Genomic DNA, 66,937 nt, shown 5'->3' with positions numbered 1-66,937 from the left:
ATCAGGTTTTCAGGGGTTTCAAAAAGGCCTGCTCACAAGATCCCACCCATGACAAGGTCATGAGGAGAAAACCTGACAGGCAAGGCAGATCAGGTTTTCAGGGATTCCAAAAAGCTGCCCCCGGCACTCACCTTAAAGTTGATATCTGTCTTTCTGATGCTTGCTTCAATAGACTACTCCCTAATTTCTGTGACACAGGCAGAAGGCCTTCCCCGATATCTTTCCAAATAAGAATCAATTTAGAACTTTAATCAATAAGTTTCCTGGGTGGTGGTATTTTATGAGATTATCCAGAGTGAAAGGAGTGTTTTAATTTAAACTCCTTTGCTGGTATTTTAGTTTTAGTTTGTTTGGCAAATGTGTTTATGCCCTTGGTACTAATATGCATGATTGCCTATAATACCCTAATCATAAAACAGCATAAAGAACCTGATCACATAAAGGCCCTAATAGACATAGAGCCCTTCGGGGAGTGAGGAAGCCCTATTAAGAAAACATAAGAAAAATGATTCTAAAAGTGCTTATTGGGTTAACGTTTGCTTGCTGTGTTTTGCTTGCTGTGTTTTTGCTTTTAATGTGCTAAGGTTGTGTTATAGAAACCATTGTTAATATAGTTATAGATCTAGAAAAATAAGAGCTTAGCCCTAGTGTGGTACCAATGAGATGGTTGTTAATTGTCAGCCAGGAGTGCTAGGCAGAGGCTGCCTCACCAAAGTCGCAGAGTCAGTGTGGGGTAAACTTCTTAGATAAATGCAACTGACAACTTCTGCAGAAGGATTAATTTTTGTGTTAACAAGGTTATACTTCTATTCTGTACTATTGCCCTATGAGACTGCTACCTTTCAGTTAAGGTCACCAGAGAAACAGAAAATAGGTTTACATTCACCTGACTTGCATAAAATGTCAATAGGCCCCAAGGCCAGAAGATAATGTACAAGACCCTCATAAACAAAGAAGTATGCAGAAAACACCCTGGTTTCGTGAAGGACAAGCTGATGTAATGTTAAACTATCCTCCCCTCAGAAATGTACTAACTTAGGGTATAAAAGCCACGGTAAAAAATAAAGCATTGCCAGACCCTGCCAGACCCTGCAAACACCCCCGTCTGGTCACTCTCTCTCTCTCTCTCTCTCTGTGTCTCTCTCTCCCTTCCAGACTTGGCCCTATCAAGGCTGGTCTCACGTGTCTTCTCACTCTCTCGCCAATGCTGTTCATCCTGAGGGTACCCCCTGGATCCTGCCGAGGCTGGACCCCGGCAGAGGATAGAGGAGACCTGCCTTTCCGCTGGGATTGGGCTGTGGGGTTCTGACTACCTTGCTTACAGGTTCATGGCTTGATAAATTTGTTGTATTAAAAAACTTGAAATGTAGGACGCCATTAAGTGTCTGTTCCTTTTTTTGGAATATTTATATTACTTACAATTAATGGATAAAAGTGGGTTTAAAAGTCTATCCATGAATGGGGGGGAATAGATATAGATATAGATATAGATCTCCCTCAACAAAAGACTGCACATCATTTACAAATATTGACCACATATTGAGCTATGAAGCAAGTCTCAACATATTTCAAAATATTAATATACAGAGTATATTGTCTGGCCACAATGTCATTAAGCTAGGAATTGACAAAATACCATAACCCGAGCTCCAGAATTCTGAGTCGGTCCCCCACACCCCGCTCCGTCGGACCCAGGAGTCCCCGCCCCCAGCCCGCCCCGTCCCTCAGAGCCGCCCGTTGGCGCCACCTAGCGGTGGAACCCTCCCAGGACAGGAAGAAAAGCGAAGGTTCCTTCCGGTTCCGCCCCGCGCCGCACTAGAAGTATAAAAAAGTCTCAGGGAAAACCTAGCTGTAGTGGGGCGTGCCCTTCTGCTCACAGTCACACTTGGAAGCTGGGGCAGCACACATCTGTTTTCACTCCCCTGGCCTCAGTTTCCCCACTTGTAAACTGGGAAAAGGGGGTTCAGAAAAAGATACCAAAACTGAGAGACGGGAGAGCCCTTGCTTCTTCAAGTCCTAATCTGCTCTGAGAAAGACCCCACAATCACCTCTCCCCAAGATTCTGGGAAAATAGGACAGATGATGGCCTGGATTACTCATTAAGTGCCAGGCACAGATTTCACACACTAACGCCTCAAAACACTCCGAACAGGCAGAAACAATTGTTAGTCTCATCTTACAGATGGGCGACTGAGGCACAGAGAGCCCAGGTGACTTGCCTAAAGACACACCGCATTATGTGTTGGAGATAGGATTTGACTCTAGGCTGCCTGGAGTCAGAGTCAACGTCTGAATCACGTCCTCTGTTAACCTGTCTTTCACACACCAGCTTAATTCTGACTTACACACCTGCTCTATGCATATTATCTCGTCCAATCCCATCTATTCTCCACTCCCTCCCCCACCCTAAGACCCATCACAGATGAGCAGTGATAACTAGAGAGAGGCGATGCTTCACATCCAAAGAGCCAAGGACTTCCTGCCCTTCTCTTGTCCCACTCTTCAACTTCTGCAGCCTGGGTGACCTTGAACTTCTGGGGTGCTACCCTCCCAACCATCTATCTGCTCCTGTGTGGGATTAATTGTTTACTCTGTACTCTTAGCTTCTTACGCGTATCTGTCTTAGATACTCCTTGTGAAACTCTGTGATTTTATCTGATTATTATTAAATAAAATTACCTGATTTTTAAGGATGAGAGACTGAAAGCACGGACCCGAATTTCCAAAATAGTAAGCCATGGGGCAGGGGTCTGAGCCCAGGCTGTCTGACTCCAGGGCCAGGACCCTGAAACACTACTTTTGATTGGCTCCATAATGAAGGGGAGGGGGTTGTGGAGAGATGAAATTAGAGGAGACCCAACACCACATGGAGAGTTTCCTGGGACATCAAGAGTCCAGCGTCCCTTGGGGAGGGCGACAGGATGCAGTGTCTGTCTCCCTGGTAGACGGGGTTCAAGATGAAGCTTGTTGCCTCAGCATGTGTGCTCAATCGTGTCTGACTCTTTGCAACCCCCTTGACTGTAGCCTGCCAGCACACGAGATCCCACCCATGACAAGGTCATGAGGGAGAAAACCTGCCGGGCAAGGCGGATCAGGTTTTCAGGGGTTTCAAAAAGGCCAGCTCACAAGATCCCACCCATGACAAGGTCATGAGGAGAAAACCTGACAGGCAAGGCAGATCAGGATCAGGTTTTCAGGGATTCCGAAAAGCTGCCCCCAGCGCTCACCTTAAAGATGATATCTGTCTTTCTGATGCTTACTTCAAGAGACTACTCCCTAATTTCTGTGACACAAGCAGAAGGCCTTCCCCGATCTCTTTCCAAATAAGAATCAATTTAGAACTTTAATCAATGTTTCCCGGGTGGTGGTATTTTATGAGATTATCCAGAGTGAAAGGAGTGTTTTAATTTAAACTCCTTTGCTGGTATTTTAGTTTGTTTGGCAAATGCGTTTATGCCCTTGGTACTAATATGCATGACTGCTCATAATACCCTAATCATAAAACAACATAAAGAACCTGATCATATAAAGGCCCTAATAGACATAGAGCCCTTCGGGGGGTGAGGAAGCCCTATTAGAAAACACAAGAAAAATTATTCTAAAAGTAGCTATTGGGTTAACATTTGCTTGCTGTGTTTTTGCTCTTAATGTGCTAAGGTTGTGTTATAGAAACCATTGTTAATATAGTTATAGATCTAGAAAAATAAAAGCTTAGCCCTAGTGTGGTACCAATGAGATGGTTGTTAATTGTCAGCCAGGAGTGCTAGGCAGAGGCCGCGTCACCAAAGTCGCAGAGTCAGTGTGGGGTAAACTTCTTAGATAAACTCAACTGACAACTTCTGCAGAAGGTCACCACAGAAACAGAAAATAGGTTTACATTCACCTGACTTGCATAAAATGCTAATAGGCCCCAAGGCCAGAAGATAATGTACAAGACCCTCATAAACAAAGAAGTATGCAGAAAACACCCTGGTTTCGTGAAGGACAAGCTGACATAATGTTAAACTATCTTTCCCTTAGAAATGTACTAACTCAGGGTATAAAAGCTATGGTAAAAAATAAAGGATTGCCAGACTTTGTCAGACCCTGCAAACACCCCCGTCTGGTCATATTCCCTCTTTCTCTCTCTCTCTCTCTCCCTCGCAGACTTGGCCCTATCAAGGCTGGTCTCACGTGTCTTCTCTCTCTCACCGACACCGTTCATCCCGAGGGTACCCCCTGGATCCTGCCAAGGCTAGACCCTGGCAGTAGCCTGCCAGTCTAAACTCCTCTGTCTATGGAATTTTCCAGGCAAGAATATTGGAGTGAGTTGCCATTTCCTACTCCAGGGGATCTTCCTGACCCAGAGATTCAACCCACATCTCTTGCATCTCCTGCATTGATTGGCAGCAGATTCTTTACCACTAGTGCCACCTGGGAAGCCCCCTGTTCCCTCAGTGGGGGGATCCCAAAGGGGCTCAAACGCTAGGCTGAGACATCTGTTCAGGGGTGATGGGGAGTCGCCGCTGGAAGTGCTGTGAGCAAGGAAGGGGCGGGGTCAGCTCTACGCATCTAGAGAGACCCTCTGAGGCCAACTGCTGATGGACAGGATGGGATAGACTAGAGGATGGGGGCCAGGGTGGAGGCTGGGGCAAGGTCCAGGAGTAGAGGGGGGGCACCTGAGCTAGACCAAGAGGACAGAGGGGAAGGACAGGGGTGGATACCACTGGGCTGTAAGGAATGAGGGGAGGGATGGAGTCAGGCAGTACCCGCGGGAGTCTGGCCACATGACTGGGTGGACAGTGGGGGCTCTCCCTGAGACGGAAATGTGCAAGCAGGGAGGAGAAGAGTTCAGGAAAAGAGAGAAATGAGTTATGATACAGAGTGAGACAGACCTGGGGCCTCCCGGGGGTGGGTTGGGGGGGCCTCCCAGGAGCGTGGCTGCCCGAGGCTGGAGTTTAGGGTCAGATGGAGGAGAACTCCTTGGTTGGTAGTTGAACCATGGAGGTGATGAAAGAAAGACTCCAGGGAGTGTTCCCAGTTAAAAGACTAAGGCGGGACGAGGGCCTCAGTGGAGGTGAAGAACGTCTCGGGACATGCCCAGGGGGACACTGATTCCCCAAGTCTGACTCGGCCAAGTGGGCGGGGCATGGACGGGGCGTTGACATCACCGCGTCGGGGGCGGGGTGAGGCGGGGCACCCTCCCCAGGAGCGTGAGCTCAGGTCAGGTAGGAGCCTGGGCTGCGCGCTGGTGTGAGCTCAGAGTCCCATCTGTGTCAGGGAAACACTCACAATACCTGCCTGTGAGAGCTAGTGGGAGGGGCAGGAACACGTGTGGTGGTGATGGAAAGCGCTTAGCCTGGCACCTGGGATGCCCTTGCTATGATTACCCCTTGCCACCACCCGGCTCCAGCAGAGGGAGGTGGCTCCAGGGGTGGGGTTGAACAGACAAACCAGGTGTTCCCAGAGACAGAAGGCAGGATTCATCTCACCCTCCGTGGTGACCTTCGCTGTGATGCCCTTCTCTGGGTCTGTCTCCTCTGTATGGTGTGTGTGTGTGAGTCACTCGGTCGTGTCCAACTCTTTGCGACTCCATGGACTGTAGCCAGTCAGGCTACTCTGTCCATGGAATTCTCCAGGTAAAAATACTGGAGGGGCCATTTCCTCCTCCGGGGGAGCTTTCCAGCCCAGGGATTGAACCTGGGTCTCCTGCATTGCAGGCAAATTCTTTCCTGTCTGAGCCACCAGAGAAGCCCCAATATTAAGGAGGAAGCTGTAATAATGCCCACCTCAGGGGGCTGTCAGAACGATAAATGAGATCATGCGAGGCCAAGACTCCATAAACAGTGGCGGCTCAACTGCCAAAGCAGAGGCCCACTGTGAGTCCAAAGGCTTTGAGCACAAATTTGTGGCAAGAAAAGGAGACAAAGTAGTTCTAGAGTAGATTCCAGCCTGGAAAGTCAAACTACAGGCGGGATCCCAGAACATCTGAATATGGTAGCATTCTAGAATGCCTAGAGATGTGCAGTCCTAGACTATTTTAGTATCTTGAGTTTGAGGGCAGGAGGAGAAGGGGGTGACAGAGGATGAGATGGTTGGATGGCATCACTGACTCGATGCACATGAGTTTGAGCGAACTCCAGGAGATGGTGAAGGACAGGGAAGCCTGGCGTGCTGCAGTCCATGGGGTGGCAAAGAGTCAGACACGACTTAGCAACTGAGCGATGACAACAAGCCTTTCTAGTCTAAAATCTGAAGGTCTGACATTCTAAAGATTTTGAAGGTCTATGGTTCTAGAATGACTGAGACCTTAGGATTCTGGAATAACTAAGAGTTTGTGGTCCTGGAATATCTGAGAGACATCTGGGGGGCTTAAATGCCATCATTCTCCCATATTATCTGTGGGGAAGTCAAGGGTTGGGCATTGGCACGAACATCCTTAACAGTCAGCCCCAATCAGGCAGCCCCTTCCTATACACGTGATGGGTTTCCAGAAACAGGGAGGGACTGTGTTCCCATCTTTCACTGGGTGATCTGAGGTCAGTACCTCCTTCTCCCTGTGCCTCCTCATTAGTTAAACTAACCATGGTAGTCTCTAGACAATTTCCCAGGGCCCTCTACGGTCCTGAGACACTGGAAAACAAATCTAAATTCCCAAAGCTTTGGGTTACCTTAGTGATAATCTCCATTCTCCAGAAAACCAGAATCCAGATTTCAAGCCTCAGGATGCGCAATAAAGACCACAGGATCCAGAATAAGGATTCCAGCTTCCTAGTTTCTGAAGTCATGCTCTAGAGTCAGGATTCTAGGAATCTCAGATTCATGGGAAGCCAGGCCCCTGTCTCTCAGTCCAGTTTTTAAATACACAATACATATTTGAAACTCTAGACTTCACACATTTCAGAGTCAATTCATGTAACCTCAGAGTCTAGACCCACACTCTAGAAATCCAGGCCCCCAAACTGAAAATCCAAAATTTATCATTCATATTCCAGGCCCCAGGGCCTCAAGTCCTATATTCCAAACACCACACTTCAGACTCTTAATCTGAACTCTAGTATTCAGAGGCACCAGATCTAGAATCTAAGCCTGAGACCTGGCACTCAAAGGCCAGGGTCCAGGATGCAGATTCCAGACCTGAACTCCAGAAGTCAGACTCCCAAATCCACCCCTGACTCCAGATCATGATTGCTTGATTCTAGGCCCCAAACTCAGAATTCAGAATTGGAGATCCAGAATCCAGAATTGGGGGCTCGGACTCCAACATCCAGAACTGGGTGTCTAGGTCCAGAATCCAAGATCCAGAATTGAATATCCAGATCCAGAATCCACTGTTCAGAATCCAGAATCAGAGATCCACGATCCAGAGCAGAGAGTTCAGAATCCAGAATCAGGGGTCCAGAACTAGGGGGATCCCTGTCCAGCTCCAGAGTCCAAGATCCAGAACCCTCCTCCAGGCAGAGGAAGCTTGGCTCTAGAATCCAGTTTCTACACTCCAGAGCCCAAATTCCAGTTACATACTCCGGACTCCTGGCCCTGTATTTTGATCTCCTCCAATTTTATGCTCTTGCCCTACTGCCTGCCTCCTCCACCCACACCCCCCAGACGAACTGCCCCTAGGAGGGAAATCCCTCCTCATAGACTCAGACAAAAACTTCAGCCTCATAAATGCTCATTAGGCCTTGTCCCGCGCCCCACCAGCCACCTAGGCGTCCCCGCCTGTAAACTGACTCTCAGCCATTTCCCACCCCACCCTCCCCCCTCCCCCAAGACCCGGGTGGAGCTGGGAGCTTATAAATTCAGGCGTTGGGGTGCCAGCTCCCTTTCTTCTGGCATCCAAGCTGCCCCAGATGCTGTTGGAGGATCTGGAGGGGGTGAGATCCTTGAGATGGGGGAGAGGGCTTGGAGTGAGGAGGGACACAGGTCCGCACTGGTCTAGGGGAAACAGGAGATGCCCGGGTTCCAAGGAGCAGATATGGACTGCCTGGAGGTATTTTCATGTCAAGGGCACCTGGAGAGGTCCATGTGTTCTTTACCGAGACACCAAGCTGGACCTGAACCAAGAAAATGTCCTGGAGATGTAAGACGGAGCTGCAGTTGGGGAGGTGGGGGAGGGGAGGGACTGAATCAGAAGGACATCTTCAAAAGCATTTGTATCAGAGCCAGGAACCAAGGTCAGGAGTTATCATCAGAGTAGGTCAGCTCAGCACAATCTCCCGAGGACCTCCCCTGTGCCAGACCCCTGGCTGGGCAGTGCTGGGGATGCAGAAAGGGGCTGACCTGAGCATTCCTGGGGGTGAAATCAGAGCAGGCACTCTAGGACCCAGAAGAGATACCTGTTAGACATCGGGGTCTCCCAGCTCAGCTGAGGGCTGAGCCTCAGAGGGCAAATACGAATTCAGAGATGAAGGGAAGACAAACTTTAATTTAAGCCCCAAGCTTGTCCAGCACCATGCAATGCTGGGATTCCTGAGTCCAATCAGGCTGGAACTGCCCTTAGGGAGTTCTGGGTCTGGAAGGGGAGGCAGACCCCACTGACTCAGGGGAGGTCAGAAGTGGACCTTGAAGGGAATGGCATACCTGGCAGGAGGAACAGAATGAACAAAAGTGCAGAGGCATGACATTGCAAGAAGGGAAAAATGGGAGAATTCACTGCCTCTAGGGCCAGGTCATGAGAAACCCAGCCAGGGAGCCTGCAAGGGGAGAAGACACTCAGGCCCTTGCAAGTGAGGCTGTGGGGACTGGGACTTTATCCCGGGGGAGCTGGGGGTCTGCGAGTGGAAAAGGGAGCTGGTCAACTCCAAGCGTAGGGGCATTCTGTGGGGGCCATGTGGGAGGACAGGCGGGTGGGGGGTGTGGGACTTGAGTAGAGAGACAAGCTGAGTGAGGTGGACCCCAGAGGCCAGATAAGAGGCTGGTATAGGGTTTGGGGAAAGGGTGAATCTTGAGCCAGAGCCTTTAGGCCCGTGAATGATGTTGGGGTCTGCCGGGCCATGGGGACGCTGGGGAGTCTGACTCAGTGCCTGGAGGAACAGCAGACTCCTGCAAGATGGGGAACCCAGGAGGAAAAGCAAGTTGGGGTGGAGTACAAGGATGGTGGGAAGAGGTGTCTTAAGAAACAGTGGGATGAGTTCGTACCTGGAGGGGTCCAGGTGGGGGTGGGAGGGGCCAGCCTCACACCAGCTCACCCTCTCCCCTCCCCAGACGTCAGCAGAGCCCTGGTCCCTCCGTCATGATGTGGCTTCTCCTCACCTTCTCCTTCCTGCTGGCGTCTGCAGGTGAGGTGGGCCCAGGTCGGGTCCAAGGGGACCATCTGAGGATCCCTGCCCCCACCCCCACCTCAGCCACCCGCCGACCCCCCCCCGGGGTCCCCGCCCTACCCCAAGTGCTGTCAGGGCCTGGGGCTGCTCCGGAGTCCCTGTGATGATGAACACGGCCCTTGGAGGACCCAGACCTGATTTCGAGTCCTGGGGCTGCCCTTTTCTCGCTGTGTGACTTTGAGGAAATTGCTTCGCCTTTCTGATCCTTGCGTGCCTTCTCTAGAAGACAACCTACCTGTAACAATACAGGTTTCAATAGTACGATGTAAGTAAAGCTTATGCATGCATGTGTGCTGAGTTGGGTCCAACTCTGCAACCCCATGGACCGCAGCCAACCAGGCTCCTCTGTCCATGGGATTCTCCAGGCAAGAATACTGGAGGGGGTTGCCCTGCCCTCCTCCAGGGGATCTTCTGACCCAGGGATCAAACCCACATCTTCCTGCATCTCCTGCATTGCAGACAGATTCTTTACCACTGAGCCATCAGGGAAGCCCCTTGGGTGGCCTCATTTGACAGGGGAGGGGGCTGTGACTCAAGAGAGGGGTAGCCTCTAGGTCAAGGTGACCCCAGGTGACAGGAGAACTCCAGACCAGGTTCAGCCACCCCCCATGGAGAAATTAAGTGTAACCTGATGCCTCTACTCTGGACAAGCAGAAGGTGGACTGTAATTAACCTCTCCCCACATGACCCTCACTCCTGGGGGCCCCTCAGACCTCCCCCCAGCCCTGCTGCCAGCCTCCCCTCCGGCACTCTCCATGTTCCCTCCTCTCTGGCCCCCCCCCCCCCCCCCGCCATCCCCCCACCTGCCCGCTGCACCCGACTGGGGCCTCCACCCTCCTCCAGCTTCGACTGGCCAGGTGCAGCCTCGGTGCCCAGCTGTGCAGCCCACACCCTCCGACCTTCTCCGAGGACAACCCCACCCTTCCAGTGTTAAGCCCCTTGTCCACCACATCCGCGTTCTCCCCCTCCCCTGGCCTGGCCAGGGCCCTTGGCCCAGTTCCTGACCCCGGAGCCGGGTAGCATGTATGGCTGTGTGAAGCCCGTCCCGGTGTGCGTGTCTGTGCGCCTAGGCAGCTGTCACCTTGAGGGGGACATATCGACATTGCCCAGTGTAGGGGGTCATGATCTTGACCCTTTCCTGTTCATGTACTTGTGCGCAGTACAGTGTGGGTGGGGGGAGTGTGTGTGTGTGCAAGGGTTACCCTATGTGTCTGCATTCTGACCACACGTGTGAGCCTGGTCCCCAACCGTGAAACTCAATTAGTGACCTTGAACACCAAGGGAGTGATTAGAAGGCTGATCTAGAGATGGATAAATGTGACATGCCCTGGCTGCCCGTGTCTCCAGCAATGTGTCTTTGACCTTGAATGCCACTTCTGTGTTCCGTGTCTCCCTGGGTCTGAGCTAGTGGGTTCACATCTGAGTTCTGGCCCTCTGGGTCAGCTCTATAACTCTGAATCTCCACAAAGTGGCTTGGGAAGGAATCACAGTTTTGACCTTGACCATCTTTATGTGAATCTGCACATACATCAGGCTTCCTTTGGCTAAATTTGTGTCCACAACTTGAACATCCACATGTGTGCCTACATAAGTAAATCTATATGCCCTTTATTTAAGATAACTAATATTTATTAAGCAGTTACAATGTGCCAGGCATCATACACACCCTCTCTCTCTCTCTCTTGCTCTCTCTCCCACTTAATTCTTAAAACAACCCCATTATACAGATGAGGAAATAGAGGTACAGAGAGGACAATTTGTTCAAAGTCTTACAGATAATACGTTTGAATACAGGAGTTTTTACTCTATGACTTCAGATTTAACCACTACACTATAGACTCATGTTGATGATGACTCTTTGGGGACCTGAGTGTGTATTGGTGTCTCTTCCTGTGTATCCTCATTAAGGACTTCACTTTGTTGTTCAGACCCCATGGGCAAGTGTGCAAGCCTGTGACCTTGTGTATGCAGATCCACACAGGAGACTTGATCTGAGCTTCTATGTCCCAATATGTGTCTGTGAATGTGTGCGTGTGCACACACGTACATACACGTGCCCTAACTGTCCCTATTCACATACACACATGAAGCTATGTGCTGTGATTCTTAAAGCTGTGACCCACGTACGTGCACATGAATTTCAGCTGAAAGTGTTGGTAATATCAGTTCGTACGTTGGGAAGACTGACTGTGCCCCTGTGTTTGCCCATGACCTTGTATGGCCACATCTGTGTCCTTGTAAGATACTGCGTTTGGCTGAGATGTCCAGACTCTGGAGCCAAGACTTGTGTCATACATATTGAGAGGCCGCATCTTTTTGATGTCTGTGACAGCTCAACCTTGAATGGCTGGTTCCAAGTGACCATCTGTCTGGACCTGAATCTATCATCCTTGTCTCCACTTCCTCTCACAGAAGGCTTCCTGCCCTCTCGTCCTTTCCCTGTCCTTGCTCCTAGAGTCCTGTATCAAGTGGGTGGGGAGCTAAGGGCAGGGAGATGGTTCTGGAGGGAACAAGCAGCAGGTGGAGATTTCCCTGGCTGTCCGGTGGTTAAGACTCTGTGCTTCCACTGCAGGGGCCCCTGGTTCAAGCCCTGCTGGGGAAACTAAGATCCCACATGCCACGTGGCATGGCCAAAAAAAAAACAAAACTTTTTTCATTTAAAGTAGCTGTTGTAAAGGCTAGAGAGAAAGCTGTGCTAAAAAAAATCAATAGCGGGGCAAAAACAAACAGACAAACAAATCAACTTCAGTGAACTTCCTTAGCTGTCCAGTGGTTAAGACCCAGGGCTTCCACTGCAGGGGCCACGGGTTTGATCCCTGGTTGGGGAAGTTCTGCATGCCGCTGGCCAAAACAACAACAACAGGGACATCTTAAGAAGTTGGGGGAAGGCAACATCTGGAAAATGCGTGGTGAGGGCAGGGTGCAAAGCAGGTGTAGGGTGCGAGGGAAAGGCCTCTTTTCTCAGGGATCTCCTCTCTCTCCTTTCTCAGTGGCCCAGGACGACAGTGACGAGGTGCGGAGGGGTGAGGAGTGTGTGCCCCACTCCCAGCCATGGCAGGTGGCACTCTTCGCTCATGGACGCTTCAACTGCGGTGCTTCCCTCATCTCGCCGCAGTGGGTGCTGTCTGCAGCCCACTGCCAAACCCGGTATGAAAGTTTAGGGTCCTGAGGGGGCGTGGTGGGAGGGTCTAGGAATCTGAGAATTGTGGATTCTGAGGGAGAAAAATAAGAAAAGAGCTGGAACCGGGGGATTGAGTTCCAGGTGTGTGCATGGCTTTGGCACCTTGGTCTCTGAGAGGCCGGGGCTGGAACTATTGGCTCCAGGGCCTTGGGGAAAGGGTAACAGGATCTCCAGATTCCCAAAAGGTCAGGGGACCCCGAGTTACCCACTCTTTGATATTTCTGTCCTCGTCTCACTCCGCTTGCTGGTAACCACTCGCCCGCCCGCACAGCTTCCTGAGAGTGCGCTTGGGCGAGCACAATCTGCGCAAGCGCGATGGCCCGGAGCAACTGCGGACGGTTTCTCGCATCATCCCACATCCGCGATACGAAGCGCGGCACCACCGCCACGACTTGATGTTGCTGCGTCTAACCCGGCCCGTCCGTGTCACCGCCGAAGTGCGCCCGGTCCCGCTGCCTGCGCGCTGCCCCCAGGCCGGCGAGGCCTGCGTGGTGTCCGGCTGGGGCCTGGTGGCTAACAAGGAGCCTGGGGCCACAGGGAGCCCCGAGTCACAAGGTGCGTAAAAGGATGGAACGGGTTGTCAGGCCTCCCTCGAGGACCTTAGTCTCCAGGGCTCGGGCGGAGGGGACAAGGGCCTGAAATTTTACAGATTCGCTCCAACTCTACCGTCCTCTGCAGTGAGACTCCCGGATACATTGCACTGTGCCAACATCAGCATTATCTCCACCGCGTCTTGTAATAAGGACTATGCGGGGTGCCTGATGGACACCATGGTGTGTGCGGGTGTGGAGGGCGGAGGCACCAACTCCTGTGAGGTCAGAGCTGGCAGGGAGCCACCGAAGGAAGGGAAAGGGCGGGAAACCGGTTTGGGAGTTGGAACAGGGGGCCGGGTTTTGCTTGCTGTGGCCAGGGAAGATGCTGAGGATAGGTTTGAGGAAGGGAGAAAGAAGGGCCCTTAGGATGGAGGTGAGGTGGGAGATGGGCTTAGAGAGGTGATGGGTTTGGGTTGTGTTTGGGGTGGACGATGTGGTTTGGGCAGGCCCTTGAGGATGAGGATGAGTTTGGCTTCTTTTCAGATGGGAAATATATCGAAGTTGAATGGGGGATGGAGATGAATTTTGTTTGGGATGCAAAAGACGGGAAGATTGGGGCTGGGTTGTGTTGCAAGTGAGGATGGATGTGGGTTAGGTTAAATTTTGAATGGGAAAGGTGGGGGGTTCGGGTTGCGTTGCTGGGTGGGGGGTGCAGTTGGACATGGGTTGTATTGAGCTGTGTTGGGTTGAGGTTGGGTTCGACTGGCTTGGATTAAATTGAGTCCTCCTGAGTTGAGCTGGGATGGGTTTGCATGGGGGTAGAGCTGGATTGGGTTTTGTTTGAGATTCTGAATGGTGGTGAAGATGGGAATGGGTTCCCACGCAAGCTTCCCCTTCTCCCCACAGGGTGACTCTGGGGGACCGTTGGTCTGTGGGGGTGTCCTGCAGGGCATTGTGTCCTGGGGTGATGTCCCCTGCGACACGACCACCAAGCCCGGCGTCTACACCAAAGTCTGCAGCTACTTGGAGTGGATCAAGGAAACCATGAAGAGGAACTGACCATTTGGGCCTACCACCTGTGTCCCAGCAGCCCCATCCTGACCTGGGACAGAACTGGGCCATCCCCCCCCCGAGACCCGGTCCAAGGCCCAGAGGTTAGCCATGGACTTGCCTGTCTGAGACCAGAGCTGGTGATCATGGTCACCTGTTTGATACCAAAATAACAGAAAACACTGATGCAAGCTTCTCTGTGGAAGTTTCTGCAACTTACTTCGGGGGTGAAGGGAAAGAGGGGCCAGAGATTGGGAGGGGAAACCAGAACCACCACATCCTGGTCTTTTTCACCCGCTGCCCTGACCTTTAGGCGGGAAGAAACGACATGAAGCAGGGCTCTCTCAGTTCATTCAGCACCTTTTGATCTTGAGCCAAAGATCCCACCTCAGTCAGCCTGGCTTTCCCCATCTCACGTTGCTATCCTTAGGATTAAATGAGACGATTCATAGGGACTGGTTTGAATATTGCCTGGCCTGAGAAAAGACTCTGTATTTCTGGACTTCAGTGAAAGAACGCAGTACACACTAGATAGTCGAGAATGATTTATTTTTCTTCAACATTGAGTTCTGGGCTTCCTGGTGAAAGGTTTTTGCTGAAACCATGAAAAGACAGCAGGATTCTTGGCCTCCGGAGGAGAAGAATTCAATCTGGGGCCAGAGACGAGGCTGGATCGCTCAGAGCTTTTGTGTAATAAAGTTTTATTAAAGTATAAAGGAGATAGAGAACGCTTCTGACATAGGCATCAGAAGCGGGCAGAAAAAATACCCCCTTGTTAGTGTTAGCAGTGGAGGTATATACTCTCCAATTAGTTATTACACTGAATCAAAAGAATGTCTGGAGGTTGTAAAGACCTCACTAGACCTACTCCCATAATTTACATTTTAAGATAACAGGATTAGCCAGAAGGTTTACTCCAGAGACTGTCCTCAAGCAGGATACATTATTGTTATATAATCCTAAGGAATGTAGAGGGGAAAAAAAGTTTGTCCTTTCTTCCTCCTTGAGAATTCCAGACCCCTTTCTCCTTGGGGCCCCGGACTTCTTATCAATCTGCCTAGGAATTGACTCTCTCACTGGTAGCCATGGCAAAAAGGCAAAGATGCTCCTTTCTGTAGGCAGGTTCCCGACATGCAGCAGAGGTTGGGCCCCCGTGAGCTGCTTTGAATCTAGTTCCTGACCCCCAAAAATGTGATTTTTTCCCCAAGGTCACCGAATGTTGAAGCACATGAACCTGCCTCCTGAGACCTAAATATTTTATGGAGGGGAGGGTGGGTTGGAATTTGTGGAGATCTCTTGATCCTGGAAGGCAGGTATTCCAGGATCTCTGGGACTTTGAAGGACATGACTTCGAGCATCCAGACTTGGGAAACAAGGAGGAGGTGGATAATGGAACCTTCCCATTGTCTGGGGGGGGGGGGGATATTAGATTTTGAGATGCTGGGAAATTCACTCTGGAAACCATTGAAATTTCATATTTCTGCATCTGGAGATGCCAGGATTTGGTGAGGGGTACCTAAGACTTTATTATGAAAGGAACAGTAGATTTAGGGACCTGGGTTCCAAACCTGGGAATGCAAGAGTCAGGGCATTCTGAAAGCCCAGGCTTACATTTCAGGAGGTGCTGGAAGCTGAGAAATTGGCGTCTTTGGTTCCAAGAGGTTTGGGGAGAAAGGAATCAGAACCCCACTGCTGGTGTTTGAGGGTGCATTGGGTCTTGGGGGTACATAGCCTTACGTGGGGCCAAGGTATCTGGGGCTTGGTATTGGAGGACAGTGGTTCCTCCACCATCCTGTTCCTGCTCCCACTCACCCCTCTCCCCCTCTGCTCACCGGCTCTGGCCCCACGAGCAAGCTCCAGGCCCTGCCCCATCTGGCTTCTGGCCGCAGGAATGCTTCCAGCGTGATTGAGGGCCTGCAGAAGAACAGGTGCTCAGTGTCCCGTCCGTTCCACAGCCCTCGGGGTGGGAGACGGTTGTCCAGCCCCCAGGAAGCAGGGGCAGGGCCTGAGCTAGCATCTGGGTGCCAGCAGGGCAGGGGTGGGGCCCTGGGGAGGGGGGAGGAGGGCTTTAAAAGGCTCCTTCGGGGAGGCTCTCCAGCTCCAAGCTCACCACCTGCCTGCCCCTGGACACCATGTGGTTCCCAGCTCTGTGCCTTGCCCTGTCCCTGGCAGGGACCGGTGAGACAGTGGGAAAGATGGGGGAGGGTGGGGATGGGCCCTGATTCTCCAGCTGTCCCCCCACATCCCCGCTCCATAACTCCTTCCCCTCCCACCTGGCACCTCAGCCTTCACCCCTCCAACCCCGTCCAGTCCAGACCAGGATACCAGGCTCTTTCTTATCTATCCCAGCTGCACCCTAAAATCCAGCCTGTCACTCCTTCCACCTTGCTCCCACTAGGTCCTTCCTCCCTCCTAGGAAACAAGCAGGGTTTCCTCCTCTTCCCCACTCAGATCCCTGCCCCCGTCCGCTTTATGGGATGGACCCCCATCCATGTCTGTCTATCTCTTCCAAGGAGCACCCCCAATCCCATCGGACACTGGGACCCCAAGCCCCCGCTCCTATCCCTAGTTCTCTATGGCCAGATGGTCTGGCTCTTGAATCCCCAAGTCCTACCACACCCTGGCGATTCTCCCCATCCAGCTCTCAACTGGCTCCTCCAGTCTTGCCACCTGATGCCCCCTAAGCCCCTCAAGATCCCCGAATTCCAACTAGACATCGATGCTTCTTTGAAAACAGACTGTCTGGTCTGTGACCAGGTGGGCCTCCCATCTGGTGTGGGGGGTTTTGGAAGTGTCTCTTCCTCCCCTCTTTGTTCCAGAACCTCCATCCCACACCTCTAGCCTTCTCCCCACGAGGAAAAATATCTGGAACCCACAACCACATACCCCTTTCCATGTGGAATTCCCATCCTCCCCCACGTGCCAGCTCTTCTCCAGCTGAACTCCTCCCAGCCAGCTCTGGTTTTCTGGGACCCCCTGCCACCTCTTCAAGATCCCAACACACAGCTTCCCAGCCCAGCTGTCCTGTCCTAAGATACCTCAACATCTGATTCTAAAACCTCCCCCATCAAGTGAGTTCTGTGTCCCCACAGCCACTTGGCCCGTGGCATGCCTTCTCCTTCATTTCTATTCTGGCCCTGCCCCCAGGAGAACCCCAGGTCCTCAGACCATGAGCCCCATCCCCATGAGAACCACCTGAATCCAGAATGACCGTCATTCCACCTTCCCTCCTCCCGAGTTCCCTCCCAATCTGACCCCAACCTGGTTCCAGAGCCCTAACTCCTCTTAGACTGCCATTCCTGGATTGCAGGACTCTGACCCTCATGGGACTCCTTTCCCAGCCTAATCCTTTCATTCAACCTTTGATCCGGAACCCCAAACTCTCCCAAATCCCCCAGCCCCAATCCAGGAGTCCCCAGATCCCCCTGATGCTTTTCTTGGCCCTTCTAACCCGAATCCGCAAATATGTGTTCTTTCCAGAGCCCAGACAGTCAGCCCTTGCCCTAACAATTTCATCAGCCTGGGAGCCCTTCCATCCTCCGAACCCTTCCCCCGCAGCCTCGGGGACCCAGCCTCCTGGGGCCTTTAATCCTCAGTTTCCCCTCCCAGAGCCCAGAGCCTCCCGTCCTCCAATCCAAGAAGCCAGGCCACCCGACCCCACACCAGATGCCTGCTGCACATGCTGTCTTGTCGTTCCCTCCCTAATCCCCGGGGTCAGCTCTGTGCTCTGCAGTCTCCACTCCCAGGATCACGGCCAACACCACCCCACTACCCCAGGGATGGCCCCCAGAATTCCAGGCCCTTCGCACGGCCCCTGGCCCATGTCCTCAGACCCCCCACCAGGTCTGGTCGGGCACCCCCACGACCCTGCAATCCCACAGCTGGGGCCCTTCGCCCCACTGCGTTGCCCCCCTCCCCACATGACCCGGCGCACCCCCTCCGCAGGCGCTGCGCTCCGCATTCATCCCCGGATCGTCGGAGGCCAGGAGTGTGAGAAGCATTCCCAGCCCTGGCAGGTGGCTATATACCACTTCAGCACCTTCCAGTGCGGGGGCGTCCTGGTGGCCCCCCAGTGGGTGCTCACAGCCGCTCACTGCAAGAGCAAGTGAGTAGGGGCAGGGGGTCTGCAGGGGGCCCCGTGCACACAGGATTAAGCAGCCAGCACTGACCCTTGGGCGGGCTTCCCTGGTAGCTCAGACGGGAAAGAGTCTGCCCGCAATGCCGGAGACCTGGGTTCGATCCCTGGGTCGGGAAGATCCCCTGGAGAAGGGAATGGCAACCGCTCCAGTATTCCTTCCTGGAGAATCCCATGGACAGAGGAGCCTGGCGGGCTACAGTCCTTGAGGTCACAAAGGGTCGGACATGACTGAGCAACTAACACACCCACGCAGGCACTGTCCCCTCGGATAACCTCAGGGGAGCCTGGAGACCTCAGGCAGAGACGGGGGTGGGAGGCGGTTGTGGTCCAGGGCCACAAGGCGAGAGAGGCAGGGCTGGGACTGGATGACCCCAGGGAAGCCTGCTCCACGGCTGCCTGGGCCTCTTGCATCAGTCCTCCTAACTGTCCCTCTGTCTTTCTACGGCTCCCTCTGTCCTGTCAGTCTCTCATGGTTCTGTGTGTCTGTGATGACGATTTATGTCTATCTCCCTCTCTCTTCTGTCTCCATATCTCTGTCTCTCTCCCTGTCTCTGTCCATCTCAAGGTCTCTGCTACCATCTTTATCACCTATGTCTCACCCTCCATCTCTCTGTCTCTCTCTGTCTCTGTCTGTCTGTCTCTGTCTCTGTGTCTGTCTGTCTCTCTCTCTGTCTCTGTCTCTCTGTCTCTGTGTCTGTCTGTCTGTCTGTCTCTCTCTCTCAGTCCCTCTTCCATCACTACTGAGCACGCCTCCTCCCCAAAGAAACGGATGAGACTGTCCCCATCTGTGTATTGAGGGGTAGCTCTAAGAGGACACAGAGCAGGGCTGGTGTCAGCTGGAGCTGGGGAGGCGGGGGCAGTGGAAGAAAGGAGAAAGAAGAGGGAGGGAGGGAGCTGGGGCAGGAAGGGGACGCGACCTTGGGCCGGGGGCCAGGCCACCTGCCCGCTGGGGATCCAGCCCGGGAGCCTCCGCGGCAGCTGAGCTGGTCCCAGGCCCCGCCCCTCCCCCTCCCCCCCCTCCCTCCCTCCCTCCCTTTTCTCTGTCAAACTCTCCCCGCCTCGCCTCCCCAGCCTCTGTTGCTCATTCTCTCTTCCTCCCTCCTCGGGTGGCCCCGTTTCCGCTCTCCTTGCTCCTTCCGTCCTTGCCCTCCCTTCCTCTTTTTTTTAGTCTATTTCCGTCTCAGTCCCTTCCTTATCTCCTGTGTGCTCTGCCTCTCTCACTGTCTCTCCCCCGTCTTCCCATCCCCTCTGCTGTTCCAAGCTCTTTTTCACTCCGTTTCTTTGTCTCTGTCTGTGACATTGTCACATTCTCTTATTTTTGCACTCACTCTTCTCTGTTTTCTGTGATTGTATCTTTCCTGTCTCTCTCTCCTGCGCCCCCTCCCCTTTCCTGTTTCTCTTTGGACCCCGCCTCATGCTCTCCTGCTCCATCTCCCTTTCCTCCCCCATTGCTTGCTTGTCAGTCCTGTCCGACTCTTTGTGATCCCAGGGACTGTAGCCCGCCAGGCTCCTCTGTCCATGGAATTCTCCAGGCAAGAAGACTGGAGTGGGTGGCCATTCCCTTCTCCAGGGGATCTTCCCGACCTAGGGGTCGAACTCGGGTCTCCCGCATTGCGGGCAGGTTCTTTTACCGTCTGAGCCACAGGGAAGCCCTTCCTGCCCCCCCCCCCCCCCCCGCCACTCCCACCTCCATTCTCAAGGTCTCCATCCTCTCCTTCCTCCAGCAATTACCAGGTCTGGCTGGGTCGCCACAACCTGTTTGAGGACGAAGACACGGCCCAGTTCGCCGTTGTCAGTGAGGACTTCCCAAACCCCGGATTCAACCTAAGCCTCCTGGAGAACCACACCCGCCAGCCAGGGGAGGACTACAGCCACGACCTCATGCTGCTCCGTCTGCAGGAGCCCCTCCAGCTCACCGAGGACGTGCAGGTCCTCGGCCTGCCCACCGAGGAGCCCCAACTGGGGGCCACCTGCCTCGCCTCCGGCTGGGGCAGCATCAAGCCGGATGAGTGTACGCCGGGGTCCAGACGGTGCACGGGGTGTGTGGGAGGCGGGGGCTGGGGACCTGGCCTTCAGAGTCTGAGGGAGCAGGGCTGAGGGCATGGGGTCTGGCCGCAGCCGCATCTCTCCCTGGCCCGTAGTCTCTTACCCAGACGACCTCCAGTGTGTGGACCTCACCCTCCTGCCCAATGAGAAGTGTGCCGCAGCCCACCCCCAGGAGGTGACAGAGAGCATGCTGTGTGCTGGAAACCTAGAGGGCGGCAAGGATACCTGCGTGGTGAGCCAGCCTGACCCCCACCCCCCACCCCGGGGCCTTGAGGTGCTGGAGGAGGGGGCTCAGATTCTGGGCTGGGGTTCAGAGCTAAGCAGACATCCGTCTCCATCGCTTCGCAGCTGTAGCTCGTTGCCCCCTTTCCTTCCTGTATCCCCAACTTCCACACACATCAGAGTTCACGCATTCCTCCCTCTGACACATATTTCTGGTCCAGTCAGAGAAAGCCTCAGAGGTGAGCTTGAGGGTGGGCGGGTCCTGTAGCGTCCTGCTCCTTCTCCGCACTGACCCGCCTGCCGGGACCATCTTGCTCCTGAATCCTGCCCCCCGGGGTAGACACTGGACTCTGAGGGCCCCTCGCCATCGGCAGGACTCGAGCCACTGTCCCCTCTGTTGGAATCCGCGCTGATGTTCTTCAGGGAGTGGGCTCTGGAGACAGCTGTCTCTTTCTCCAGACATGGGGAGTTACTGTCTGGATCTCTGCACTCGCGTCCAAGGGCTAGAGCTCACCAGGCAAAACCCTCAAGCCTTTCCTAACCTCTCTCACACTCTCCCCTCCCTCTTTGTGCCGTAGGGTGACTCAGGGGGCCCGCTGATCTGCGAGGGTATGTTGCAAGGAATCACGTCATGGGGCCACATCCCGTGTGGCTCTCCCAATAAGCCCTCCGTCTACACCAAAGTGATTTTGTATCTGGATTGGATCAATAAGACCATGACTGACAACCCCTGAATGCCCCCGCCCTGTCCCTTACCCCCAGTAAAATCGAATATGCATCAAACTCGCATCAAGTCCTGGTGTCGTTCGAGATTTCCAGACGCTGGACACCTGGGAACTCGCGGCCCATCCGGCCCGGACTAGAGCCTCCCCAGCCCTTCCGGACTCTTGGCGGGAGATATGCAGTTATGAACAGCGGGGAAAGGAAGGGTCAGAGGCCGGTGTAGACAGAAAAGCTCAGACCCCAAAGGGCAAGGCAAGGACTCTGAGCCCCACTCTTCCTTGGAGGGAGAGCAGGAAACGGAGGCTCGGACTCTGAGAAAAGGAACCCACGTTTTATTGGTGGCTGGGAAAGCCAGGAACGTGAAGGAGGGTGGAAATGTAATTGCAAGCCACGCCCCCCCGGGGTAGGGCCTGTTCCGCCGAGGAGCTGGGCGACATACAACGCTGGGCAGTGTCATGTTGGTCCGGGGGGCCAGACTGGACGTTCTGGGCCGGTGCTGGCCCTCGGAGGGGTAGGAATGCCTATAATGGAGTGAGGCTTCGGGCCACAGCCAGTGAGAGCTGGACACCCGGGGGCGGGGCCTCGCCAGACTCGGGGGCGGGGCCACACCGCTCGGGCCGGGCGCCGAAAGCGAGGGGCCGGCGTCGGACTTCCGGGGTGGGGGCAGGGAGAGACTCGCTGGGCCGGAAGGCCAAGGTATAAGGGGTGGTCCGGCACCTGGCGGCAGTTATGCGTCAGTGTCCTGAGAAGCTCGGGTGCAGTTGGCTTCGAGAGCCTTGGACGGGGCTGGAGGGGCGGGACGGGGGGTGGGGGGTGGGGTGGGCAGGCTCTTAAACAGACAGGTCTTCGGTGTGCTTGGACCCTGCATCCGACGACGGTTCGGATATGGACTTCCAGGTGCTCTGCAGCGAGGCCCACCGGCGGTAGCTCATCCGCCGTTCCATGGAGGGCGTCCCTTTGCCCCACATGCCCATGTAGTTTAAGTAGCTCAGGATTCCTGGGGGCGGGAGTGGGGGTGCTAGATGGCCCCCTAGGCCCCGGCCCGTCCCTGTAGGCTGACCTCCCGTGGGATCCACCCCAATCCGGTCCAAGGCCCTGCCTGCTACGCTCGCCCCGGGCCCCACCCCCTGCCCCGCCGAGACCCCACCCTCACCGGCCCACAGCATCAAGGCGCCGGCACCCCAGCTCAGGTAGGTGGTCACCAGGTAGGATATGTGTGGCCTGGGTTGGAGCATCTCGCAGTTGGCTATAAAGAGCGTCAGGCTGAGGAGAATCAGGAGCCCTGCACTGAGATGGGGCCAGAGATGGACACGAGGCTGGACAGGGACCCAGAGACCTCCAGAAAGAGAAGTGAGCCAGAGACATCCTCTCCCACCCTGCGTGACAAGCGTGTCCGCGCGCGCACATACACGACAGAAAGATGCCAGGAGCAGGGAAACAGGAAGAGAGTGAGGGATATAGCAGTTAGAACTAAGAAACCTACAGCAAGAGCTGTGGGGGTGAGGGGCACAGCTCAAGAGACATTAAAAGAGACCCAGCAGGACAGAAATTCTGGGACACCCCTCCCCGAAGCCTTTTCCCAGGGCGACACTTACCAGTGAAGGAGCTGAGGGTACTGAAGACGAGGTCAGTCTTGTTAAGACGGCGGAGCGCTGGCCGGAAGGAGAAGCCCATGGCCAAGAGGAGGACTAGAGACAGGATCATGGCCAGGATCATGAAGCCCATGCTCATGTGGATAAGAACTGGGGGGAAAGGAGGTAATGCCCCAGATTCACCCCTAGATACTCTCCAAAGTCACCCTCCAAAGTCTTCCCCAACAGACACCCCAGAAGTTTAGCTACAGAAATCCTCAATATCGCCCCCAATGCCATCACCAAAGTTACCTCCTAGAAACTCCAAGATGATTCCCACTTTCACAAAGTCCATGTACCCATAAAGTCAACCCAAAATCATCCCCTTTCTTTAAAAAGTGTGAATCGCTGTGTTGTACACCTGAAATTTATATAATGTTGTAAATAAACTATACCTCAATTTTAAAACAAGTTATCCCCACTTGTACCCTCAAAGTTGTCCCAAATCACCCCCCTCTTACCCCAAAGTCAACCCCAGTCACTCTCATAATCAACTCCACACATACCTCTAAGGTCACCCCACAGATGATCCCTGATTCACCCCCACCCACATCCTCAAGTTCAGCCCACAGAATCATCTCTTGTATTTCTAGAATTATCCCCACAGACACCCCCAAAGTTACTCTGCTCGTACTCCCAAAAGATTTCCCACAGCAGATCACATTTATACCCTCAATACCAATCTTACACCCCCAGTAGCACCCTCAAGTTACCCAGAACAACTCAGCCACTTTCATCATCTGTAAAGTCACCCTACTTCTCTCCCACTCATATCCCAAGGTTCCCTAATGACCCCATTCACTCCCCTAGGCCTCCCCAGATATACCAAGGTCACCCCCACTCACACCCTAGAGCCCCTCGCAGACATTCTCCTAATAACCCCCCAGACATCCCCCAGAGCACACACACAGATATACACACAAGAAAACTTCCAAAAACTCTAAAAAAGTACCTAAAAGACATAATCACACACTCAGTTTGAAATTGATATTTATCCAGTTTTCATTTCAGCATGACAAGAGTTTCAGCCCCTTCTGAGAATTACATATCTTCCTTTTAGCCCTTTCCTACGTTAACTACTTTTGAACAGTGCAAGACTGTTTCATCCAAATGAGCTAAAACTCCATCTGCTTTGTTACTGGCAAACCACATGCATATACAAAATAGAAGTAGTGCTCTCGGGATCAATCACATAATCCTGGTTGACAACATACTCTGCCCTCTGGGATCACAGACATATTCTGCCCTCTGGGATCACAGAAGTAGTCATGTGACTCAGGCTGACTCAATCACCGGTGCCCCAGTGACTTAAGGCAGTGGTGATTGGCTCAAACATGGGCACATGAACCGAGGCCAACCAATCAAACTCTTCCCTGGGACTTTTTCTAACTGAAACTGTCAGGTACCAGCTCTTTCTTCTCTAATCAAGAGGATTATGAGCTTGGAGCTGCCTGAGACTTAGATCCAGCCTCATGGAATCCAGCCAACCACAGAATGACATCATCCTAACCACAACAAAATGGTTCAGGGAGAAGTGAGAAATCTCACAGTAGTAAATCTGGTCCCACCGGAGCTAATCCTGAGACCCTCATGTGAGGGCCACTTCTGTGGACAACTTACTTTCTTTTCTCCATGGTTGTTTACAGGAAAAACAAAATGGGACCCCAGAAGCTGCGGACAGCCCCTCTGCCACTATACAGCACAGCTTGCCTGAGGGCCCAACACACAGGAAGCCTTCAAGGAGAGATGGCAAGAGACACCTTTTGAGCACCCGGATCCAGCAGTACCTGAACCCGAACAATTTATGCCTGTGGACTTTTCTGTAACTTGAAACGAGCTTGAGTTTGAGAGGTATAAGAGAAGGAGACATCCCAAGGAAGTAAGATTAATACTACACAATGTTCTCAAAGTTCTATGAGCACTTATTTGCGATCTGAAATGAAGGTAGATGGAGCAAAATCCTTATGATAATAAGAAACCTGGATGAAACACTTACTGTAATATGCGCCAGGTGCTATTCTAATTCTTTTGTGTATTTTAACTCACGCATTCCTCAAACAGCCCACAAATAGGTACAATATCACTGGCATTATAGAAATGAGGAAGCCAAGCCACACAAGGGTAAAGAAATATGCCCAAGATCACTCAGCCACCAAGGAGCTGAGCCAGGGTTCAAGCTCAGGTGCTCTGGCTCCAGGGTCTGGGCTGACTCTGTGGTAACGCTCAAAAGCACTGGAAAAGCAGAGACCTATAAGGAAGAAAAATGTTTATGGGCTTCCCTGGTGGCTCAGCAGTAAAGAATCCACCTGCCAAATGCAGGAGACACAGGTTCAATCCCTGGTCCGGGACGACTTCCACATGCCTCGGGGCAACTAAGCCTGTGTACCACAACTACTGAGCCTGTGCTCTCGAGTCCAGGAGCTGCAACTACGGAAGCCCACACGCCCTGGAGCCTGTGCCCTGCAATGAGAGGTGCCCCCGCAGTGGGAAGCCCATGCACCGCAACTAGAGAAAAGCCCACACAGCAGTGAAGACCCAGCACAGCCAAAGACAAATTGTTATTTAAAAAAATTCCTGAAGGAACTAGAAGCCTCTTGCTTTCTTTCTTAAATAAATAAATAAAATAAAATAAATAAAAAGAGTGGGAGAGAGAATGATGGTGTCTTTAGCCACCTAATCATGAAGCAGATTGGGGTTTGGCCAAGTGTAGCACTCTTCTTCCCGAGCACAAGGCCACTCCCGTCACCTCATAAGCTGCATACAACTCCAGGAAGCTCCCTCCCAAGGCCTTCAGAGAATTTGCAGAGAGCCCCTCTAGAATCCTAAAGATTTCCCTGGCAACCAAGAACACCCAAAGAGGTTCCCCCAGAGGTGCTCTCCCTTGATCATCTCTAAGACCACCACCCCACAAGCGCCCCACTTCTGCCCCATCTCCCACTGACCCGTGACTTGGTGCAGGTCAGCACACACGTGTTTCCTGCAGTTGGTCCAGAAGCCCACGTAGCCAGTGTAGGAGCCGTACAGGTAGGCCATACGCCCGTCCAACACGCTGAGCAGCATCATGGTTGCCAGGACGATGAATACGAGACACCAAGCTCGCAGGACGAACTTGCGGTCCTCTTCCCATGAAGAGACCGGTTCCACTGGGGAAGAACAGAGTTCCCGGGGCCTGGCTCAGCCTGCATCACTCTGTTACATTCTAGTTTCCACCTTCGAACACGACCGCATCCCCCCCGCCAGCCCGCCACCCTCACCTTGCCTGTTACCCTGTACTCAGCTCCCCTCCACCCACAGCCATCTTCCATCCCCGCCCAAACCCCAATCCCAGCTGCATCCCCATCTCTGCTTCCTGTCCCATCCCAGCACCATCCACAGCCCCATCCATCTCCAGGACGCTCCCTGTCCTAACCCCAAACACAACTCCATTCCCATTTCTGACCCTGACGGCGCAAGTCACCTCCCACCTACAACCCATCCTAAACCCAAATCTACTTGTTTAGTCTCCAGCCTCATCTTCTGTTCCCTCTTTCCCCAAATCTCAGCTCCCAACATCATCCCCCTATCTTCATCCCTGTCTCAGATCCCAACCCAGGACATGGACAGCTGTGACACGGGCTCCAAAGGGTGCTCACAAGGCCAAGACCCACGATGTCCAAAGAGTGATCACCAGGGCGTCCCTGCTGGTCCAGTGGTGAAGAATTTGCCTTGTGATGCAGGGGACACCCGTTGGATCCATGATCCGGGAAGATCCCACATGCCTCGGAGCAGCTAAGCCCGTGAATCACAACCACCGGGCCTGTGCTCTAGAGCTGGGAGCCGCAACGGTGGAGTCCATGTGCTGCGATTACCGAAGCCCATGCCCCGAGAGCCCGACCTCCCCAGCAAGAGACGCCACTGCAATGAGAAGCCTGCACACTGCAACTAGAGAGCAGCCCCCGCTTTCTGTAACTAGAGAAAGCCCTCGTGCAGTGATGAAGACCCCGCAGAGGCAAGAATAAGAGTGAACACAGGTGGTGCACCCAACAGTCACCAAGGGCTATGGGAAGAGACCCAGTCTTTTGCAAGATTCAGGGAAAGGTTAGGAGACACAAAGGCAGAGGAGAAGTAAAGAGAGCAAGAAGATGTAGAACTTGAGATGTGAATAAAGGGATGAAATTGATTTGCAGAAGGTCCTGGGGGAGAGGGGAAGGGTGGGAACAGGCAGGGGGAAGGAATTAGAGATTTGGATCTCAGGCCCTCCAGAAACTGCAAGAATGGATCTCAGATGTGGCCCATGACCCAGCGCTGACTCTACCATGTCTGGCCCTGACCCCACTCTGGTCCCTTGCTTACCCCCTGACCCCACCCTGGCCCCTCTGCGATCCTGCTCTGCCTTCACCCTGACCAATCCCAATTCTCTACCCCTAACCCTGCCCTGTCCTGACACCTCTCTGACCCAGCCATGACCCCTTTCTTGACCCAATCCTGACCCCACCCAGACCCTACCCTGAGCCCACCCTGACCCAGCCCGAGCCCCCACATCTCTCACATGGGGCTAGAGTAGAACATGAGTCCATGGCCAACGTCCCAACCTCCTGGAACCCCTCCAACTGTCATGGAACGCCCCCCCTCCCCCCCAGCCCCAGTGCCAGGCCAGACTAAAGCTCCGAGGTCTGCCTGGGGACAGAGAGAGGCCACGACTGACAGGGGTGGGGACAGAGAGATTCAGACCCTGAGGGACAGAGCCAGAGGCCCAGGAGGGACCAATGGGCTCCCAGGAGGACATGGTGATGGTTGGCACAGGAGGATGAGGCCGCTGGCAGGGTGTTGAGTGCATCGGGCACCGGCCTTGGCCCACATCTCCACATGGCCCAGAGGTCCCATTCTGGTGAACAGAGTGCTCAGCCGGGTTCCCTCCCGGCTGCTCCCAGCAGCTCCCAAGGTGAGACCCAAAACCTTGCGTCCAGCACCTTCAGGTCCCGGCTCAGTAACCAAGACTCTCAGTCCTCCCCCCAGACTCGCCGGGTCAGTATCCAAGAGCCCCTGCCTATTATCCACAGTCGCCGGGTCAGCGTCCAAGACTCCCAGTCCAGCACCCCGACTCGTCGGGTCAGCATCCAAGAGCCCCTGCCTATTCTCTACAGTCGCCGGGTCAGCATCCAAGAGCCCCTGCCTACTGTCCACAGTCGCCGGGTCAGTAATCAAGACTCCCAGTCCAGCACCCCAACTCGCCGGGTCAGTATCCAAGACTCTCAGTCCAGCACCCCGACTCGCCGGGTCAGCATCCAAGAGCCCCTGCCTATTGCCCACAGTCGCCGGGTCAGTATCCAAGACTCCCAGTCCAGCACCCCGACGCGCCGGGTCAGTATCCAAGAGCCCCTGCCTATTGCCCACAGTCGCCGGGTCAGTATCCAAGAGTCCCAGTCCAGCACCCCGACGCGCCGGGTCAGTATCCAAGACCCTCTATCCATCAACAGTCAGCGACTCAGTATTGAGGACACGACACCCGTCATCGGCTCTCACCAGGCCAGCATACAAGACCCACCATCTGTCACCTACAGCCGCCAGTTCCACACCCGAGACGCGCCCCCAGTTTTCCAAAGTCGCTTCTTCAGCAACCAAAACCCCCTGCTAACTACTCGCACCCCTCTGACCAACATAAAATCAGTGACCTACCACAGCCAACTTAGTGTCCAGAGTCCCCAGTTAAGTCTTCAAAGCTCCACTTCACCAGTGCGGGCCAGAGTCGATGTCCCCCTTTCAATTACTCACAGTCCTGAGGCCAGTATCAAAAGTGTCGAGTCAATTGTCTGGACCTCCCAGGTCTCCCAGGAGACCATCAGAGACTCTCCGACCAGCTCCCAAATCAGCCAGTCCAACCTGGAAAACAACACTCAGAACTTACCATCAGCCTCCTTCGAGAACACTGCTGGCAGGTGAGAGGCAGGGGTGCAGGGAGCAGGGCGGGTTTGGGGTCCAGAGTTCTAGGGGGTGGGCTATCAGGCAAAAGTCAGGGACCAGGGAGGCATGGTCAGTATATGAAGTAGACGTCGGACTCAGGGGTGGCAGGGATGAAGGCTGGCCCTGGGTAGGGCACGGCATAGAGCCTGGACTTGTGATTCCACCCAGCGATTGGAAGGGGCGGTGGCAGCTCCTGGAAGCTAGGAACTGGCCAGGGAGCCTTGAAGCTGTTCCGGGGGTGAGCAGGTCCTAGAGGGGGGACCTGGGGGATACAGGGCATGGAGAATGGACACAGGGAAGAGAGAGTCTGAACGTCAGATTGGCCGGGATTCTGGCAGTTGGACCTGGAAGCCGGGGGGGCTCAGCTGGGCTGGCCGGCTGGACCCGATGCTGACCCTGGTGGTGGACTGCCCACTGCAGGTGTCTGGACAAGTATAGGCTCAGCCACTCTCAGCTGCCCATGGGCTGGTGGCTGCTGCATGAGGCCAAGAGGATCAGCCGCCAGCTGAACCTCCTGCTGAGCCTGGCCAGCATAGTCATCATCGGCCTCATCTCTCTGGGCCAGCCCTGGATCCACTTCCAGGTGCCCCTGGCACCCCCTGGGGACCCTGGCTTCCGGACCATCTCCATTGACACCATCTTGTTCGTCCGCTGCCCGGATGTGGCCTGCATGCACGAGTATGACCAGAATGCTTGTAAGGCCTGCCCTATGCTCACTATTCCTGGGGCCCCTCTTTCCTCTTTGTTCCGGGGACACACCCCCGCCTTCCTGCCTCCCCTGGGTTGTTGGTCCTCCCTGCCCTGGGTTGGTCCTCCCCCTCCCCATGGCGGACCCTTTTCCCAGGAGGGTCCTCACTGCCTCAGAGCTATCCTCACTGTCCTTTGCTCATTCTCACCTCCGTGATACCCATCCTCACAGCTCTCACGACCTTAGCATCTTACTATCCCTGAGGAATCTGTCCATATGGCGTCAAGCTGGCTCCTCAGTGCCCACCCGCCCGTCACTGCCCAAGAACCTGTCCTTACTGACCTGGAGGTGCATACCTCAACGTGGAAGGCATCTGCCTCAACCTCCCTTCTCCAGAGCCCAGTTTCAATTTTCTTATAACATGGGGTGGGGGGGTGGAGACAAAGAATTCTCAAGGGAGAGGGCTTAACAATGCTCCTAGGCTCCCTGGAGACCTTCTCCCTGTCACATTCGGGGCCTGAGGGCCTGTCCCGGTGTTCCTGCTTCTCTTCCTTCCCCAGACTTGCTGGACCTTGCCTGGGCCTTCCTCCTGGTGGCCAGCGTGACCAACTTCATCCTCTGCATCATTCTAATAAACATCATCTTCTCCACCAACTCCAATGTGCCCTTGCTGGACTTCTCCAATGTCATCATCACTGCCCTCACAGGCACGGTGCTGAGACCCGCCCCCAGAGGAGCCAAGTCAGGAGCACCCAGTGCCTGTCCTGATACCCCAGCCCCTCCCCACCATGCTCCAGTCCCACCCCCATCCTCGCCCTGCACCTCCCACCCCAAGCCTGTCTCCCTCCACATCTCCACCCCATCCCAGGACAGGTGATCAGTTTCCAACCCAACTTCTCCGGCCCCGACACCAGCCTCCACGTCACCTTCCGCCTCCACCAGCACACCTCCAATTCATTCATATTGCCGTGTGTGATGTCCGTTCCCATCCCCACGCCCACTCCAACATTACCTTCTTTCCAGCCTCCAAACTATCCCCCTTACCATCTCCGACCCCTTTACAAACCTCGACACCAAAGCTCCATGCCTAACCCTCCTCAAGACTCATGCCAAATTCCACCCACCCCTGTCCCCTATGAGTCTCAACCTCCAACTCAAGCCCCATCCATCTCTGATTCCGTCTTCTTCATCCTCAACCTCAACCACCACCACACCCTGGTCACCCGTGACTCTAGCTCAGACTCAACCCGATGCATTCCCGACCCCATCTTCTCACCCGTCTCCAACCCATCCCCATTCCAAACCCCAGCCCAACCTTACCCCCTCCAAACCTCAGAGTCCATCCCTCAAATATCCACTGCCCCAATACTCAACCCCATGTTCAGTTTCAAGTCCATCCCAGATCCTGTCTCACCACCACCACCACCAGCTCTGATTTTGTTCAAGCTAGGTCACGTCTCTGAGCCACACTTTTCTCATCTGTAGCAAGGGGGTAACATTTCCTGCCACGTGGAGACACAGGGAGGGCTGAATGAGAAAATGTCCGTACATGATGGTAGCTATTTAGCTTTGCACACAGCCTTGCATGATAGTCCTCTCACTCTTTTCCAAATAACTCAAAATCGATATTCTGATTAGAATAGTTTGGTTTTCCATTTGCATGCCAAGTTACACTCTTTTTCGAAAAGCAGTGTGGGGGTGGGGAGGGGACGGGGTGGAGGAGGGTGGCTTTAATTTGGAAATGAAGGATATTGTGTTCCTGTCTCCTGTAAAAATTGACTACAACAGTCTGTTGCATCAATAGAACATTTTTGGAGAGTGATAGTAAGGCCAAGAAGAGAGAACACCCAGCTTCCTGTTTTCTTGTTAGTAAAAGGTATTTGATCCAGTTTGTCCAGTAACTTTTCCTGATTGTTTAAGGGACAAGTGTAGAAAACATCTCTGCTTTATGTCATCTAAAATAGGACATTTCGCCGAAGAAAAATCACATCGGGGACTTCCCCAGCTGTCCAGTGGTTAAGACTCCACGCTTTCAGTGCAGGAAGAATGGGTTCTGATCCCTCAATGGGGAACTGAGATCCCTTGTGCCACTGGATGCAGCCATTTTTTACCCATTCCACCTTTTAATTAGATGGAAAGCACTTATCTCCTACATTATTTTTCAAAACCATAAAAATTACCCTGTTCTCCACTACAGGAGGGGGGGGAAAAGAATCTTTTCCTTTTCACAAATTGTCTTTTTTTTTAAAGATTTATTTATTGTTGACCTTGGTGGGTCTTTGCTGCCACACATGGGCTTTCTCTGGTTGCAGTGAGTGGGTGCTACTCTTCATTGACTGCACGGGCCTCTCCTGGCGGTGGCTTCTTAGCATAGGCTCTAGGGCGAGCAGTCTTCAGTAGTTGAGGCACACGGGCTTAATTGCCCCACAGCATGTGGGATCTTCCTGGAGCAGAGATCAAACCCATGCCCCCTGGATTGGCAGGCGGATTCTTAACCACTGGGCCACCAGGGGAAGTTCAAATTACATTCATGTCATTTCAAAATAAAATTAAAATATCCATAATGACTAAGTTTCTTGTCCACTGCTTCAGAAGCCCCAAATTAAAGACCCAATAGAGCAACGATAATCTCAGTTTTTGAGGACCCACTGTGTGCCAATCTCAATAACTCCTTGTGACGGCCCAAGGAGATGGGTCCTATGACTACTCCCATTTTACAGATGAGGGAAATGAGGCTCAGAGAGACGGGAGTGGCTGCCCTGAGGTGGGGGATACAGAAGCAAGACAAGAGCTCCAGTCTGCTAACTCCAAAGCCTGTGGTTTTAGACATGACCATTGCCTGGTTAAAGCGCCAAGCCTTGCCCTTACCCACGTCCTCCACCATGATACTGTCAGGAGCCTGTTTTCCTGCCTGTGAGCAGAGGTTCATGGAGGTGAAAGCAAGTGGGAAAATAAGGAGCAAGACCCTGGCAGCCACGCAGCTCTGGGCAGGGGTCCTGACACACATGCCTCCTAACACCTGTACTCACGCAGGGACCAGCATGATCCTGGGTATCCTGTTCTACCTGATGCAGGCCCGGGAATACCTGCAGGAAGGCATGACCTACAAACTGGGGTGCAGCTTCTACCTGGCATGGACCGGAGTCTTCTTCTTTGTGATGATTGGTCGGGCCCAGGGCGGGGTTGGGGTTCGGGGCTTGGGCATGGGTTCCAGGATGCAGATGGGGACCGGGGTGGGATAGATTTGGGACGGGGTGAGCTTGTGGACAAGGAAGACTGGACTGAGGAGGGAGATGGGGTTGGGTTGTAGGGGCGGGGTTGGGGTTTGGATTTGGGAGTGGGTTGGGGACCACGTAGGGGTATGGGGCTGAGTTTGGGTTTAGACCTGAGTCTGGGGACGTGATAGGGAGTGTAGCTGGGCTTGGAGAAGCGACTGGCATCAGGCTTGGGCTGGTGAACTCTGCGCCTCACCCTCTCTGCTCTCTTTCTTCCCCCAGGTCTCCTTTCCTATTTGAACTACATAAATTTCTGGTCCCTCCTGGCGAACCAGGCCATCTGGACTTAAGAAGTGGGGGTGTCCCCCGCCTCCTCTGCTCACGCGGCTCCCTGCCAAGCAACCTGCCAGCCCTGCTCTCTAGCCCCCAACCCCCACCAAGAGTCTTGCCCTTTTTTCAGTCCCCTCTGAAATTCCTCCAACTCAGATTAATGATGTGTATTTTCAAATAATCTGTATTTCTCACCCAGAATGTTCGTTTAGTTCAGTACCTTGTAAGCGTTCCCTGGAAATGCCGTGCCTCCTCAGGGGCCCTCTGGGGGAGAGGGATGGGTGGGGAGGGCCTTGGGGGAAAGAGATGGGAGAGGTTCTTGGCATACAGATGGTGCTCAAGCAATGTCTGTTGAACAGCTGACTCTCTCCAAGCTATTTGGGCTTCATTCTTCACACTTGTGACCCCCCCTAACAATTTGCTCTTCCTGGCACCCACATTTCACCTCTTGCCCTTACCCCTTACATCTCCTGCCATCACCCCTTACTTCTCTCCACACAAGTCTATTCCTTTAACTTAAAAAAAAAACATTTATAGGATCCCATTCCTTCCCTATTCATTTATTTTAAAGGCTGTTACATGTAGCCAGTTTTTGCAGATGGATTGGGGGCTAAAGACAGTACAGTTGTCCCTCAGTACCTGCAGGGAATTGGTTCCAAGACTCCCTTGGATACCAAACTCTGGGGATTCTCAAGTTCCTTATATAAAATTGCAGAGTGGATTTCCCTGGTAACCCCGTGGTCAAGAATCCGCCTGCCAATGCAGGGGACATGGGTTCAATCCCAGGTCCAGGAAGTTTCCACATGCCATGGGGCAACCAAGCCCGTGTACCACAATTACTGAGCCCGCACTCCAGAGCCGGAGAATCACAATTACTGAGTCCGCGCTCTAGAGCCCATGCTCCACAACAAGAGAAGCCCCCACAATGAGAAGCCCCCGTATCACAACTAGAGAGCGGCCCCTGCTCACTGCATCTAGAGGAAGCCCACGCGCAGCAGTGAAGATCCAGCACAGCAACAGACGGGTTTTAAAACTGTAGGGTATTTGCATATAAACTATGCACATCCTCTTGTACATTTTAAATCATCTGCAGATTTACCTACAATATGTAATATAATGGAAATGCTACGGAAACAGTTGCTGAGGCACACACCAAATTTAAGTTTTGTTTTTTGGAACTTTCTGGAACTATTTTTTTTCCCAAATTTTTCCACCTGAGATTGGTTTAAATTATGTATGTGGAATCTGTGGACACAGATAGCCAATTGTACCTTTTTAAAAAAATGTATTCATTTTAATTGGAGTCTAATTACTATACAATATTGTAGGGGTTTTTGCCATATATTAACATGAACCAGCCATGGGTGTACATGTTTACCTTAATCTAGTTAGAGTTTAGTCTGTAGTGTGTGCTCATTAAGTGTTGTTACAGTGATTGTTCCCCTTGTCTCCCACAAAAGGCTCTCCAGTGTATTCATTTTTAACAAAAAGTGAGCTGCAACTATGTGCCATGGGGTATACTGCCAACTGGACACAAATCTTAGTCTTTAAGGAACTGACAACTTGGCATGGAGGCAACCCCACCCCCACCCCGCAAAACCCAAAAATGCCCACAAGTAGATATGTTAGGAGAGAAGAGCTATGAAGGAAAAGAACAGAGGGTCAGGGAGACCAGTCTAGAAAGGACAGCGTCTGTTATATAGAGTGGACAGGCAGGGGCTCCATGCTAAGTCCACCTCTGAGTGGAAACAGGACTGAACAGAGACAGCCATGGGGATTGATTGGGGGAAAAGAGTTCCAGGCAGAGGAAACCAAAGAAGCAAAGTTCCTGGGGTAGAAATGTCCTTGACAGGACCCAGGAAGACCAGCGAGGCCAATGTGCTGGTGTAGCCTGAGCAAGAACGAGAAAGGAAGGAAAGATAAGGGCTGAAAGGGAACAGAGACCAGGTCACTCTGGGCGGTGTGGGCCATAGTGAGGACTTTGCATTCCCGAGTGAGGCAGAACCAGTGAAGGAAAAGTTGTCACTTCTTTAACGTGCAGAATTTAGGTCTCTTCCCTTTACTTCAGACCACAGCCTCCTCTCCCAGGTGATCAGGGGAACCAGCTAAACAAAGCGTGTTCTATTCACACAAGGGAATACTTAGCTACAGCTTAAGGAATGAGGTCACTCCGTATACTGATGGGACGAGACTACGTATGGGAAAACTGGAGTTTAAAAAAAAAAAAAAAGCATCTTTACCCATAAGACGTGTGTGTGTGTGTGTGTGTGTGTGTGTGCGTGTGCGCGCGCGCGCGTGTCCATAAAATTAAAGTCCACACCAACCTGTTGACACTGCCGACTGTATGCACTAGGAGGATTGAAGTAGAGGTTTCATTTCATACGTTTAAAATAAAAAAAAACTTTTCCAATCATGTCAGTTGCAAGACACTCCTCAAATCGCCAACCATACCAAGAATCCAAGCTCCCAGGCGAGCCCGGGCCTCCAGGCCCCTCCTCCCTCGACCCAGGCGGGAGGCCAGCCTTCCAGCCTCTGCCCCGCCCCGCCTACCTCTCACTGCGCAGGCTCGGCCTCTAACTGGCGCCACGCAGACGTTTTCCCGGAACGCCCCCTTGTCAATCTCCGCTCTGGCCCCGCCTCCCACCCTGCGGCTGGGACTGAGTAGGCCCCGCCCCCGCAGCCACCACGCTCACCGCTGCCGCGCTGGCAATCCCAACGGCTTCGCCTTCCGGCCCCGCCCACATTCGGGGAGGGGTCCTTCTCCCCCATGGCCCGCCTCTCGTGCTGTTCACAGAATTGCCTAACTCTAATGCAGGATAACGGGCCCCAATATTTGCTTGCTCTCATTTTCTCCGCCTCCCTCATCTCATCTCCTGTTAGGAAGATTCTTATTCTTATTTACCTATTTCCCTCCCCAACCACCAAAGTACAGATTCCGACACCGGCGTCTCCGCTGGACGCCCCGGGGCGGGGCCCACCTGGCGCCGCGGGGCGGGCCGTGCGAGCGGCGCGCGCAATAAAGCAGAGCGCGCTGCGGCTCGCACATGCGTTGCGGAGAGTGGAGGTGAGGTTCTGTTTTGGCTGGTGTTTGCCGGAGGGCACGCGTTGGGGACTCGGTCACGCGTGACGTGTGTGCCCGGGGCTGCAGCGGGGGCGGGCACGCCGTGGCGGGGACGGTGTCAGGACCTTCGTAAGCACCCGCGCCTCGAGGCGATCCCTGAGTGTTCCCTTCGGGGCGGCAGTGGCTCGCTCGGAGAGGGTGATGGCTCCCTGGGGGCGCTCAGGGGGTGGAGGAGGAGTCCTGCTGCCGAAGCGAAGGCGGACCCCCGGGGCTGGCCCTCCTTTGCGCCGCAGTCTGGCTGCGCCGTGTCTGCTGCCCACGTTTCAGGGCTCCGCCATCTTGTCAATTTCTGGGGGGAATTTGCGGGGTGGGGAGAGGTGGGGAGGGTAGGCTTATAGTCTTTCTGCCTGAGGTTTTCCACTCCAGTGTTAGCTTACACGTGCTTTCCTTAGGAAATCGTTCTTATGTATTCTGATTTCATGTGGCTGGCGTGTCTGTGCGATGTAGAACAGAGGCCGCGTGGGAGGTAGAGACAGGACCTCGAGGGTTGCCACGGAAGAAGTGGGAGTGGGATCTCTTAAGTGAATTACAGGGTTGTGTCAGAACCAGAGGAGAGTAGTTGTCGGACAAAGTAAATGGGGCCTTCGTTCACTTTCAGGAATCATTCTGACACAGTCATTTAAATATCAGTTTTGTGCTTGCTCAGAACATCAGAGTTTTGTTAAGCGTTAATTCTGGGCTAATGGGACTTTATAGATAGCGTTTTCCCGACTCCCGAGCAATACCACACCTCCTCCAAGGAGATCCAGCCCAGGAATAGCTAGCCGATTTTCTATTTCCCCACCACAACCCAGCAAGAATCTCCTCCAGCTTTGTTTCTCCTTTTAGAAAACAGTTAATTTTATCCTAACTGTTGCCTTGTCACAAGTGGAAGGCAGTTTCTCATCCATTCATTACTCTTTTGCCATTGTCCCATATATTGCCTTTTCGTTGTTATAATCCCCAAACATACAGGGAAATAGACGCTTAACAGGACGTTTCGCCATGTTTGCTTTTTGTGTACTTCATGTTTTGGAAATAAATTTCTTAATTCATCCAAAATAATTAACACAGTGTCTCTAAAATAGCATTTTTTCTATTTAATGGCTATGTTGTCATCATCCTCGATGAGATTGATTCCTTAAGGAGGCCATCTCCCATCTGCTCTGTGGTCATAGTTCCTGTCATTTCCAAAATGTCTTTCACTGTTTTGTTCAAAACTGGTTGCGTTTTAAGGCTCTCTGGTGACTGCTTCTGCTGCTTGTGCTTCAGGTTTCATTTTTCCTCCTTATACACCGCCCCCCACCCCTGGACAGTTTCTTCCAAGGGATTTGCATCTTAGTGGTCACTGTTCAGGGTCAGCAGCCGGTAGAGTCAATGCTGGAAATCTGCAAAACTGGGCAAGGGGAGTAGGCAGCAGGTTCTCTCTACGTGATGGGTTTAGGACAGTCTTCTGTGGACCTGTGACACTGGGGAGGTGAGAGCATCTTAGTGTCACACAGGGAAGGCTGTGGGCATTTGTACCCCGTGATGGATTTGTGTTTTCTAGTCTCTAGGCACTGTTAGCTTGCTTGGCTTCTGTCCCTGAAGGTGAGTGGCCCTGGGACCTGGTTGCAGAGGGACCCAGGCTCTCATGATGTCCAGCACTGGGCTCCGATTACCCCCTGAGGACACAGTGCCCCCAGGACCTTTGACACCTGGGGATCTGAGGGGCCTTGGTTTTGATGTTCTCTGGATTCCCCCCCACCCAAACCCCAAGACTTTCCTCCCCCACCCTCACCAAGTCCTTCCTGTGTTACAGGTGTGCCTTCAAGCTGAGAGGCCACCCACCCCACCTTGGTAAGAACCCTTGCTCCCAGTACCTGACCCATCCAGATCTAAACTATCTCACCCTCATTTGGGGTAACTGCATCAAACCTCTCTGGGACCTAATTTATCTGCCAGCAATCATGCAAAGCCCAGCTGTCCTGTTCTTGGGCTTAGAGATGTTAGTCAAGTGATTGCTCTCCTGAGCCTCAGTTTCTGTGTCTGTAGAGTGGGTACAATCCACCAGGAGCAGATGGGCCCCAGTCCTCTGACCAGTTGGGTGGGGGATAGTGATGCCTCCTGCCTTCAAAGGTAAGGTTTGAATATGACAAGGAATATGGACTGCAGAAGGGGAAGATGTATAGTCTGTCCATGGTATCCATGGGGATTGATTCCAGGGCCCCACAGATGGGGAGGGCCCAATGTAAGTTTTTGGATTTCAGGGGAAAAGGCTAATCCAAAGTCTAATTTTCAGACTCAGCAGAAAAGAAGCAGAAAGGCTGGAAGCACTATCATTGTCACATTGTAGGGTGGTGGTGGTGGAATTTGTAGACAATGTACCTTCCAGCAGAGTTTAGGCAGCTTCCCATGAATCATGCCTATGTAAACTGATACAGTTATCAAGTTTACCCTCAATTTATACAATAGCCACTGTCAAAGGACATGGTTTATCTGGAGACTGTCTCACAAAATGTTTCAAGTTTTGGAGAGTGTTTCACAATTGTTTCAACAGCTAAATCATCAAGTAGGCATGGGTATGTGTGTTACCTGAAAAGAAACAACTGTTCCCAGTTCTAGGAGGGTTTTTTCCCCCACCTCTATTCAATGAAATCTGGGCCTAAATTTGTATTCCCACTAATAAGGTTGACTTGAGATTGATGGACATAGATTACTTTCTAAATACATACTATGTAGAACTGAAAGTGTAGTCTCTGGGAAGGTTTAGATTCTTGCTGACAAATACCTGAGGGGGTGAGAAGCTGTGTTCTCTGAAGGGTTAGCTCAGAATGGGGTGCATCGGAGCATCTTTTTGGAAGGGCTCTTCTCTTCATCCAAAGTGTTGTGGGCCAAGAGGGAATTTCTGGGAAGTGTGGAGTTGGAAGGATGCTACTTGGGCAGGATATGTGAAGGGGCTGAGAAGAGGAATCCCTAAGGGATGTGTAACATCTGTAGATTTCCGAGGCAGCAGAACTGGCAAGATGGAAGTGTTTTATTCTGCATCGGCCAGTCTGAGGATGGTGGGATTGGGGTGTGGGGTTTGAGGGCACTGGGACCCCCATGATGTCCAGCACTGGGCTCTGATCTCTACTGAGGACACGGTGCACCCCGGGACCTTTGACACCCGGCGGTCTGAGTGGGGGGTCCCACCTCCAGATGGAGGAGGGGGCGTGGTTGCTCCACATGCCACCAACCTCCAGCTCCCCCACCCCTTCCTGCCTGCAGGTGGTTCCTCCAGGAGCTGAACAGCCTGGCCACCCCTCGGTAAGAACAGAAGAGACTCCCCTTGTTATTAATACTGTAATAATCATAATCCAATTTACAATAGCATCAATTTGTTAATCAAATGTATAGATTATGGTAATAATAAAGATAGATGCTGAGCACTTAGTCTGAGCTAGGCCGCATTTCTAAGCCCTAGAGTTGTGAAGTCGCTCAGTCGTGTCCAACTCTTTATGACCCCATGTACTGTAGCCTACCAGGCTCCTCCGTCTATGAAATTTTCCAGGCAAGAGTACTGGAGTGGCTTGTCATTTCCTTATCCCCCCAGTGACCTCATGATTTGAAATAGGTACAGTTTTTGTCACTATTTCACAGCTGAGGCGGAAGCACATAGAGGTTGCGATTTGCCCATCCTTGGCTCCTTCTGGCCAGGAGGGGGCTTATTTCTGCAGCCCCCATGTTCAGGGGGACCAGTGTGGTGGGGGCTTTCTCTGTCACCCCTCTTCCCTACAGTTGAGGATACAGTACCAAGGGGTGGATTTTGATTCCTAGTTTTGCCATTTTGACAGGGCGCCTTCATGATTTGTCTGCACAAATAGGGCTGGGGCGGGGTGGGTGTGTGTGTGTGTGTGTTGTGGGCCTGTCTCCCATGAGGTCCCAGGCCCCACCCTGCCTGGGCTTGTAGCTAATGCCTCAGCCAGTCCTGCTGGGGATTGAGGAGGTGGCAGAGCTGGGGGTCCTCAAACAATCAGCCTTTGCAAGCCACCCCCGAAAGTACTGCATGCTCCCTGAATTCCTGTGGCATCCGCTGCAAAGATGGAGGGGTGGTGGAAAGAGGAAGTGGATGCAAGAAGGGCTGAGGTGAGGAACAGGTGAGCCTGTAGGGGTGGGGGGTGGTTTGCAGAGAGATGTGCTCAATTGGTGCCCGAAGGGGCCATGCGAGGGACCCCCATGATGTCCAGCACTGGGCTCTGATCTTCTATGCAGATGTGGTGCTCCGCCGGGACCTTTGACACCCGGGGGCCTGAGGGGTCCTGGGCTCTGGGCAGAGGTGGATGGGGGTCGTGTCTGCTGCACCCCACCAACCTCCTCTTCCCCACCCCCACACCTTCCCATCTGCAGGCAGTTCCTCCAGGAGTCCAGCCGCTCCTTCAGCCCTCCCGGTAAGAACAAGTTAGTGGGTTGGCCAATGCCGTAATCGTGTCGAACTTATCCGATGTAGAGATGGTGGTGGTGGTGGTATCCGTACAGGCAGATCCTGAGCACTAAACTATGAACCAGGCACAGTGCTAGGCACTAAAGGCATTTAATCTTCACAGTAACCTCATGATGGGGGCATGGTGGATGGTGTAAGGTATAAGGGGAACCACTTGGGTGTGCGGAGACATCCGGTATCCGGGCTCCTGAAGGGCCGTGCTTGGGGCCCCCGTGATGTCCAGCACTGGGCTCTGATCTCCCGTGAGGACACGGTGCCCCCCCAGGACCTTTGACACCTGGGGGTCTGAGGGGCTCCCCCTCTGCGGAAGGGTTGGGGGTGGGTGACTTTCCCTGCCCAACGCCCCTCCGTGCCCTTTCCGCAGCTCCGGTGGCCCCCCGCCTGGAGCAGCCATGGCGGGGCGGGGCGACCGCTACTACACGTACACGGAGCTCCTGGCCATCGCGCGGCGCTTCCGGCAGAACCCCAACGAGCTCATGATCAGCTGGATCCTTCGGGTGTATGACCAGGGCGGCCAGGCCCTGTCCCTGAATTCCGGGGAGTTGGCCCTGCTGGGCGACCTGACCGGCGACGCCGTCTTCAACTACCGCTGCAAGGCCCTGCGGGGCGACTGCAAGACGTTACTGGCTTGGCTGCTGCTGGCCTGGCGCCAGCGCTGGGAGTCCTTCCTGCACTTCGAGGCCACCGAGCTGCCCTTCCGGCCCTGGACCACCATGGAGGAGGGCATCCAGCTGGTACGCGAGCTGGGCATGCTCGACTGGATCTACCGCGAGCCGCCGCTCCCCGAGCCTGCCCAGCTGGCCCTGGAGGACCTGCCCTTCACGCAGGGCCTGCAGCGGCGCCTGCTGACAGCCGCGCCCTCCGAGCTGCGGCTCTCACTGGTCAGCCTGCTGGTCAAGGGCATGACGGTGCTGGAGGCGGTGATGGAGATCCAGACCATTGCCGACGTGGGCCTGCTCTGGCGCCAGAGCCAGCCGGGCCGCGCCAAGCTGATGCTGGGGCCAAACCCCACACGCAAGGACCTCATGGGCTGGCTGCTGAGCCACGGCGTGCCCAAGGAGCGGGTGGACAAGCAGCCCACCAAGGTCCTCCTGGAGCTGTACATCAAGGAGGCCAAGCGCAGCCGCGGCCACGCCCCCTACGGGCTGGGGGACGAGCAGCCCCCACCTCCCCCGTACTCCGACCAGGCCTGCGGGGAGGAGCCACCGGTGCGCCAGGAGTACGTGCCCCCCATCATCAGGTAGGGGCGACGTTGGCCAGCGTGTCCAAGGAGCCCCAAAGATGGGTGATGTCCGTGCCCGCGGCCACCTGTGGGCATCACCGGCCGCTGCTGGTGGAAAACAGGCGGCTGGCTGGCTCTTGGCAGCTGCTGCAGGATGCAGGGAGAGAGTCTGTTACATTTCCAGTCTGTTACACTTTAGCCCGATGGGTATGGTGGGGTTGGTGCACCTTCCGCCCCCACTGCTCTGCCACACGGCCCCCCCAATCCCCCAGGCACTACAGGCCAATTGGGAGACCCCGCCGCCCACACCATGAAAGCACTTTGAAGTTTGTACCCGTTTTCTTAAGGTGGTTTTTTTGTTTGTTTTTTTTAATGCAATATTTTTTTTTACTCTGTAATCTTTAGCAGACAACACTTGTTTTTTAGCGGTGCTCGTTTCCCCCTTTGTGAAGGATTGTCTCTTAAAGACTTTTTTCTTTTCTTCTCCTGCAATGCCTTTCTCTTAAAATGGAATTTTTGCCTGCGAAGGGGATGGCCTGTCCCTTCCTTTTTCTCCAGCTGCGTGTGTGGCTGGAGGGTCTGTCATCTCCGGTTGAGGGGCACTGCGGCCAAGAATCCCAGTTTTGTGAGGATGGACAGCCCCAGCAGGTGGTACCACGCATCCATTAAAAAAGAAAAACCCGTGTGTCACTCCCGGTGAGCCGTGGTGTTTGGGTGCAGGGTTGAAGCTGGAGCCAGAACCTTCCCCTAGTGAGGCTAGGGGTCGGTTGCATGGTCTCCATGACCGACCGCCTGCGCCCCCCCCCCCCCCCCAAGCTGTCTGCAGAGAGGGGAGCACTGGGCTCTTAGTAGGCCGTGAGAGCTGCTCCCAGCAGCAGGGTTAGGTGAATCAGCTAGAACTTTGCTTGGGTCTTCTGTGGCTCTATGGGGCTTGCCTGGTGGCTCAGTGGTAAAGAATCTCCCTGCCAATAAAGGAGACGCGGGTTACTTCCCTGGGTCAGAAAGATCCCACAGGAGGAAGAAATGGCAACCTGATCCAGTATTCTTACCTGGGAAATCCCATGGACAGCGGAGCCTGGCGGACTACAGTCATGGGATTGGACACGACTGAGCATGCTCACACATGGATCCATAAGCAATAGACTTACGTTCCTGTACCCCCTCAACCCCCCCAAGACCATGAAGTGCAGAGAGCATTCCTAACCCTTCCCTGAGGCCCTGTGACTGTCCCAGAACTCCAGGGCCGATGGGGGCCTGTGTTCTCATGACCCAGGCAACCTGGGGGGCCCGGATCCCCTGCCCCACGATGCTGGGTGGTGGGTGTACTGGTGGCGCCACTTGGGGCAGGAGGAGCATTTTCCTGTCTTGTCTAGCCGTGAGGACCCAGCTGTTAACCTCGGCCCTTTTTCTGCCATGCCTGGGGAGGTCTGGGTCTGTACACCAGGCCCCACCCCTGGTGCTCCAGCTCTGCCCTGTCTAATAGGCACCAAGTGGCATCAGAGTGCCTGCCGCACACCAGGCTACTCATCCAGTTAGATGGGATGTCAACACTATGCAGACATCATCGCTGGTGCCCCAGACTGCTGCTTGGTGTGTGGGGAGGACCAGAGCCTCCTGGGTTGAGCGGTGACACGAAGCCCCACAAGAGCAGACCTGGCATCACCCAGTCTATGACAAGCACCCATGAGCCTGCTGTTTATTAGGTGTGTGGTAGCTTCCCTTAGTTCAGTGCCTGCCTGCAAATGAAGCTCCTGATCTGTACCTTCCAGGTACAAATGGGACCTCAAGGCAGCCACTGGCTACCATACCCGACAGTGCTCAGGTGCGGTCCCTCCCCCTTCAGATCATCATTGTAGCCCTTTGCTAGGCGGCCCTCCGGCAATGTTACAGGCCCCACCAGCTCTGCTGGTTCCCAGGAGGTTAATTTCAGGGGCCTGGGAGTTTTTGCATCAAAGGAGGTGGGGCCTCAGTTCAGTCTCCAGGTGTGGGACCTTCAGCTCTCCAGGCTTCCCTGTCTGTCACCAACTCCCGGAGCTTGCTCAAACTCGTGTCCATGGAGTCGGTTGATGCCACCCAACCATCACAGGTGGGGGCAGAGACCAGTTAACCAGCAGGCTGGCAGTGGGCCTAGGCTTTGGGCCCAGGCTTTGAATCGGCGCTCTCCCACAGTGGGGGCCTTCCCCCAGAGCACAGGTGATGACACCTAGAAACGGGTTTCCACACGCACACCCCGTGCTCTGAGGCATGTACAGAAACCTGCACATAAACACCCATACAGGTATTACCCACAGAAGCACAGGACCACAGAAGTCTGCACATGAGCGTCAAGTATGTATATACACAAGCACTACACGATTTATGCAGGAGCGCACGCATGGACAGCCGTCCGCGTGCACCTGCACACAGACCCATGCACCCTTCAGCCCACACTCATCCACAGGGCCACGTGTGGCTTCCAGGCCTGGGAGCCCGCCCCCGCATTCCCCCAGCGCGCACAGTAAGTCACAGAAGCCAGAGGAGCGGGTGAGCAGATGTGTTAGGATCCAGGTTCAGTTGTGGGGGAAGGGGTGCCCGGTTTCCTGGCTCACACGGGGCCCCCCCAGGCCCGCAAGCAGCCAGGTCTCCAGGCCAGCAGGCCCAGCCCCATGCTGAGGGCCGCCAGCACGGCCACAGCCCCAGCCAACAGGGGCACCACGGTGGCTGCGGGGAGAACACGGGGGTGTGAGTCTCGAGACCGGCGCCCCCCACTCCCACCCCAGCGCCGAGGGCCGTCACCTGCGGGGGTGGCGGGCTCGTGGGAGCCGTGGCAGGGGATCCCGTGAGCCGGAGGCCGGGCGGGGGCCGTCAGCTGGCGGAATCGGCTTAGTGGGCAGGGGGCTGGGCACCCGGGGAGGCGGAGAGTCAAGGGCAGGCCAGCAGAGTCGTTGCGGTAGAAGAGGGAGACGGTGACGTTCCTGGAGGGAGAGAGGGGGCGCCTTGGTCCCTCCTCGCCTTCCCTGCCGCTGACTTTGAATCTGGAGAAGAGCGACTGGATGGAGCACTGCGCTTCTGACTCCGATCCCTGCCAATACCGCCCCTGTAAACTCCCCCTCCAGGCCGGTGCCTGGGTCACGCCGCATACCGGGGTCTCCATCCCTCCTACGCTAGAGCGTCCTGGCCCCGCCCACTTCCGGGTACCGCCCCCTCCTCACCCTGGGTGGTCGCGGTCTGCGTCGTCGCGGTCCGCGTCGGCCAAGCGCCGCCGGAACTCAAAGCCGAGGCAGGCGGCGTAAGGCGGTGTGTGCCCGTCGTACAGACCCAGGGCCCCCTGGAGGGCCAGGAGAGTGCTGTCGTGCTGCGGGTGGATCCAGGGCTGAGTCGGGGCTCCTCCAGATGGCCCTCAGACCCCTTAGAACAAATAACTCCCCCCCAAGCCTCCTCACCCTGGAGGCAGCCCCACCAGTTACAGGTGGTCATTTAATAAATATGACTGGAGAGCTCAGCCAAAAAGCCTGTCCTTCCAGAAAAACTGAATTATTTCCCATCATCACCTCCCTCCTTCCAGATTCCATACCTCTGGTGATATGACCTGAGAGTATAGTTTGGAGATATGTGTTACTCAAGGTATGAGGCTGAGGTTCCACCGGGACCATGAGTCCCCCCTCACCCAAATCCCACCCCCTCCCCATCCCTGTGCCCACGTGGCACTGCCTCCCTTTCCGAAGACTTACAGCGGAATACATAACCATCTTGAGTGGCAGCCCCAAGCGCTGCACCCGGGAGAAGTTAGCCAGGATGGCATCTAGCAGGATTCCTGACAGGGCAAGACAGAGTGTTAAGAACCCTCCAAAGGAAGCCGCCTGGGCCTCCGAGCCGCCCGGCCCCACATCTCACCCCCACTCAGCTGGGCCTTCTCCGCTGCCTGGGGTGGTCCGACGTGAGCTCCGATATCCAGAGCCGAGATCTGAGCTAGTGTCTGCAGGACATCTGGGGAGGCCCAGGATGGGAGGGAAAGACCATGGGCTTGCTGAGGAGAGAGGGAGGGAACAGAGTGACCGCGATGTCCAGAGCTCTTCTTGCTCCCCTCAGACCCACTGGCGATGCCCCCATCAGCTGCAATTCACTCTTCCAACCCTTCTCTGACTGATGCCCTCATAGGCAAGGTCTGGTCAGGAAATTATGGTGTGGGTAATGTGCTAAGTTGCTTCAGTCATGTCCAACTCTTTGCGACCCTGTGGACCCTGTAGCCCACCAGACTTCTCTGTCAATGGGATTCTCTAGGCAAGAATACTGTAAGGGGTTGCCATGCCCTCTTCCAGGGGATCTTCCCAACCCAGGGATCAAACCCACATCTCTTACCTCTACCTGCATTGGCAGGCGGGTTCTTTACCTCTAGCGCCACCTGGGATGTCCTTGGTGTGGGTAATAGCAATTATTAATTAACCATGGTAATGACCATTATTCCAGAAGCCCTTATCAGAAACCCTTGAGGCCAGAGCTGTTTCAGAATTCAGACATTTGGGGGGACTTCCCTGGTGGCCCAAGACTTCCCTGGTGGCTAAGACTCCATGCTCCCACTGCAGGGGGCCCAAGTTCGATCCCTGATCAGAGAACTAGATTCCATATGCCACAACTAAGACCTGGTGCAACCAAATAATTGATTAAATAAAAAGTAATAATAATTCAGACGTTTGGAATTTCAGAAAGTTCTGGTGGTGAGGGTACTATTAATATATACCTCCTAACTCTCTGGTCAAGGCTATGGTTTTTCCAGTGGTCATGTATGGATGTGAGAGTTGGACTGTGAGGAAAGCTGAGCGCCGAAAAATTGATGCTTTTGAACTATGGTGTTAGGGAAGACTCTTGAGAGTCCCTTGAACTACAAGGAGATCCAACCAGTCCATCCTAAAGGAGATCAGTTCTGGGTGTTCACTGGAAGGAGTGATACTGAAGCTGAAACTCCAGTACTTTGGCCACCTCATGCGAAGAGTTGACTCACTGGAAAAGACCCTGATCCTGGGAGGGTTTGGGGGCAGGAGGAGAAGGGGGCGACAGAGGATGAGATGGCTGGATGGCATCACCGACTTGATGGGCATGAATTTGAGTAAACTCTGGGAGTTGGTGATGGACAGGGAGGCCTGGCGTGCTGCGGTTCATGGGGTCGCAGAGAGTCGGACACGACTGAGCGACTGAACTGAACACATCCATTGGTGGCTGGGGCAGCTGCCTTAGACACACACGTTGCTCTTCCCACCAGGCAATTAGGAACATTCCCATTAAGTGGGTAAGCAAGGACTGCCAGCCTCAGGCCGCTTCAGGTCAGCGCCTGGGACCCAAGCTTTGCCTTCCCGCGCTTTTCCGATTACGGAACTGGAGGCAAACACGTAGACCGAAAATGCCTCACCATGTGCCAGGCGCTATTTTAAGCGCATCGCGTCAATTAACCCCTTTTGATACAAACAGCAACCCAAGTTGATACGAGTGTCACCATTGTCGTTGTATAGATGGGGAAACTGAGGCACTAAAGGTTAAGTGACTTGCCTGAGGGAACACAAGTAGTGAGCGGCAACGCTGGGATTGGAACCCAGGGTCCTTAACGACTTGGCCGGCTGGGTGTATGGGTCAGGGGCCCACCTGGCAAATCAGAGTGTCCAGGACCTTCCACGCCTTGCGCAGCGGCTCCCCGACCAGCGACAGCCCCGTGAAGTTCTCCAGGCGAGTCAAGAAGTCCTGCAAGAACCGAACCGGGATGGGTGAGCCTGGCAAATGTCAGCGCCCCTAGGGTCCAGCCACCTCCGGCCGGCCCTGCCGGCCCCGCCCATCGCCCCGCCCCCTCAGCCTGCCGGCACCGCCCTGTCCTGTGGGTCCCGCCACATCCACTGGCCTCGCCCCATCCCGGTCGGCCCCGCCCCCTTCGGCCTGCCGGCCCCGCCCTGTCCTGTGGGTCCCTCCCCATCCTGCCGCATCTGGCCCGCCCAGCTCACCGTCCAGCCCTCCAGGGCGGTCTGGTACTCAGCGGCCTCCGTGGCCTCCCTCAGCAGCTCACGGTATCGGGGACAGCTGCGCGTAGGGAACCTCAGCAGCTGGAGGAGACTGAGGCTCAGAGGGGACAAAAGTGTGTCTGGGGCCCGACTGCAGGCAGGGAAGTGGGGCTGGGGGGATCCTGTCTCCGGTCCACGGTTTCTCCCAGATATGGCTGAGCAGAGCAGGGTCGGCGGCTCACCCCATCAGGACAACTCAGCCCCAGGGAAGGCATCCTTGCTCCGGTTCCGGGAGGCCCCCAGCCCCCAGCCCCATCGGGTCCCAGCCTGGTCTCTGAGCCGCCGGCCCTCTCCATCCCTCCCGCCCCCAGGCCCCGTCCAGCCCCTGACCTTGTCCTCAGTGACCGGCACGGTGTGCACAGGGATGGGCCTCCAGGCAGCCTCGGAGCGCCCTGGGGCGGCCTCAGGGAACAGCCCCGCCAGGTTGGCCTGAGCACTCTCCAGTGTCCGGTCAAAGTCTGTGCTGCGAATGTACACCTGGATGGGGGGTGGGGAGAGGACAGGCCAGAGAGCCGCTGTTGGGGTCAGAGGTCAACTACAGCAGCAAACCAAAAGCTTCAGATTCAGCTCAGGGTCGAAGGTCAGGTGTTAGGGGTCAAAACTCAGGGCAGGTTCAAGGACCTGGCCTTCAACATTAGAAGTTGGTGTCAAGGGTCAGAGGTCAATGTCAAGAGCAGTTGGGTTGGGATGGGAAGTTGGATGGACACTGAGGATTAAGGGGATCAGTTAAGCCAATGAAAGTCTGAAAGGAAGATCAGAGTCGCTGGAGGTAGAAAGTTAGAGGTCAAGAGGAGGAGGGCAGGTTGGAGGTCATGAGATCAGGTCAGCAGGAATGATCCTATGGTCATATGTCAGGAGACAAAGGAAGATAGAGGAAAGTCAGATTTGATGAAGGGTAGAGGTCAAAGGTTGGAGTCAGAGGGCCGGTAGAATCAATGAGGGACAAAGACAGAATCAATCAAGTTTCCAAGTCAGAGGGTCTAGCTGGGGTCAGTGAGAGTCAGAACACAGAGGTGGAGACCAGAAAATAAAAGTCAGAGTTGATGGAGGTCAGAGGTCAAGATGTGACTCAGGTTGAGATGGAGTCAGGGGTCAGTGTGGGTTAGTTGATGGTTCATGGGTCAGAGATCAGACCTAAGGTGCAAGTCAGGTGGATGGGGGTCAAGGGCCAGAGATGGAGGCCCAGGGAGGCGCTGGAGTCAGTGGGGATCAGAGGTGAGAGGTCACAAGGTAGGATGAAGGTCAGCATGGCCGTACCTCTTCCCGCCGGTACTCGGGGCTCAGAAAGTCCTCGTAGCGGCTCCTCAGGAAGCGGCCCAGCTCCAGCTGCTGGCGGACCCCCTCCTGGGGACAGAGCCGGCTCAGCGGACCCCTCCCTGCCCCCGCCCCACCCCTTGCTCCATCCCCAGCGTCTCACCTCGGTCAGCTGGCCCAGGCCACGTGGCCACAGGGTGGATGCAACCTCCTTGTGCGGGTCAGTGGGGTAGGAGGCCAGCGGGGCCCGGTCGCCATGGCGGAACACCTGGGGAGGGGACCAGGTCAGGGCCGGCCTGGGGGACGTGAGGGGCTGGGCCGGGACAGGGGGCACCTCACCACCGCCACGAAGACCAGGGGTCCTTCCGTCAGGGCCGGGGGCAGCAGCAGCAGCAGCAGGAGAGGTCCGGCGGGGTGGCCCCGAAACCCTGGCCCGGCCATCTCCACACAGCCAGACGCTGAGCTCAGCGCACTGTCTGCGCCGCAGCCCCACCTGCTCATTACCCCCGCCCCAGCACCCCCCTCACCAGAAGAGCAGGTCCCAGCACGCCTCCCCCCTGGATCCAGAACCCCCAATCCCCCAGGGCCTCTGTCAGCTATGGATTCACTGGGGATGCATCCGTTTAATCTTTCCCGCAACCCCAGGAGGTGTTGATCTGATTGCCTCCGTCTCCATGGTGCGGATGGGAAAACTGAGGCACCGCCAGGGTAGGCAGTCTGCCTGAGGGAACACAGCTAGTGAGTGGCAGAGCTGGGGTCTGAGCCTAGTGCCCTGAGAGTGGGTGCAGAGTGAGGGAGACCCCCACCCCTGCCCCACATTCTGGACCCTGCCCTCTCCTCCCTCCCCTCTATGCCTGCCATGTCTGTTCTTTGAGGTTCTCTTGAACTTCTTGGTGATTTCATCTTCTTTCAGTGCCACTGACAGCTGGCCAAAGCCAACAAGCCCAGAGGCTGAACACCCGTACCCTGGAGCTGAGACAGGTTGGGTTCAAACCCCAGCTTTGCCACATAAAAAGCTGTGTGATTTGGGGCAGGTTACTGAACCTTGTCTGTGCCTTTGTTTTCTCATTCATAAAATGGGGACATGGAGGAGGAAATGGCAACCCACTCCAGTATTCTTGCCTGGAGAATCCCATGGACAGAGGAGCCTGGTGGGCTACAGTCCACCGGGTCGCGAAAAAGAAAAAAAAGAGAAAGAAAAAAAAAAAATGGGGACAAACACGGTCTGTACCTCAGAGAGGTTTTTTGAGAATTGACAAGTTCTAATAGATTGGGAGCCCCAGTAGCTCACTGGTAATCTGCCTTCTAATGCAGGAAATGTAGGAGATGCAGGTTTGATCTCTGGGTTGGGAAGATTTCCCCCAAGGAAGAAATGGCAACCCACTCCAGTATTCTTGCCTGAAAACTCCCGTGGGCAGAGGAGCCTGGCGGGCTACTGTCCATGGGGGTCGCAAAAAGTTAGACACAGCTAAGCCACTGAGCATGCAATGCAATGCAATATATTCGGCACTTACTCCAAGGGTGTGCAGAGTAACTGCTCAATAGTGTCAGTTATCTATTGCTGTGTAATAGGTCACTCTAAAACATAATGAGGACTTCTCTTGTGGTGCAGTGGATGAGAATCCACCCGCCAATGCAGGGACACGGCTTCCGGCTTCGATCCCTGGTCTGGGAAGATTCCACACGCCATGGAGCAACTAAGCCTGTGCGCCAAGGAACTAGATCCCCACACGCCGCAGGTAAAGATCCTGTGTACCACAGCTAAGACCTGGCGCAGCCAAATAAATGAATAAAATAAGAGAGACCACAGAGTGCTCCCTGGTCTCTCCCATCACAAGAGGACACATCAGGTAACTGTAAACCAAGAAGCCGGCCCTCACCAGACACCGAATCTGCCAGGACCTTGATCTCTGGATCTCCAGTGTTGTTTAGAAGCCACCTCATTTGTGGTATTCTGTTAGAGCGGCCCAAACGGATTAAGACAAGCCCCAACTCAAGATCCTTAACGTAATCATTGCTGCGAAGTCCCTTAAGCCATGTGAGGGAAATACAAGGTTCTGGGGCTTGGGGTGTGGGCAGTTTGGGGTTATGACTCAGCCCACCACACAAGTAAATAAGGGGCAGCCCGCCCCACCCCTCTGCCCACTTTCTGCCCTTCTCCTTCTCCTTCCGGTTCCATGCCTTTAAGGAGGCCTTCTGTCTTCAGCACCATCCTGGCCCCTCTGCTCTCTGGATCCCCTTTGGGGTCAGCCAGTGTGGGGAGCAGGAACTCCGAGCAGCACCATCGTGCTGGCTGTAGCATAGCTTTCCTAGGGGAGGACCCTGTCCCTTGAGGGTCTGGTGACATGGTTCTCACCACTTGATGCCTATGTGTGTGTGTGCTAAATCGCTTCAGTTGTGTCCAACTCTTTGCAACCCTATGGACTGTAGCCCACCAGGCTCCTCTGTCCATGGAGATTCTCCAGGCAAGAATAATACTGGAGTGAGTTGCCATGCCCTCCTTCAGGGGATCTTTCCGACCCAGGGATCGAACCCATGCCTGCTATGGCTCCTGCGTTGCAGGTGGATCCTTTACCGCTGAGACACCGGGGAAGCCCCCTTGATGCCTAGGAGTGTGTATTGATTCGCTAGGGCTGCTGTAACAAAGGACTGCAAACTGGCTGGTTTAGGCACCAGAAATTAATTAATTTTTAAAAAATATTTATTCATTGATTTGGCTGTGTTGGTCTTAGCTGCAGTGTGTGGGCTTCTCCCTAGTTGTGGAGTGCAGGTTTAATTGCCCCGAGCTTGTGGGATTTTAGTTCCCTGACCAGGGATCCCCTGCATTGGAAGGCAGATTCTTAACCACTGGACCACCAGGGAAGTCCCTAGCCATCATAAATTTATTGTCTCACAGTTTTGGCGGCCAGGAGTCTGAAATCAAGGTATCAGCAGGAAGTTGGTCCCTCCTGGGATGAAGGATCGGTTCCCAGGCTCTCCCTAGCTTCTGGTGTCATTGACAATTCCCTGGCTTTCGGGAGCATCACTCCAGTCTCTGTCAAAACGTGGGTGTCTCTTCTTATAAGGACACTGGCTATGACCTGATCTTAACTTGATTTACATCTGCAAAGACCCTATTTACAAATGAAGTCACATTTACGGGTACCAGGGTTGAGGACTTGAACTGACCTTTGGGAGGGATTCAGTTCAATTCCTACTGGGTGGCAGCAGCTCCCCGATTTTTCTAAGCCCAGCCATGCCCCATCCCACCAGCTGTGAACATGAGCCCTGCATTAAATTCTTTCCAGCCAAACCTTTTTGAACTGCACCTGCCACTTTCTGCTGCAATACTGAGACAGAACATCCTTCCAGATTTTTCAACACATTTTTTTTTAATGTTATTTATTTGCTGTGCCGAGCTGTATGTAAGATCTTAGTTCCCCGACCAGGGATCGAACCTGTGTCCCCTGCATTGGAAGCACAGAGTCTTAACTGCCTTGGGAGTGCAGTCTTAACCACTGGACCACCAGAGAAGTTCCCACACACATTTTAAAAATATTTGTGTGCTTTTTACTGAAATGAGATCTTGAAATTTTGTAATGATCTCCTACTTTCCACATCAACAATATTTTCACCTCTTCTAATAACCACTCTCAGAGGTCCCATATGTCATCCGAAATATCATGTACAGCTGATATATCCAAGCCAGAACCCAGTTCAAAGTCACCCATTGAACCTGGTCATGTGTCTCGTACGGATTTGCTCAAGCAGAACAAGCCCACGTGCCTTGGGTTTTTTTCTTTTGTTTTGTTTGGGGACGCAGACTTCTTGGAGAGACCCTGCCAGTTTCCTTGTTGAATGTCTTACCTTCTTGGTAAGGTATCATTTCACAGCTGATTCTTGTCGTTTCCAGGTTTTATGTTGTATAAATTCACTGGAAACTCTAGATTAGCAAGTACTGAATCATTGCTTCTAAGGGAAATGTGTGTGTGTGTATATCTCATAGCTTATAATTTTAAATCCAAAAAGGTACTCATCTGGGCCTTCCCTGACAGTCCACTGGTTAAGAAGCCACACTTCCACTGCAGGGGTCATGGGTTTGATCCCTGGCTGGGAACCATGATCCTGTATGCTGTGCCTTGCAGCCCAAAACTAGAAAAAAACAAAAATAAAAAACTACTCAACCTAGTAGATACATTTTTGGGTTTTTTGCTTTTACTTTTACTTTTTTTTTTGCAAACTAGAAAATTTGCCTAAGGCCACCCCACTCACAAGTGCCAGAGCTGGGATTCAAACCCATCCCATTGCCTCCCCCCGCCCCCCCACAACAAGGCAGGAGTTCCTCATGAGCCCCGCCCTCCCCTTCCTTCTGTCTCCAGCCTCCAGGCTGCTCTCTGCTCACAGCTGTGACGGGAAAACAGAGAACTATCACCTCCATCAGCCACAGCTGGGAATGTGCATGTCCTCAGACTCAAGACTGTAGCCACTCTGTGCAGACGGAATCGTGGATAATGAGGGCTGACTGCACTGATGTCTCTGTCCTCCATGTCGCTCCTAACCTCGAAATTAGTCTTGAAGGCATGATGGACCCAAAGAGATTCAGGTGTCTACAGACACCACCTGCTGAGAAGGAGGGCTGGTGGAGTAAACAACAGGGGCCACCGGAGGGCCAGGGGAGTCCCAGGCGCATCACTGAGCCCGTGGCCCAGAGATGGGGAAGTTGTTACCCGCACCATGATTTCTACCTTCATAACTGCTGCTCCATGAGATGAAAAGATGCTTGCTCCTTGGAAGGAAAGCTACGACCAACCTAGACAGCCAATTAAAAAGAAGAGCCATCGCCTAGACAACAAAGTTTCTTACAGTCAAAGCTGTGGTTTTTCCAGTAGTCATGTATGGATGGGAGAGTTGGACCATAAAGCAGGCTGAGCACCGAAAAAGTGATGCTTTTGAACTGTGGTGTTGGAGAAGACTCTTGAGAGTCCCTTGGACAGCAAGGAGATGAAACCAGTCCATCCTAAAGGAAATCAGCCCTGAATTGGAAGGACTGATGCTGAAGCTGAAGCTCCAATATGCTGGCTACCAGATGCAAAGAACTGACTTATTGGAAAAGACCCTGATGCTGGGAAAGATTGAGGGCAGGAGGAGAAGGGGGCGACAGAGGATGAGATGGTTGGATGGCATCACCGACTCAATGGACATGAGTATGAGCAAGCTCTGGGAGATGGTGAAGGACAGGGAGGCCTGGTGTGCTGCAGCCCGTGGGTTCACAAAGAGTCGGCAATGACCAAGAGACTGACCAACTGCTGCTCCCGCCCCCAGAACTGGTGATCTGGCTCTGGAAGGCTCAGCTGCCCCACTGTTGTGTCTCTCAAGCTTGCATCTGGTGGACACTGTCAGAGGAAATTTTGCCTGGGCCACCTCACCTGCTCTTCTGGCCTCCAGCCTCCCTCCTGCTCCTGCTCGGAGATATTACTGCCACTTAGAGCTGATCCTGTTCCTCCCCTGCTTGTGGCCCTTCCGTGGCTCCCCAGCGCCCTCTGGGGTCGTAGGTCTGGCTTCTCCAGTCTCAGAGTTCAGATGCCCCCTGTATCCAAGTGTCCGTCTCCCCCAGGCCTCCGGGGCGAGGTCCCTTCTACCCAGAATGCCCTTCTCTGGTCACCATGGCCACCATTCTGATCTCCCCTCAGGGTTCTGCCGGCTGGTCTTCTCTGTCTGGCTCAGAGGCTCAGGAAAGGGAGAGGGAGGCCAAGCAGCCCAGAGTCTGGAAGTCATGGCCATGAACTTTCAGGAAGTGAGAAGGGGCCCAGCGGGCGGGAGGGCGGTGCCCCAGGGCAGGGGTCAGGGTGAAGGGAAGGGACAAGTCCTGACCTCTGACCCCTCCACCCAGAATGTGACCCTGGCCATGGCCGTATTCACAATCCTCGCTTCCATCTACTTCTTCAACAAGGTGAGTGGGAAGAGGGTGGAGGTGGCAGGCTAGATCTCGGTCGCTTCGGCCTGTGTTATCATCTCTGTTTCTGTGGATCTCTCTGTCTCTTTTCCTCTCGTAGGCTCAGCAATGAGAAGACACAGGACCACCTAACCCAAGAGTCCTGCCTCTGTCCCGACCATGACTCTGGCCTCTGAGACCAAATAAATGTGACTGAGTCAGCACACCCTGCTCCATCTCACCAGGCCGGCAGGCACACCGCCTCCGGCCAGCTCTGTCTGAGGTCCAGGCTTCTGGGTCAGAGAGAGGAAGCCTGGACTCCTGGGTCTGGGGAAGTTGGGGACTAGCAAGATAGACTCTCAGATTTGAGGCTAGGGGTCCAGTCATGGAGCTGGGTTTTGAAGGATGAGTAGAAGTCTGTCAGAGTTTAGAGGGGGGAAAGACATTCCAACTTGTATCAAGAGCACAGAGGGGAGAAATAACAGGGTTGATTCCCCACCTGGTACCAACACAGACTGCTGTGTACTTCAGATTTATTTCTTCTCTCTGAGCCTTGGTTTTCTCCCTGGACTCCAAAAGGCCGTAGCAACGACAACCTGACATGAAAGATGTGAATGGACTTTGCAAGCTACACAGGGTCTGTAGTGGTCATCTTTACCGTTATATTGTATCAACACATCTTTCTCTTAGCAAACTCCTATTCAGCCTTCAATACCCACTGTAAATGCCCCTTACTATGAAAGTATCCAGGCCTCCAAACACACAGCCAGTTACCCCCTCCCTCACTAACTGCCTCCTCCCCACTCCCTGTCTCCACCCCCAGTAGGTGGAATGCCCTGGGGGATACCCTAGCCTTTAGTTGAGCTTTATTCATTTTTTTTTTTTCATCAGATAGACATTTCATTTCAAGATTTCAAAAGGAGACTTCTGAGCAGAGTGACTGAACATCCTGGATTTCCCAGGGAAGGCCTATCAAATTCTAATTAGGAGTTGATTTATAGTCTTACCATAATTTTGGCTTGCGGAATGCAAACACTCTGGGCCAGTTATTCCAGTATAATTGGGAATCGTATCCTCTTCGTTTCTTCTTTTTTATTTACTTACTTTTAGCTGTGCTGGGTCTTCATTGCTGTGAGGGCTTTCTTTAGTTGCAGCAGGCAGGGGCTCCTCTCTAGTTGTGGTGCCCAGGCTCCTCATTGCGATGGGTCTCTTGTTGCGGAGCATGGGCTCTAAGGCTCAGGGGCTTCCGTGGTTGCAGCAGGTGAGCGACTGATAGTTGCCGGTGCACAGGTTTAGTTGCTCCACAGCACGTGGGATCTTCCAGGACTGGGGGTCGAACCCACGTCTCCTGCACTGGCAGGCGGATTCTTTATCACTGAGCCATCAGGGAAGCCCATTTCTTTAATTCTTGAAAGTGTCCTGATTTAAAAGGTAGCCTTACTTATAGAGGGGCTGGCTTCCCAGGTGGCACTAGTTGATAAAGAGCCCGCCTGCCAGGGCAGGAGACTTAAGAGGACGCGGGTTCGATCCCTGGGTCGGGAAGATCCCCTGGGGGAGGAAATGGCAACCCACTCCAGTAATCTTGCCTGGAGAATCCCGTGGCCAGAGAAGCCTGGCGGGCTACAGTCTATAGGGTCACGAAGGAGTTGGACACAACTGAAGCGACTCAGCACACAGGCTTACAGGAGACCTTGTTTGCAAAACTGAGCATGACCACACGGGGGCGGTGTTGGACCATGTTCCCAGCCAGAACTTGGTCCCCTGGTTCTAGGAGGGAAGTTAGTTGATTTCTGCAAAACCGGAATGCTGTGACCTGGGCGGGGAAAGCCGTCCTGAGGCTTCCTCTCTCCCAGGACCTTCGCCCCGCCCCCCATCTCTCTCCTCCAGTCCTCGCAGGGGCCCTTCTACAAGCAGAGCTGACCTGTCCCTGCTTACAGCCCCTGCTCCGGGACAGCTGTCCCAGCCCAGCAGACTGGCATCGCAGCAAGGTGCATCTAACCTGACAGCCCTCCAGGCTTTCTTTTTTAAAATCTCACCCACTTCCCACGCCCCCGCTGTAGTATACCCTGGCCCAGCTGCTGAGTCGTGTCTGACTCTTTCGTGACTCCATGGACTGTAGCCTACCAGGCTCCTCTGTCCGTGGGATTTTTCAGGCAAGATTACTAGAGTGGGTTGCCATTTCTTTCTCCAAGGGATCTTCCCGCCCCAAGGATGGAATCCAGGTCTCCTCAAGGGTGTGTGTCTCCTGCATTGGGAGGCAAATTCCATATATAACTAAGAGATGGTTTTATAAAAAAAGAAAAACACACCCCAGGGCCATTGCATATGCTGTGCCCCCAGCCTGGGCATCCGCCTCTATTTTGTGTCAGCCCCACCTGAAAGCCTTCGTAAAACCCCTCCTGATCAGAATCAGGCTCCCTGCCCCTCACACCTTCCCCACACTCCTCACCCTTCTCGGCTGTGACTGGGAGCCTGAGGGTGGGGCTGCAGAATAAGATCTGACTCCTCTTCGACCCCCATGGGTCTTGGCTATCAGTGTTTGTGAAGCAAACAAATATTGACAAAGAAATTGATCTTTGTGTCCTCCCTGCCCCCCTATTCCCACCTCCAGGGTTTTCAGCCATTGAGGGCTGGGTTTTCTCAGTCCCCTGGGAGCTATCGAGGTTGCATTTTCACAACCACAGGCACTTGGAGATGGATGGGGCTCCGCCGGCAGCCCTGTGACTCCCTGGGGAGCTTTTGAAACTCCCAGAACCCAGCTCTACTCTGGACCACTTAAACCACAACGCCTGGGGATGGGGCCTGGGCATTGATTCGGATTTTAAAAGCTCCCCCAGGAGATGCTAATGGGCAGACCACGGTCAAGAGAGGCATCCTAGCAATGCGTTTTCCAAAGACAGAAGAAAGAGGCCTTCCCCCGTTGGAGCTTAGCAGGTTTCTAAAGTAGCTCTGTGGAATACATCAAAGGACTCAGAATGTGGAGCAAAAATTAACCTTTAGTTTGGAAACATGAAGGAGTTTGAAAAGCAAAGATTACCAACGACATCCTTCCCCAGAGGCTGGGCCACTGGAGAGATGCTTAGGAGGCGCATGCATGTTTCAAACGGCAGTGAGAGAAGGCGAATGATAACGGGTGTCCCGGGGGCCCAGAAAATCCGCGTGCCCAGAGCTGTCCTGTGATGCTCGGTCCTACCTGTGGGGACCAGGACATCCCAGTGGGTATGAGCCTTTCACAGTTTTAGCTCCGAAAGTCCTATAGCCCAGTATTGCATTGCTGAGTCCTGGCAATAACCCGGAGCCACCTGGACCACAGCCCGCCAGGCTCCTCTGTCCATGGGATTCCCCAGGCAAGAACACTGGAGTGGGTTGCCATTTCCCTTCTCCAGGGGAATCTTCTCAACCCAGGGATCGAACCCGGGTCTCCTGCATTGCAGGCGGATTCTTCACCATCTGAACCACCAGGGAATGGTTGGTCTTGTCTTTAGATCCAGGCCCATGTCTGTCTGTCTGTCTCCCCCATCCATCCGTCCCTCTCCCCACTCATTCTCCTTCCCTTCCAGATGACTTCTGTTTCCATCTCCTCCCGGGTCTTTTGCTGTCTCCTCTCCCAGCAGCCTGACCCGTGTCTCACCTCCTCTCTCTGCCGTGGCCCCCGTCTGTCGCCGGTGCATGTGACGCTGTCACATCTGTGTCAGCGCCCCCTTCCCCCTCCCGGCATCTCTCCCCCCACTTGGCTTGTTTTCTCTCTGCATCTCTGTCCCTCTCTCTCTGGATCCCTGTCCCCCTGTCTCTGGGTCTCTGTCCCCCTCTCTAAACCTCTCTCTCTCAGCATCTCACATTCTCCAGAATTTGATAAGATGGGAGACCCCCCTCCTCTGTCCCTGTAAAAGTCCTCAACCCTCCCAGGGATTTCTCTTCCAGTCCAAACACCAACTGCTTCAGTGCCAGGCCAGAGGATAAGGCTGGCTGACAAGGTTCCCCAGCAGGTGTCCTGTTAGAAGGGTCAGCCCGGCTCACCTGGCCCCCCCAGAGTTCATAGAATCAGCGTGCCCAGGACGGGAAGAAGGAAGCAGAATGCCCTGGCCCAGAAAACCGCCCTTCCAGCTGCACGATGGCTCTGCGCCCAGGCGGGCTGGAGCACGGAGGAGTAGCAATCCCGGGCCACCGCCACAGAAGGTCAGGAAGGCCAGGCCGGGGTCCAGGTGGCAGAAGATGCCACCCAGGGGCCAGCCGGAGTGCGTCTGGGTGAGGGTCAAGGGCGGGAGGACGCTGAAGGCAGCCGAACCAGGCAGCTGATGGGGGCGAGGCAGGAGGGGCCCTGTGGCTTGGACCACCGGGCTGGGGCTGGCCACCTCCAGCAGGCAGGAGGTGAGGGCGGCCGGGGTTAGAGGAGGAAGAGGGCAGGCTCCGGTGGGCTCGGGGCTCCCGGGGATGACGGCGGCCAAGTCTCCAAAGGGTCCCCCAGGGGCGGGATGATGCTATTGGGATCGACAGGCCTCCACATCAGCAAGCCCCACACCGAGCCCCCCACCGACTTCCCCGTCTCAGGGACGGCCCACTGCCCCCCCATGCCCGGGTGCGGCCCCCCTCCCTCCCTTCCCCCTCCCCTCACAGTCTCATCCTGATTCAGCCCTGTCCCCTCTGACCCGACCCCACCATCCCAGCCCAGTGCAGGCTTCCAACTCACCTAACTAGATGCTCAGCCCAGCCTCCTCCCGGGCCTCCCTGCCTCCAGTCATCCCATCCAGTCCAGAGCGAGCCTGTCCCTCCTCCCCTGCTCACAGACCGCCCCTTGATCCCCAGGACCCCTGGCCAAAGTCCCCAGCCCTCATCCTAGGGTGGAGACCCCAGGGTGGTCCCCTGGCCCACCCTTTTCCTGTCCTCAAGGCATCATCGCCTCCAACCACTCCCAGAACTAGTGCCTGGCTCCAGGCTCCTGCGCTTCACCTCTGCTGGCCTTGGCCATCCTCTCAGGAGACCCGTATCCTTCCAGGACTGCAGGACCCTGGCTGCGCCAAGCCCCACTGGGTGGCTGCACTCTTAACAGCCCCATTTTCCAGCCGGGGAAACTGAGGCTTGGGGCAGGGAAATTCACTTGTTCACAATCAAAGCAGACAAAGCAGAGCCTGGGTGTGCACTCACATCTGTGCGACCTCGGAGGCTGGGATGTTAGCTCTTGGGGGTCCTGCTCTGTTCGCGGGCCTCCGTCTCCCCACTCTTTCCTTGTCCTGAGCTCGCCAGTGGGTGGGAGGCAGGGGTCTCCCAGGGTGTCTGAGCAGCAGCCCCAGGCCTGGTCTCTCCCAGAGGACCCAGGATGGGACCGCTCACAAGCGGATAGAAATCAGAGGGCTGGAAATCGGAGGGGTCACCACGCAGGTCTGAGGATGTGTCTCAGTTTCCCCATCTCTGAACCAAAGATCAGCTTGTGTGCCTGAGCGCTGCCTTCCCATCATCCCCAGGATGAGATCTGAGCTCCTCAGCCTGGCCTTTGCAGCCCTAACCTGCCGAGGCTCCACCCCCATCACCAGCCGCCAGGCTCACCAGGTCCCTTCCTTCTGCTCTGCAGTTCCTAGAACAAGCCGCATGGTTTCATGCACCCATCCAGGCTTTCTCCTTGCCATTTCCTCATTCTGGACCACTTTACCCTATTGGTCGCATGCACAAACTCCTACTCAAGCTTCAGAACCCAACTGAGTGCCACCCTCCCTTAGAAACCCTTCCCTACGACTGCACGCCACACCAGACTAAACCAGGTATCATCTTCACCTCACATGAAGTCTCTGAGAGGTTCAGGTTAAGCCAAGGCAGGAACAAGGTGTCAACTACGTAGGGGCAGTGTGCCTACACAGGCCTCGTTTTAATTTAGTCTCTCTTTTTTTAAATAGTACACTTTATTTTTTAGAGTATGCTTTATTCTTTTTTAAAAAATCTTTTTTTAATTAGTTTATTTGGCAGCATTGAGTCTTAGTTGAGGCATTCAGGATCTTTCATTTTGGACTCTCTAATTCTGGCTCTTGGGCTCAGTCACCCCTAGGTACGTGGGATCCTAGTTCCCCAATGGGGGATTGAACCCACATCCCCTGAATTGCCAGGCAGATTCTTAACCACTGGACCACCAAGGAAGTCCCATTTTAATTTATTCTTCCAAGAAGCCTGTGAGGACAATACTATTGCTGTCGTCATTTTATCAAGAGGGGAAGCCGAGGCAAGCTTAAATAACTGAGCCATTCAGTCAATGAAACAACTGAGAAAAGAATCCAGGTTGACTGACTCCAGGATCTGAAATCTTAACCATTGTGTTATTTTCCCTAAACAAAGTTAGACTGAATGAATAAATGCATGAGTCATCCTTGAACAACCGACCCACACAATGCCTCAGGACATGTTTGTAAAAAGAATGAGTGAATCAATGAATGTATTCCCCTCTTTACTTGGCAAACTCCTATTCCTACATCAATTCCCAGTGCAAATGCTTCCTCCTCCAGGATGCCCTCCATGACTTTCCAGGCACAGTCCTCCTACAGTCTCTCTTCTTCCCTCTAATCCCCTTAATCCCTCCAGACTGGAACTGTCTGTGCCTTATTTTTCCTCCTATACCAGCCTGGGAGCCCCAAGAAGGCCAGTTCATATCTGTGTCCCCAAAACCCCCCAGCTCAGGACCACCCTCAGAGGAGGCCTTAGTATTTGCAGGTGCAGCTTAGGGTCTAGAGACTGACCAGGAGGAAGAAGAGGCTACAACCCAGTGATGAGGAAGACATACAACACCTCAGGCTGGTCCTCCAGTAAGGAGGTGGCTGAAGCTCCAGGGCCCAGAGCAGGCTGAGTGAGCACGATACCAGGAGTCCAGAGATACCCACCTCCTCATATGACCAGATGCCTCATCCCTGAGTGCAGTTTTCTCAGTTGAAGAGAAAAGGTCCATAGACAATTGGGTAGCAAATAATAAGCACATCACAGGGACTTGCCTGGAGGCCCAGTGGTTAAGAATCTGCCTCCTGATGCAGGAGATGCAGGTTCGATCCCTAGTCAGGGAACTAAGATCCTGTAAGCTGCATGGTGCAGCTAAAAAATAAATAAAGGCTTCCCTGGTGGCACGGTGGTAAAGAATCTGCCTGCTAATGCAGGGGACATGGGTTCGTGCAGCTAAAAAATAAATAAAGGCTTCCCTGGTGGCACGGTGGTAAAGAATCTGCCTGCTAATGCAGGGGACATGGGTTCAATCCCTGGTCCGGGAAGATCCCACATGCCCCAGAGCAACTAAGACCGTGTGCCGCAGCTACTGAGCCTGTGCTCTAGAGCCCGGGAGCTACAACTGCTGTGCCCACGCACTGCAGCTCCTGAAGCCCGGGTGCTCCGGAGCCTGTGCTCCGCAAGAGAAGACGCCGCAGTGAGAAGCCTGTGCGCGGCAACCAGAGATAAGCCATAAGCCCGTGCAGCGACGAAGACCCAGCGCAGACAAAAATAATTTTTAAAAAATTAATAATAAATGAAGATGCTACCTGCAGGCTTTGAAGATGAGGATAGAGCCATGAGCCATGAAATGAGGGCAGCTCCAGGAGCTGGGAAAGAGAGAAAGTGGATTGTCCTCCAGGGCCTGGTGACACCCACCTTGGACCCCGGCCTCCGGAATCATGAGATAGATGGATGCTGTTTTAAGCCACTAAGTTTGTAGGAATTTGTACACTGACCATAGGAAAATAACAAGGGTGTTATTTTGTAGACCCTCCCTTTGTAGACCAGCCCCTGGAGGCTTGCTGAGGGCCGCACAATCGCTGAGTAAGAGGGGGTAGGAAGTTGGGGGCAGGCTTCAGGGAGAGGGGCATCTGGACCCCCAAATGGCCAAAGGGGAGGTCTGGAGGGGGTGGCCAGGCTGTGGTGGGAGGGATGGAGCTGGCCGTGGGGAAAGATGAAGAAGTAGGGGCCAGGGAGGGTGGGTAGGGAGGTGGGTTACCCTACTCTGCCAGGCTCCATCTTGTGGCTCCTGTGGGCTTCAAAGTGCCCAAGACTGGGAGGGGATGAGAGGAGGGAGGAGGAGGGGGTCTTGGATTAGAGCCCCCCTCCAGCCCTATCTGTCCTGCCCCACCCCCCCACTCTCCTCTCCATCCCCACCAGCCGGTCACTGCTCAAGCCTCCTCCTGCATCCCCAGACCTTCTCCCGGTTAGTGTCCACGCCCACGGGGTCCCGGATGGGAGGGTCTTTCTGTGCCCAGGGCTGGCCTCACCCCTCCCCTGCTCACCCGCTGTGGCTCCCAGGTGCCCCTGGACAAAGTCCGAGCCCCTCAGCCTGCTCTTCTCCCACTATCGCCCATCAGCGCCCTCGGCTTCCCCGCCCGTGGCATCACCCTGAGCTCTGGGCGCTGCACCCCTGGTGCCTGCTCTGTCACAGCCGTGACCACCGCGGTCCTCACCACCTGTGTCCATCTCTGCGGCAAGTCAGTCTCTCTGAGATCAAGGGCCCCGGCCTGACTCCTCCAGGGTCCCCAGTGTCACCCACCACAGGGGAGGCATATGAGAGGAGTGGGTCCCCATTTTCAAGTGAGCGAATCCTTTAACCCTCTATAAACCCAGGTCTAGGGCTTTCCTGGTGGCTCAGTGGTAAAGAATCCACTGCCAGGGCAGGAGATGCAGGTTCGATCCCTGGGTGGGGAAGATCCCCTGGAGAAGGAAATGGCAACCCACTCCAGTATTCTTGCCTGGAGAATCCCATGGACGGAGGAGCCTGGTGGGCTACAGTCCGTGGGGCTGCAAAGAGCCAGACACAAATGAGCAACTAAAACAACAAAAAGAAAGCCCAGATCTTGGTCTGCGTGAGTCTGAGGTGTCGGGGAAATTCAGCACATCATTACAGACCACGTCCAGGCCTGGCGGACCCTGCTGCTGCGGCTGCTCAATCGCTTCTGTCATATCCGACTCCTTGCAACCCCATGGACTGTAGCCCCCCGCCCAGGCTCCTCTGTCCATGGGGATTCTCCAGGCAAGAATATTGGAGTGGGTTGCCATGACCCCTCCCGCGGATCTTCCTGACCCAGGGATCCAACTGGCATCTCTTATGTCCCTTGCACTGGAAGTCAAGTTCTTTACCACTAGCGCCACCTGGGAAGCCCACGGAGGACACAAACAATGAAACAGACAAGGGTGTAGGCCAGCACATTGTCGTCCCTTCACTTTATTCAACGCGAACAAGAACGGGGACCAGGAGACCCTCAGCACGGCTCACCGTGTTGCCCACGGTGCTGAGTTTAAACCCGAGCCTTGATGTCCTGACCCTGGCTGAGACCTCAGGCGAGGAAATCTCTACCCCAGTCAGGCTGCACGAGGACTGGAAAGGATTCGGGCGCTCAGTCAAAGGAACAGAACCTGTGACTGACTCTGCAGCCGCGAAGGGAAGGTTTCAGGTGTCAGGGCGGTGAGCAGTCTCCTGACAGCTATTTTCCGACATGTGATGACAGTCTGTCTGTCTCCCACGACTGGGAACATCTCAAACCAGGCCAGATCGGGGGCACCACCTCCCATCTCTGGGTGCTGAGAGACACAGAGGTACTGATTAACAGCTTGCCGTAATTGCCTCCCTCCCGACTGGGGGGTAAGCCTCTTTCTGTGCGATCCTGCTATTCAGGCTTGTCTTTCCTAGGCTGGGAGCTGCGTGAGGGCAGAGGCTACGGTCTTGGCAGGCATACCCAAATCCCCGGGGATGGCAGAGATTTATACCTACCGTGGGTTCAGTCGGTATTTTATAGGAACAGAGTATGGCGTGGAGGTGGAGGCTGTGGGTCCTGAAGGGTAGAGAACCTTAGCTCCTCCCCTGGAATGTTGGTCCCAACCCTTTGAATGTCAGCCCCCCACCCCCCACAGGAATGTCTGTGCCTTCACAATTTAGGAAAGAAAAAAGAATATTTATTTATCCGGCTGTACAGGGTCTTGGCCTACCCAGGTGGGACTAGTGGTTAAGAACCTGCCTGCCAGTGCAGGACATGTAAGATTTTTGGGTTTGTTCCCTGGGTGGGGAAGATCCCCTGAAGGAGGGCGTGGCAACCCACTCCAGTATTCTTGCCTGAAGGATCCCAGGGACAGAGGAGCCTGGCTGCAGTCTACAGAGTCGCAGAGAGTCAGACATGACTGAAGCGACTTAGCAGGCATAAGGTCTTAGTTGTGGCTCGTGGGATCTAGTTCCCCCTCCAGGGATCAAACCCAGGCCCCCTGCACTGGGGGCACAGACTCTCAGCCTCTGGATGGCCAGAGAAGTCCCTCTTCTTCACCTGTCATCTTTAGTGCCTAGAACCACGCCCTTCATCTGACAGGCACTCAATAAACATAAGCGGGTGGACTGGTGGAGTCAGACCGCTCAAATCTTGAGTATCATTTACTTGCTGTGTGACCTCTGATAGGTTACTTTACCTCTCTGAGCGTCGTTTCCTCATCAAGGGGCACAATCGTTGGCCCACCCTCATAGGATCAAATCGCTGGAGTTCACTCGTTTGTAAAGCTACGCACTAGGACCTGATGTCCAGTACACGCTCAACACCTGTGAGCTTGTACTTGGGGGATGAAGCAAGGGCTGGATCGCCTTCTTGGATCCTCACAGAAATCTTTTTAGAGCAGGATTTTCAGGCCCTGTTTGGCAGAGTGAGAATCCGGGGCTTAGGGCATCCTCCACTTCCCTCTGCCCCTCTTCAAGGGGGGCAGCACAAGGAAATGCCGATTCCGAGCCGGGCCCCGCCCCCAAAACCCACCTCGCCCACCACGACGGACTCTCCCCGATCAAAGACAACAATCTCCCCAGGAGAGTCCTGCAGCTGCTGTGAAAACCACAGAGCCTCCTCGGAAGACTGCTTAACCGATTTCATTAGGAAATCAATGCAAATTAAAAACCTCGCCCGGATCCCACTATTCTCCTCTGAGAAGGCGGAGATCAAAGGGGCTGACTTGGCGGTTGCGTTGGCGAAGCTCCAGGAAACCGCCTTTCCGAGCGCTCCGTGCAGGAGTCTTGCTAGCAACATCTAACACGCCCTCTGACCCTGTCCGTCCCCGAGGAAAGATCTAACAACAGATGACAAGATTGATGACAGCAAATACGTCACACCCCCGCGGTGCCAGGCACTGAACCGAGCGCCTTACCCACAGTAACGCGCCTAATCGACGCAGTGACTCTTTGAGGGCGGTACTGTTCCATTCCCATTTCATGTAGACGGAAACTGAGGCATAGGGAATGAAAGCAACTTGACGGGTGTCACCCAGCTATAAGCATCCCGTCCCTGGTGGCTCAGACGGTAAAGCGTCTGACCGCGATGTGGGAGACCCAGGTTCGATCCCTGGATGGGGAAGATCCCCTGGAGAAGGAAATGGCAACCCACTCCAGTACTCTGGCCTGGAAAATTCCATGGATGGAGGAGCCTGGTGGGCTACAGTCCATGGGGTCGCAAAGAGTCCTACACGACTGAGCGACTTCACTCCTCCCACTCTGCCTTCATGGAGTGTTCACACAGGTATGCATGTAACAGGATGCTATTGTAGGAGAGAGAGAAAGAACCAATTTCTTTATCAGTTCAGTTCAGTTTCGTCTCTCAGTCGTGTCTGACTCTTTGTGACCCCATGGACTGCAGCACGCCAGACTTCCCTGTCCACCAAAACTCCTGGAGCTTGCTCAAACTCATGTCGGTCGAGTTGGTGATGCCGTCCAACCATCTAATCCTCTGTCATCCCCTTCTCCTGCCTTCACTCTTTCCTGGCATCAGGGTCTTTTCCAATGGGTCAGCTCTTCACATGCAAAACTTCTTTATGTATGTATGCTAAGTTACTTCAGTCATGTCCAACTTTTAGCAACCCCATGGACTGCAGCCTGCCAGGTCCCTTTGTCCGTGGGATTCTCTAGGCAAGAATACTGGGGCGGGTTGCCATGCCCTCCTCCAGGGGATTTTCCCCACCCAGGAATCGAACCGGCTTCTCTTAACATCTCCTCCATTGGCAGGAGGGTT

At 54.2% G+C, this 66,937-nt stretch overlaps 5 protein-coding genes, 1 long non-coding RNA gene and 4 other non-coding genes across 17 annotated transcripts; 8 read left to right on the top strand and 2 right to left on the bottom strand.

Moving 5' to 3' along the window:
• Positions 1-7,799: 7,799 nt before the first annotated feature.
• On the top strand, positions 7,800-14,254 carry KLK15 (kallikrein related peptidase 15). The gene is made up of 6 exons (XM_043899968.1): positions 7,800-7,853; positions 9,184-9,257; positions 12,290-12,446; positions 12,752-13,035; positions 13,159-13,295; positions 13,920-14,254. Exons 2-6 carry the CDS (start codon positions 9,212-9,214, stop codon positions 14,070-14,072), a joined length of 777 nt encoding a protein of 258 aa, XP_043755903.1. The 5' UTR covers positions 7,800-7,853; positions 9,184-9,211; the 3' UTR covers positions 14,073-14,254.
• Positions 14,255-16,113: 1,859 nt separating this feature from the next.
• KLK1 (kallikrein 1) lies at positions 16,114-21,249 on the top strand. Of its 2 annotated transcripts, XM_043899960.1 has the most exons (5): positions 16,114-16,241; positions 18,009-18,168; positions 19,926-20,212; positions 20,343-20,479; positions 21,048-21,249. In XM_043899960.1, exons 1-5 carry the CDS (start codon positions 16,196-16,198, stop codon positions 21,201-21,203), a joined length of 786 nt encoding a protein of 261 aa, XP_043755895.1. In that variant the 5' UTR covers positions 16,114-16,195; the 3' UTR covers positions 21,204-21,249. The 2 variants fall into 2 exon arrangements, with proteins under 2 accessions (XP_043755895.1, XP_043755896.1); XM_043899961.1 differs by lacking the exons at positions 16,114-16,241; positions 18,009-18,168 and adding an exon at positions 19,233-19,733.
• Positions 21,250-21,310: 61 nt separating this feature from the next.
• LOC122692405 (transmembrane protein 202-like) lies at positions 21,311-35,668 on the bottom strand. The gene is made up of 4 exons (XM_043899989.1): positions 35,547-35,668; positions 22,788-22,934; positions 22,346-22,474; positions 21,311-22,189 (listed from the first exon to the last, which is right to left on the bottom strand). The coding sequence occupies exons 2-4, from the start codon at positions 22,921-22,923 to the stop codon at positions 22,023-22,025; spliced, it is 432 nt and encodes a 143-aa protein (XP_043755924.1). The 5' UTR covers positions 22,924-22,934; positions 35,547-35,668; the 3' UTR covers positions 21,311-22,022.
• Positions 35,669-35,963: 295 nt separating this feature from the next.
• Positions 35,964-42,470, top strand: LOC122692384 (Friend virus susceptibility protein 1-like). Of its 5 annotated transcripts, none has more exons than XM_043899947.1 (5): positions 35,968-36,060; positions 37,898-37,935; positions 39,346-39,384; positions 40,465-40,505; positions 40,923-42,470. In XM_043899947.1, exon 5 carries the CDS (start codon positions 40,951-40,953, stop codon positions 41,800-41,802), a length of 852 nt encoding a protein of 283 aa, XP_043755882.1. In that variant the 5' UTR covers positions 35,968-36,060; positions 37,898-37,935; positions 39,346-39,384; positions 40,465-40,505; positions 40,923-40,950; the 3' UTR covers positions 41,803-42,470. The 5 variants fall into 5 exon arrangements, with proteins under 5 accessions (XP_043755885.1, XP_043755882.1, XP_043755884.1 ...); XM_043899948.1 differs by lacking the exon at positions 35,968-36,060 and adding an exon at positions 36,164-36,186; XM_043899950.1 differs by lacking the exon at positions 40,465-40,505 and having other exon boundaries at positions 35,964-36,060.
• Positions 37,722-37,812, top strand: LOC122692996. The gene has a single exon (XR_006340802.1). It is a non-coding gene; the product is annotated as a small nucleolar RNA SNORD88 (small nucleolar RNA).
• LOC122692995 lies at positions 39,173-39,267 on the top strand. The gene has a single exon (XR_006340801.1). It is a non-coding gene; the product is annotated as a small nucleolar RNA SNORD88 (small nucleolar RNA).
• On the top strand, positions 40,286-40,377 carry LOC122692994. The gene has a single exon (XR_006340800.1). It is a non-coding gene; the product is annotated as a small nucleolar RNA SNORD88 (small nucleolar RNA).
• Positions 40,763-40,854, top strand: LOC122692993. The gene has a single exon (XR_006340799.1). It is a non-coding gene; the product is annotated as a small nucleolar RNA SNORD88 (small nucleolar RNA).
• A 1,828-nt stretch (positions 42,471-44,298) lies between the features above and the next one.
• ACP4 (acid phosphatase 4) lies at positions 44,299-49,555 on the bottom strand. Of its 3 annotated transcripts, none has more exons than XM_043899913.1 (11): positions 49,394-49,555; positions 49,218-49,322; positions 49,058-49,144; positions 48,131-48,277; positions 47,744-47,842; positions 47,394-47,489; positions 45,654-45,786; positions 45,491-45,573; positions 44,972-45,114; positions 44,556-44,794; positions 44,299-44,480 (listed from the first exon to the last, which is right to left on the bottom strand). In XM_043899913.1, the coding sequence occupies exons 1-11, from the start codon at positions 49,553-49,555 to the stop codon at positions 44,365-44,367; spliced, it is 1,410 nt and encodes a 469-aa protein (XP_043755848.1). In that variant the 3' UTR covers positions 44,299-44,364. The 3 variants fall into 3 exon arrangements, with proteins under 3 accessions (XP_043755848.1, XP_043755849.1, XP_043755847.1); XM_043899914.1 differs by having other exon boundaries at positions 44,556-44,734; XM_043899912.1 differs by having other exon boundaries at positions 44,299-44,794.
• Positions 49,556-54,280: 4,725 nt separating this feature from the next.
• LOC122692412 lies at positions 54,281-55,226 on the top strand. Its single transcript, XR_006340646.1, has 3 exons — positions 54,281-54,827; positions 54,924-54,983; positions 55,087-55,226. It is a non-coding gene; the product is annotated as an uncharacterized LOC122692412 (long non-coding RNA).
• The last annotated feature ends 11,711 nt before the right edge of the window (positions 55,227-66,937 follow it).

This window comes from Cervus elaphus, chromosome 4 (assembly GCF_910594005.1).
Source record: "Cervus elaphus chromosome 4, mCerEla1.1, whole genome shotgun sequence".
Classification (NCBI taxonomy): domain Eukaryota; kingdom Metazoa; phylum Chordata; class Mammalia; order Artiodactyla; family Cervidae; genus Cervus; species Cervus elaphus.
Note: the sequence above shows the minus strand (reverse complement) of the source record. Positions and strands in the feature narration are given on the sequence as shown.

What these genes read in the sequence shown, in the direction of transcription:
- KLK15 (XM_043899968.1), top strand. Translation starts at nt 9,212, where the DNA reads ATGATGTGGCTTCTCCTCACCTTCTCCTTCCTGCTGGCGTCTGCAG. An exon ending in CTTCCTGCTGGCGTCTGCAG is followed by an intron (nt 9,258 to 12,289) that starts GTGAGGTGGGCC and finishes CTCCTTTCTCAG; the next exon opens with TGGCCCAGGACGACAGTGAC. An exon ending in AGGGAGCCCCGAGTCACAAG is followed by an intron (nt 13,036 to 13,158) that starts GTGCGTAAAAGG and finishes CGTCCTCTGCAG; the next exon opens with TGAGACTCCCGGATACATTG.
- KLK1 (XM_043899960.1), top strand. Translation starts at nt 16,196, where the DNA reads ATGTGGTTCCCAGCTCTGTGCCTTGCCCTGTCCCTGGCAGGGACCG. An exon ending in CAGCATCAAGCCGGATGAGT is followed by an intron (nt 20,213 to 20,342) that starts GTACGCCGGGGT and finishes CCTGGCCCGTAG; the next exon opens with TCTCTTACCCAGACGACCTC. An exon ending in GCGGCAAGGATACCTGCGTG is followed by an intron (nt 20,480 to 21,047) that starts GTGAGCCAGCCT and finishes TTTGTGCCGTAG; the next exon opens with GGTGACTCAGGGGGCCCGCT.
- LOC122692405 (XM_043899989.1), bottom strand. Translation starts at nt 22,923, where the DNA reads ATGAGCATGGGCTTCATGATCCTGGCCATGATCCTGTCTCTAGTCCTC. An exon ending in TACCCTCAGCTCCTTCACTG is followed by an intron (nt 22,475 to 22,787) that starts GTAAGTGTCGCC and finishes ATCTCAGTGCAG; the next exon opens with GGCTCCTGATTCTCCTCAGC. An exon ending in CGCCTTGATGCTGTGGGCCG is followed by an intron (nt 22,190 to 22,345) that starts GTGAGGGTGGGG and finishes TCCCGCCCCCAG; the next exon opens with GAATCCTGAGCTACTTAAAC.
- LOC122692384 (XM_043899950.1), top strand. Translation starts at nt 40,951, where the DNA reads ATGGCGGGGCGGGGCGACCGCTACTACACGTACACGGAGCTCCTGGCC.
- ACP4 (XM_043899912.1), bottom strand. Translation starts at nt 49,555, where the DNA reads ATGAGCAGGTGGGGCTGCGGCGCAGACAGTGCGCTGAGCTCAGCGTCT. An exon ending in CCCTGGTCTTCGTGGCGGTG is followed by an intron (nt 49,323 to 49,393) that starts GTGAGGTGCCCC and finishes TCCCCTCCCCAG; the next exon opens with GTGTTCCGCCATGGCGACCG. An exon ending in GCCTGGGCCAGCTGACCGAG is followed by an intron (nt 49,145 to 49,217) that starts GTGAGACGCTGG and finishes CTCTGTCCCCAG; the next exon opens with GAGGGGGTCCGCCAGCAGCT.